General features: G+C 41.1%; 3 protein-coding genes across 5 annotated transcripts; 2 read left to right on the top strand and 1 right to left on the bottom strand.

The window, feature by feature from the left end:
- The first annotated feature begins 275 nt into the window (after positions 1-275).
- On the top strand, positions 276-443 carry LOC132400334 (cytochrome b-c1 complex subunit 10-like). The gene has a single exon (XM_059981291.1). The coding sequence runs from the start codon at positions 276-278 to the stop codon at positions 441-443; it is 168 nt and encodes a 55-aa protein (XP_059837274.1).
- A 7,094-nt stretch (positions 444-7,537) lies between these two features.
- Positions 7,538-17,405, bottom strand: LOC132400333 (uncharacterized). The gene is made up of 2 exons (XM_059981290.1): positions 17,271-17,405; positions 7,538-10,306 (listed from the first exon to the last, which is right to left on the bottom strand). Exon 2 carries the CDS (start codon positions 10,177-10,179, stop codon positions 9,220-9,222), a length of 960 nt encoding a protein of 319 aa, XP_059837273.1. The 5' UTR covers positions 10,180-10,306; positions 17,271-17,405; the 3' UTR covers positions 7,538-9,219.
- Positions 17,406-29,567: 12,162 nt separating this feature from the next.
- On the top strand, positions 29,568-63,190 carry LOC132401027 (uncharacterized). 3 transcript variants are annotated; one of them, XM_059982766.1, is made up of 5 exons: positions 29,568-29,615; positions 46,558-46,644; positions 52,249-52,378; positions 57,876-58,050; positions 61,240-63,190. In XM_059982766.1, exons 1-5 carry the CDS (start codon positions 29,583-29,585, stop codon positions 61,397-61,399), a joined length of 585 nt encoding a protein of 194 aa, XP_059838749.1. In that variant the 5' UTR covers positions 29,568-29,582; the 3' UTR covers positions 61,400-63,190. The 3 variants fall into 3 exon arrangements, with proteins under 3 accessions (XP_059838749.1, XP_059838747.1, XP_059838748.1); XM_059982764.1 differs by having other exon boundaries at positions 29,568-29,711; XM_059982765.1 differs by lacking the exon at positions 29,568-29,615 and having other exon boundaries at positions 46,434-46,644.
- The last annotated feature ends 8,899 nt before the right edge of the window (positions 63,191-72,089 follow it).

Here is a 72,089-nt window from a genome sequence, read left to right as displayed (position 1 = left end):
GAAATACAATTTATGGAAATGTTTGTTTGAAGATGAACTTCAATAAAAAATAAATTACAAACAAAAAGTAAAATTGCATGGAAGCCAAGGAATTAAGGGATATGGATAAGGATGCCTTGGAACATATCCACCTTACAGAAAGCATGTGCTAGCAATCGTAAATTGGAGAATGGGGAACAAAAGCTTAACAACTAACATTTTCCATTACGGCTTTCCAATTGGCAAGTATGTGGGCCGGCAGTCGGTCAATCGGGAGGGCACGAACAGCCGCCGGGATGCTGCAGCGAATTCTTGGGCCCAGACATGGGCAGCTGCTGAAGATCTGGATTCCAACTATCAGTACATGGGGAGCTGTGGCTGGTGTACTGCTGGTCTACGCTACAGATTGGAAAGTTGCAGTTAGCTGTATCCCATGTATGAAAGGAAAATTCAAGAGTGATTGAAGATTATTGATGGATTTAAGGGAATAATCGGACCAAGTCCGATCGTGTGCAGTTTTGGTCACCAAATTACAAGAAGGATATTAATAAGATTGAAAGAGTGCAGAGAAGGTTTACAAGGATGTTGCCAGCTCTTGAGAAACTGAGTTACAGAAGAAGGTTGAATAGGTTAGGACTCTATTCCCTGGAACGTAGAAGAATGAGGGGAGACTTGATAGAGCTATATAAAATTATGATGGGTATAGATACAGTGAATGCAAGCAGGCTTTTTCCACTGAGGCTAGGGGAGAAAAAAAAACGAGGACATGGATTAAGGGTGAAGGGGGAAAAGTTTAAAGTGAACATTGGTGGGGGGGAACTTCTTCACACAGAGACTGGTAGACATGTGGAATGATGAAGTGGTAAATGCGGGCTCACTTTTAACATTTAAGAACAACTTGGACAGGTACATGGATGAGAGGTGTATGGAGGGATATGGACCAGGTGCAGGACAGTGGGACTAGGCAGAAAAATGGTTCAACACAGCCAAGGAGGGCCAAAAGGCCTGTTTCTGTGCTGTAATGTTCTATGGTTCTACTGGAGTTAGTGTCACTGGATGATAAGAAACTAACCTAGGATCCAAATTAGAACATTCAAGATATCGCTTCTGTTACATCATAGTTCATTTATTTTCTCTCTCAGCACCATTCTCCTACCCTCTCCCAGTAACCTTTGACACCCTCACTAATCAAGAACCTATCTATCACTACTTTAAATATACCCAATGAATTGGCCTCCACAGCTGCCTGTGGCAATGAATTTTCCCTCCCCCCTCTGGCTAAAGAAACTCGGCCTCATCTCAGTTTTAAAGGGATGTCTTTATACCCTGAGGTTGTGCCCTCTGATGCTGGACTCTCACACTATTAGAAATATCCTCTCCATATCCTTTCTAGCCAGGCTTTTCAATATTCAGAAGCTTTCAATGGGATACCTCCTCCTTCTTCTAAAGGTCAACGACTACTGGCCCAGAGAGATCAAATGCTCTTCATACAACTCTTTCAATCTGGGGATCATTCTTGTAAACTTCATCTGGATTCTCTCCAATGTCAACACACCCTTTCCCAGATATAGGGGCAAATCTGCTCACAGTACTCCAAATGCAGTCAGACCAATGCCCAATAAAACCTCGGAATTACATCCTAGCTTTTATATTCTAGTCCTCTGGAAATTAACACAAATATTCCTTTTACATTCTTTACTACCAACTCAACCTGCAAGTTAACCCTTGCAGGATCCTATGCTAGGCTCCCGAGACCATTTGTTCCCTATTTAGAAAATAGTCTACACCTTTATTTCTTCTACCAATGTGCATGAGCATACATTTCTCTGCACTGTATTCTAACTGCCAGTTCTTTTCCTATTATCCTCATCTGTCCAAGTTCTTCTGCAGAATCTGTGCTTTCTTAACACCACCTAACCTTCCATCTACCTTTGCTTCACCTACAAACTTGGCCACAAAATGAATAATACCATCATCCAGATTATTAACATGCAATAGGAAGACGTATGTATCGAATATCAAATCCTAGCAAGCACCACTAGTCACTGGCAGCCAACCAGAAAAGGCCCACTTTATTCCCACTCTTTACCTCCTGCCAGTCAGCCAACCTTCTGTCCATGCTGGAGTCTTTCCTGTAATACCATGGGACGTTTTTCTTGTTCAGCAGCCTCATGTGTAGCACCTTGTCAAAGGCCTTCTGAAAATCAAAGTAAATGACATCTACTGACTCTCCCTGGTCAGACATGCTCTTTCTTCAAAGAAAGGGTCTTCTCTTCCTCCACCATTAACACTGCCCTCAACCGTATCTCTTCCATTTCGTGCAAGCCTACCCTCACCCCATCCTCCCGCCACCCCACCAGAGATAGAGTTCCTCTTGTCCTCACCTACTATCCCACTAGCCTCCATGTCCAGCACATTATTCTCTATAACTTCCACGATCTCCAAAGGATCCCACCACCAAGCATATCTTTCCCTTTCTCCCACTTTCTGCTTTCCTCAGGGATTGCTCCCTGCATGACTCCCCTGTCAATAGACAATAGACAATGGACAGTAGGTGCAGGAGAAGGCCATTCGGCCCTTCTAGCCAGCACCACCATTCACTGTGATCATGGCTGATCATGCACAATCAGTACCCCGTTCCTGCCCTCTCCCTATATCCCTTGACCCCGCTATCTATAAGAGCCCTATCTAACTCTGTCTTGAATGCATTCAGAGACTTGGCCTCCACTGCCTTCTGGGGCAGAGCATTCCACATATCCACTACTCTCTGGGTGAAAGTGTTTTTCCACATCGCTGTTCTAAATGGCCTACCCCTTATTCTTAAACTGTGGCCTCTAGTTCTGGACTCACCCATTAGTGGGAACGTGCTTCCTGCCTCCAGCGTGTCCAATCCCTTAATAATCTTATATGTTTCAATCAGATCCCGTCTCATCCTTCTAAATTCCAGTGTATACAAGTCCAGTTGCTCCAATCTTTCAACATATGACAGTCCCGCCATTCCAGGAATTACCTTTGTGAAACTACGCTGCACTCCCTCAATAGCAAGAATGTCCCTCCTCAAATTTGGAGACCAAATCTGCACTCAATACTCCAGGTGGGGTCTCACCAGGGCCCTGTACAGCTGCAGAAGGACCTCTTTACTCCTATACTCAATTCCTCTTGTTATAAAGGCCAGCATGCCATTAGCTTTCTTCACTGCCTGCTGTACCTGAATGCTTGCTTTCATTGACTGATGTACAAGAACATCTAGATCTGGTTGTACTCATTGTACACCTAGATCTTGTGTCCATTTGATCTCCCTCCTGGCACTTATCCTTGCAAGCAGAACAAGTGCTACACCCACCCCTACACATCCTCCCTGACTACAATTCAATATCCTAAACTGTCCTTCCAGGTGAGGTGACATTTCATCTGTGAGTTTATAGGGGTCATCTACTGTATCCGGTGCTCCCATTTTGCCCTCCTGTATATCAAAGAGACCTGACGTATATTGGGAGACCGCTTCACTAAGCACCTACACTCCATCCGCCAGAAAAAAACAGGATCTCCCAGTGGCCACCCATTTTAATTCCACTTCCCATTCCCATTCCGACATGACAGTCCATGGCCTCCTCTACTGTCGCGGAGGCCACACTGAAGTTGGAAGAGCAACACCTTATATTTTGTCTGTGTAGCCTCCACCCTGATGGCATGAACTCGGTAAAGCACCCCCCCCCCCCCAACCATTCCCCATTCCAATTTCCCTCTCACCTTATCTCCTTACCTACCCATTACTTCACTCTGGTGTTCCTCTCCCTTTTCTCTCTTCCATGACTTCCTATCTTCTCCTGTTGGCCCACAAGTGCCTTTACTTCCTGAGAAAGCTGAAGAAATTTGGCCTGTCCGGTAAAACTCTCACCAATTTTTATAGGTGCACTAGAGAAAGCATTCTTCCAGGGTGCATCACAACCTGGTATGGAAGTTGTCCTGTCCAAGAGGGGCAGAAGCTGCAGAAGATCGTGAACATAGCCCAGCACATCACACAAACCAATCTTCCGTCCTCGGACTCACTTTACACCTCACGCTGTCAGAGCAGTGCTGCCAGGATAATCAAGGACATGACCCACCCAGCCAACACACTTTTTGTCCCTCCTCCCTCCAGGAGAAGGTTCAGGAGCTTGAAGATTCGTATGGCCAGATCTGGGAACAGCTTCTTTCCAATTGTGATGAGACTGCTGAATGGATCCTGTCCCGGATCTGAGCCGTATCTTCCAAATATCTGGACCTGACTTGCACTACCTTACTTTCCCGTTTCTATTTTCTAATTATGATTTATAATTTAAATTTTTATTATACTTACTTTGATTTGTACTTTAGGGAGTGCAAAGCACAGAATCAAATATCGCTGTGATGATTGTACACTCCAGTATCAATTATTTTGGTGACAATGAAATAAGTAAATAAATAGAAACAAAACTGGTTTCATGGAAGAAGCAGAATGTTATTTTTCAAAACTGAGGTCATGAAGAGCAGTGCACTGCAGGGGTCTTTGCTGCATCTACTTGTGCTTGTTATCTATATTATTGATCTGATTGACAATATTGTTAAGATGGTTGATAAGTTTGCAGACAATCTTAATATTGCTGGTGTATGAGCAGTGAAGAGGTTTGAAAATAAATATGGACCAACTTGGGAAGTGAGCCAGAGAATGGCAACTGGAATTTAACTCTTGACAAGGCAAAGGTGTTAAACGTTGTTATGTTAAACTAGGGCAGGACTTACATAGACCATTGTACACCTCTGGAAAGTGTTGTATAATGGGAAACAGGTACATAGTTCTCTGAAAATAGAAACACGGATAGACAGATTGATGAAGAAGACATATGGCTCTCTTACTTTCATTAGTAAGGCCATTGATGACAAGATTTGGGACATCATGTTACAGTCATGCAAGATGCTGGATGGACCACACTTGAAATACTGTGTGCACTTCCGGTTACTAGGATATTCAAAGGATGTAATTAAGCTATAAAGCATGCAGTAAAGACTCTTGTGGATGTTACTGGGACTGGAGGGTGTGACTTATAATGAGAAACTGGATAGTCTGGGACACTTATCAGGAACATAGGAGGGTGAAGGGTGATCTTATAGAGGTTTATAAAATACATGAGGGGCACGAGGGGATGAGAGGACAGTCTTGTTCTCACGGACTGGGACCTAAAACTAGAAAACATAGGTTTATGGTGAGAAGAGAATGATTAAAAATAGATCCGAGGGATATACAGCTCTCGTTACATGCACATGCAGCTCAGCTCTTTGAGTGATTGCAGAAAGTCCGATGTTAATAACTCATCGGGGTGATTGATAAGTTCGTGACCTAAGGTAGAAGGAGTTAAGTTATTAAGTTCAAACTTTCTGGATAATCACTCAAAGAGTTGAACTGCACGTGCATGTAACGAGAGCTGTATTACTCATCTCCGCCTACCTTAGGACACAAACTTATCAATCACCCCTGCTGTGGACACTTTCTGGAGGTCCAAGATCCGTATGCTCCACGACTGCTGGACTAAGTGTGCAAATGTAGAAGGGGACTACGTTGAAAAGTAAATGTGCCCTTTTCTAAAATTGACTCCTTCTACCTTAGGCCACAAAATTATCAAAAGGGTTGAACTGTTGTGTAAGGCGATTGACATGGATGAGCAAAAGAAAGCCGCCACTCTTCCCAGCTTAATGGATATTAAAATGTACAGTCTCTTGTGCAACATAGTAACTCCTGAAAAGCCAGCAAGCAAGATGTTCGACAAAATTGTTACAATTCTAAAAAATCACTTGAGCCCTAAACTGCTGGTACAAGCTGTGAGGTTTAGATTTTACAGAAGGAACCAGACAAAGGGGGTAAGCATTTCTGAAATCATTGCAGAACTGTGCAAGCTTTCTCAATACTGTGACTTTGCAGATGGGCTTCCTGATTCAATAAAGGACAGGCTGGTGTGTGGTCTGCATAGTCAAAGCACTCAAATGAGGCTACTGTCAGAAAGAGAATGGGCATTGACCATTGCAATATTGGTAGAGACTGCAGCAAAGGAAACAGCAGAATTAGAGAAAAAGATGTTAGAATGTGAAATGGACAAGATGTCCCTGAACGGTGCAAAAAAACAAATATTTTATTGATGTGGCAGATCCTCCCATGATGCAAGTGACTGTTGGATCAAAGAAAGAGTTTATACAAAGTGTCACAGATAAGACCCTCTAGCATGTGAAAGGCAGACAAGCATAACTGAGTAAAAAGTTTCAAACACAAAACTAAGCAAATACATTAAGTTACCAAATGTGAAACAGAATCAGACAACACAGAGTCTGACAAAGGTGAACTGCCATGCTGAGAACTGCATAGTATAGCTGAAGCAGATCACACAATCATTTGGATCACAATAGATGTGTCTGGTGTAAAACTGCAAATGGAGCTGGATACAGAGTCAGCCTCGTCTCTAATTCCAGAGGCTGACTACAACAGACTGTTTTCTAAGATACTACCAGAGAAAACAGTGATGCTAAAGACCTACACAGGTGAAAAAGTGTCTCCCAAAGGCCAACTGAAAGTGAATGTGATGTATGGAAGCCAAACACAACAGTTAGAGCTTTGTGTTGAAAAGTGGAGAGCCAGCATTTTGGACATGAATGGTTGAGAAAAATCTAACCAGACTGCCACACAATCAAAGCTCTCGATGAGTCATCGGCCGGCAATGGCAGCCCAAATGGTAGGACTAAACAGAGACTGTCCCAGCTGGCTAATGTTCCTGAGAAGGTGTTAGAGAATCTGCATGAAGGACACCTGGGTATAGCCAATATGAAGTCTCAGCCGGAGTTACTTGTGGTGGTTGCGAATAGATAGGAAGAGTGAAGGCTAGACCAAAAGCTGTTCAGGATGCCCAAAATGTTCAAATTGCAGCCCCACAGGTACCATTATACCGATGAGAGTGGCTGTTGTCACCGAGGCAACGAGTACATACAGTATTAACTTTGCTGTGCCATTCATGGACTCCATGTTTCTGATTGCTGTGGATTCTCATTCAAAGTGGCCAAAGATTATACCAATGAAGTCACCCACATCAGGAAAGACTACTTCTACCCTGAGGACAATCTTCAGCAGAATTGGCTTACCTGAACAAATTGTGAGTGACAACAGACCACAATACACATCAGAAGAATTCAGGTTATTCATGAAGAAAAACAGCATCAGACATTTCAAACCAGCAATGAATGGGTTAGCTGAAAGGGACATCCAAACCGTCAAGAAGTCCATTAAAGTGATGGAAAAGGAGAACATTTCTCTACAGCACAAGGTGGACAACTTCCTTTTTGCGTATTGGAACTCTTTAACAGGTGCACGAATAAGCAAGGTTTTGAGTAGTGGTTCCCAGTTTTTCTGAGTTGCTGCCCGCTTTCCCACCAGACCACATTCCCAATGACCCCCTCTTGTTTTCCAGCCATTACAAAAACCCTATAAAGACTTTTGAGTTACAGTGCACCGTGGAAGAAAATAAGAAATGCAAATTCAAAAATTAATCCAATCTAAAGCTACAAATACAATTGTTTCTTTAATCACAGTAAAATCAATTTTCATTAACAATTTTACAGCATACATTAGTAGTCCAACTATTCAGTACTTCATTGCTTATTCGCCTCTCAATGGGATGGATGGGCTTGTTGCAGTGACATCAGCTTCTCAACATCAGGCTGAACATTAATCAGAAAAAGTCTCAGGCTCGTTGGTTGTTGTATTTCAATGCTGTGAATGTCATTCCCACAGGGGAATTCTTACATGACATTCTTACATTCTTACATGACAAAACATCTCCCCAATTTTAGTTTATATATCTGAGTGAGTACAGGACAAAAGGAACACTAGCATTCATGATGACAACAAATAATGCCAATAAAGATACTAACAAAATATCATATTACATTTTGTGGAGTCTATCAAAATACTGGCATATTTAAAATAATATCAGTACAAAAGCTTATAAAAGAAACATGATGAAACTTATCTGATTTCATACTGTATGTTAGCATATATAATGATGTATAGGTACATAGTACTCAAAGTAAGACAACACCATGGTGTAAAGTCAGACAACATTGCTGCAAAGAGAATTGGAATGAGATTTAGCACGCAAACCCTTGAGTTGTTTAAGCTGCCTGCGGGAAACAATTAGGAAAATACACTGGATGATCATTAGAACGAGAAGCAGAACTATAACAACATGTGAAATAATACGTATCCAAGGATGTACATTAACGTTCCGACCCCAGTTCCAAACCTTACTCCAAAACGGTGGATCCTGCAAAATATCATTAGCTAAATCTGCATAATCTTTAATAGTCTTGGACAATTCATCCCACTGTTTAATAATGGCTTCATTATGGTTAATTACTCGATCCCACTGTGCAGTAAAATGAGGGATGGGTGGAAGAGCTGTAGGTACATATCTAAGTAAGCCCTCAGCAGTATCATTGATATATATATCCAGGTGAATAGGTGGCTTTACAACAGGTTTGGGTAACACTTGTCCAGCTAAAAATAAGTCCCTCAAAACATTGGAAAGTGCTACGTTATGGTTATACAAACTGCATGTTAAAGATCCCTTCTTGTAATGTGTGCTTGAAGTAGCAAAGTAGTAAGTATCATTCACCAAAGCAAACTTTATGAATGTCCTGTTATTGAGAGGTAAAATAGATAGAGAACAATTATCATAAGAAACAAACCCACAATCTGTTAACCCATTCTTAAGCAAATCCTCTGGACAGATGCAATATTCCCCCTTTTGATGACAGGAAGCCAAATTTACACCCTTTGTAGATCCTTGCCACTTAATAGAATAAGTAATTGGTAAGTGGATTGGTAAGTGAAATCGAAACTCTGTCTTGATACTTCCCAACATTATGAACCTTGTACAGTGTGTATGTTTGGTTATCACTATGGTAAGGAATGTGAAGAACTGCTCCAACATAGAGTGGTCCAGATCCATTCCTACAATTTCCAAGGAGATGATTTGTAAAAGTGAATTCTCTAATGTGACACGCTGGTGTGTTAGTACCAACCCATTCTTTTAACTGTTCATCTGAAATCCAATCGGGAACCCTATGGTTCTCTAATTGTACCATATTAAGCCCAATTACAGAAAGTAACCACGAGGTATAAGTTGAGCAAACAGCATCCTTAGTGTGTTGAGTAGTTTCAGTGTTAACTCTGTCAATAATTCAGTTTGTCATATCTCCTAATGGCTGTAAAATATGGAGCATTTCCGAAACTACATTTGCTTGTTGCTTACCTAATGTGCTCACCCCTCCCATATCCTGAAAATCCCGATTTACTATTTCTTTCATCTTTTTCCTTAGAGAATTTACCTGAGAGCTTAGCTCCGCAATATCCAGTGTATTTACTGTGGAAACTCCAGCAGTGTATCCCAATCCCATAAATTCAATAAGCCCCCGTCTTCGCCTCTCTCCTGTTTTCAATTCTGAGTGGGTAAACTGTTCAATTAATAAATGTTGGAAAAGTTCCTGGAGATTTATTCCACACCAACTAGGAATCTGAAGCGACGTTAAGTTGAACAATACTTGCACGTGTCTATACCCTGGCACTAGAATAATTCGCTCTTCTGTTTCTTCTAATACAAGACCTACTCCCTTTGTGTCTGTCTGAATCTCATCACACAACAAAGGACTAGTAACAGTTGTCACTGCAATGATTGTGGTGTCAATGGTCGTTGACTCTACCGAAGGGTAAGGTTTATATGGAAAATCTTGGGGCTCCAGAGCAACTGGGATTGAGTTGCCTGGAGCACATGCTAATCGATGATCTTTTCTTTGATTGCTGTCCATACCAACAGTACCATCACATTCACAATGAAGTTGTACTCGAGTTATAAAGCCTTTTTTGCCTGAAGCAGGACCCAAAAAAACATGACTTCCCACTGTTAACTTAGAATTGCCATCTTTAACCCATATCACTGTAACTTGACCCCAATTATCAACAGACCTTGATCTCATTTCTTTTGCAAATGTTTGTCTCCGTTCTTCATATATTCGTACCACTATTTCACCTTCCTCATCCACACAGTCTATTATTACCATGGTATCGGAAGGAATCCAAATAGACTTCTCAGTGAATGTTGTGAATACTTCCTCTGCTGCCAACCTAATCTTCATACTTTGCATCTGTCCAGATGAATATATAATTGGCCAATAATACACTATATTGTATTACATATAACCTTCAGCAGAGCTTTTGTCCAATTCGAAGCCACTCAGCAGTAGTATTCCAACTACAATCATTTCCGAATACCTGGAAGAGTAACATCAAGAGCAGTTTCTGTATTTATCTAGTAATTCTTCCATCTCCTGCTTTATTTCCAGAAGATCTGGTGATGAGTGCAGTCTCCCATTTGTTTCCCTCTTCCCGTGGCTCTTTGCAATGTTTGCTTGCCTTAACCTTCCCTTCCTGATGTTGAGTTTAAAGGGAACTATCTTTAAAATTCTGGTGCAAACTGGAAGTGGGTGCCCAGCTCACTGAATAGGCAATAGCTCTTTCATTCAGATCAATGTCAATTGCCAGAAAAGTAAATCAGAGAGCATCTTCATCTCCAGAGCATCTCATTGATAATGTGCCTTATGGATGTCAACTTCTACAGGACATAGATTTTCTAAGGGGTTCATGTTGGTTAATATGATACCAACCTAACTCGTTAGGAGCAGTCTGGATTCGATAGATTAATCAGCTGGCTCTGCCAATGATATCTCAGAGATGGTTGAGGACCTGGTTGATAAATTGAGATTATTATCTCCTATCCTAATTTCAGCTCCCTAGGTCTTTGTTCACACACCAAAATAAGACTTGCTCTGCTGCTTCTTCTGTCCCATGTTACCCACTGTGACATAATGGGGCTCCTTAACGGTGTCAATTAATTGACATACACATCTGTCCTTTACAAGACCATCACACTTAGGTTTGATAAATCTAGTCCGATCAGAAATTCTCATCCTCTCATTTCTCTCCTGGTAAATCCAGTAGAAGGAGCTTCAATGGTATGGATCATCATAAGAACTCAGCGTAAGACAGTGACCTTCCTGAATCTTGGCTAAAATTGGTCTGTTCATCTGTTCAACGATCCCACTGGGGTTGGGTTCGATGAAGGGATGTGGAACCTCTGATTGACTCCAGACAGTTTCATCAGATTTTACATCCCCTTTGTGGCAAAGTGGGGATGTGACTCTCGAATCCTGGCAATATCCAGTGGGTAAAAACTCTCAAACAAAATGCTGACTGTATCTTCAGCAGTGCTGTTTCCAGTTGGGAAATCCTCCAACAACTTGGTGAAAGTTGACACTATCGATAGGATATTTTTCATTCCTCCACTAGATGGAGGTAAAGGCTCCACAAAATCAATCTGCAAGCTAACCCATGGCTCTACATTGGGTCTAAAAACTTTTTTTTAAACTGAGTTATCTGGGTTATACTGGGGAACAAAGTCAAACAGTTCTTACACCTCATTGCTTTTTTGGCCATCAACACAGATGCTTCTGCTGTACCATAGCTCTATCTGGTCCTTGATGCCTAAAAATATCCGTACACCTTCTGGCACCACAAACTTACTATTATTACAATCCCATTCCATTCCTGTATATTTACCATATTCTTCAAAATTCTCTCCTCTTTGCACCTGTGCTAACTCCTGATCCCGTTGCTGTACCTTGACTAACTCTATAGATATGCTCTTTACTGTGCCATCACTCTCCCTGTATCTGGATTGTATTTCACCCCGCATCCCATTCCTAGTTTGGCTAACTCGTCCACCTTCTGGTTCTCTTCCGGAGATGTTTTTGAGTGAGCCTTCACCATGTTTCCTCTTGCATTGTTAAATATTATACTTTAACAAGGGTGCCAGTGGTAAAAGTTTACCATTTGCTAAAATAGAACTTCCAGCTTCCTATAAAGGTAAACATTCAGTCAAGCTATTACAACCATGCATGCTTTCTGACTGTATACTCGCTCCTGAAGGATTGATAACAACAAAACTTATAGCAACATGTTGTGCCACTTGCACACACATTCTTTTAGATAACTTGATTGCAGCACTTCTATTCTCGACTCCTTCCTTGTCTGCTACATATAAATCACATCCTGTAAGGCTCTCCCCATCTAGAATTGATGACATTCCATCAACAAAGATCTTTAAAAAGAAACGGGCCAGTGACACAACCTTATTTTCCTTTCCTGATTTCAAGGGAACATCTTAAGTGGAATATTACAACCTTGTAATAGCAATGTTGATCAGACCAGTCGAGTTTGACTGATTGTCCCATCCTTGATATGGCCATCCAGCAAAAGCTGAATTAGAGTATGCTCTATTAAAATGGTTAGTGTATTTACAACCCACAATATTAAACTGCCAAGACATATAAATAATCAGATCAACATTCAAAAACCTACTTTCCTAATAACATCTCTTCCCAGGATATGGTCTGGAGCAGTTGGCAAGTCAATCACTCGTAATCTCTTTGATTTCATTTCCTTAATTTCTTTCCACCATGCATCTCAAGTGATGCTGACCTTCCATTCTCAACCTTTCCTAGCGACACCTCATAGTTGGGCAATTTTCTTTATATTGAACTATAAATGTAATTTCTCCAATCCCCCAAACACCCTGGGTTCTTCTTGTCCATATTTTTCTTTTCTCATTTTAATATCCTAACCTAGTATGTAGGTTGACTCGAAACATAGGGCCCAGACCTCTGTTTTTCTTTGAGTTGACCAAGGAACACCAAATTTATTGACATAACACCAGGAATCATTGGTGGAGAGCTTGTGGAACCAAATGTTGGTAAGAACTCAGACAAAGTCAGGAATCAAACGGTTGAGCATGGTGCGACTAGAATCTTGAGTTGCGTATATTTCAATGCAAAAGTATGGTAGGAAAGGTGGATGAGCTCAGGGCATGGATCAACATGTGGAATTATGATATTGTAGCCATTCATGAGATGTGGCTGCAGGAGGGGCAGCACTGGCAGCTCAACATTCCAGGCTTCTGTTTCAGACACAACAGAACAGTAGGATTAGAGTAGGAGGAGTGACGTTACTACTCAGGGAAAATGTCACAGCAGTGTTCCATCAGGACAGACTGGAAAACTCGTCTAGTGAGGCTTTATGATGGGGCTATGTTGCAGACCACCCAATAGACCAAGCGATTTAGTGGAACAAATTTGTAGAGATCACAGATAATTGCAAGAAACAGAAAGGTGTTACAGCAGGTGACTTTAACTTTCCACATCTTGACTGGGACTCCCAAACTATAAAAGTACTGGATGGGATAGAGTTTGCCAAATGTATTCAAGAAAATTTCCTTAATCAGTACATCGATGTCCCAGTGAGAGAGTATGCAATACTTGCTCTGCCGTTAGGAAATGAGACAGGGCAGGTGACAAGCCGATGTTGTTCTGCTGTTTAAGAAAAGCCCTAAACATAAACCAGGAGGTTATAGGCGGTGAATCTGACATCAGTAGTGGGAGAGTTATTGGAAGGTATTCTAAGGGACCGGATATATGAATATTTGGATAGACATGGACTGATTAGGGATAGTCAGCATGGCTTTGTTCATGTTAGGCCATGTTTAACCAATTCTTAAAGAGTTTTACAAGGAAGTTACCAGCAAAGATGAAGGCAAAGCAGCGGTTGTTGTCAACATGAACTTCAGAAAGGTATTTGACAAGGTCCCGCATGGGAGGCTGGCCAGTGGGGTCGTAAATTGGATTAGACATTGGTTTAGTGGGACTACCAGAGCATAGGAGTAGTTGGTTACCTCTCTGACTGGAGGCCTGTGACCAGTGGTGTGCCGCAGGGATTGATGCTGGGTCCATTGGTGTTTGTATCTATATCAGCGATCTGGATGATTATGTGGTTAACTGGATCAGAAAATTTGTAGATGAAACCAAGATTGAGGGTGTAGTGGACAGCAAGGACTGCTAACATGTCTTGCAGAGGGTTCTACATCAGCTGGAAAATTGGGCTGAGAAACAGCTGATGGAATTTCATGCAGACAAGTGTGAGGAGTCGCACTTTGGTAGGACGAACCCAGGGTAGGTCTTACACAGTGGATGGTAGGGCACTGTGGAGTGTAGTAGAACAAAGGAATTTGGGAATACAGGTCCACAATTCATTGAAAGTGGTGTCACAGGTAGATAGGGTCATACAGAAAGATTTCGGCACATCAGCCTTCAAAATCAGTGCATTGAGTACAGGAGATGGGATGTTATGTTGAAGTTGGACAAGATATTGGTGAGGCTTAATCTGGAGTACTGTATGCAGTTTTGGTCACCGACCTACAGGAAAGATGTAAATAAGGTTGAAAAGGTTCAAAGAAAATTTACAAGGATATTTCTGGCTCTGGAGGACCTAAGTTATAAGGAAACATTGAATAAGTGAGGGCTTCATTCCTTAGAAAGTAGAAGATTGAGAGGAGATTCGACAGATGTATACAAAATTATGAGGGGCATATATAGGGTAAATGTAAGAAGCCTTTTTCCACGGAGTTTGGGTGGGACTACAACCAGCGGTCATGGGTTAAGGGTGAAAAGTGAAAAGATTAGGGGGAACATGAAGAGAAACTTCTTCACTCAGAGGGTCGTGAGAGTGTGAACTTAACTGCCAGCACAAGTGGTGCATGTGAGCTTGATTTCAATATTTACGTGACGTTTGGATAAGTATATAGATAGTAGGGATATGGAGGTCTATGGTCCCAGAACAGATCGATGGGAGTACAGTTGAAGTGATTTCAGCATGACTAGATGGGCTGAATGGCCTGTTTTGGTGCTGTACTTTTCCATGACTGTATAATGCTATCTACTGATCCAAGGTAGGCAATTCAGTACACAATTCTTAATCAAGTTAAAGATTTCACCTTTTCCCAACACAAATATCAATGCAAATAACTTCTCAAAGTGATAGCACTGCAATAGAGGCCAATTGGCCAAACAAGAAGTGAATGGGAGATTCTGCCCTATTGGCTAACATGTGTTAGCTTTCCAAGCCAAACTCTTATTGCCCTCATCACCAGTGACAAAGTGAAATTAATGTCACTGTTATAAATCAGCCGGTTGCTAGGCTCAAGTTCCTCAGGTCAGAGAAGGCTGCCCTATCTATAAACCTGCACGTTTTAACTTCCCAGAGAACATCTTACAGATAGTAATAATAATAATAATAATAATAATAAATAACAATAATAATAAAATAATAATTAATAATAATAAAAATAAAAATAATAATAATAATCTTACAATTATTTGGGAATGATTTCTAGTTCAACAGATTATCAGGAGCCTCATTCTATCTGCTTTAAAGCACCGACATACAGCCATTCCTGAGCAAAACCAGCTCACAAGACAGAGCTTGCAGGGCAGTTTCACAAAATAGTGACCTCCATTCCTTCAACCGATTGGTTGAATGAAGCCATCTGGTTTGTTTACTTTGTCTGTCCTTAACTCCTTCCAGTTAGCTTCCAGATTTCTCCCACAGCTTAATTCCTTCATGGACAACAAGATTGTGTTTTGAACTTCCTCACCATAGAGACGTTGGGCTGAATGGCCACCCACCCTCTGCACTCTAAATATTTCAAAATAAAATATTCTTTTATTTATTGTTTAACACATTTTGTTGTTGGTGATCATAGGGTAAATAAAGAGCAATTGTTTCTAGTGAGGGGAAATCAGGAGGGGGTATGTAACTGGTTGACTGTCAGGGAAGGGAAAGGGGGCAGGCAAATGGTACAGAGTACCCCTGCGGCTGTTCCTTCAACAACAGCTATACCTCTTTGAATATTGCTGGGGGTTGGCTGACTGGGAGAATTCTGCAGCAACCAGGTCTCTGGCACTGCGTCTCGCTCTGTGGCTCAGAGGCGAAGGAGGGAGAAGAGAAGCGAGATGGTGGTGGCAATACAGAAAGTGATAGGAGATTGTGAGTCTCGTGGATGGTATGTTGCCTCGCTGGTACCAGGGTCAGGGGTGTCTCAGATTGGGTCCAATCATTCTTAAGGGTGGGGGGTGAGCAGCCAGAAGTTGTGGTTAATATTGGCACCGATGATATAGGTCAGAAAAGGTAGCGAGGTAGAATGCTAGAAAGCCGAGCCACAAGGGTAGTAATCTCTGGAAAGCTGTCTGTGCTGAGCACCATGGAGGATTAAAATAGGAGGATATAGCAGAAAGCGTGCTTTATGTTCTGGTGAAGGGGATGTGGGTGGTAATTTGTCACCTAGGGGGTCCCTGTGTGGCTGTAAAGTCCACACAGTTAGTTCACAAGGTCAGGATTGAAGGTAGGTCACAAGGGCTGTTATGCAGTGGCTCTATTGGCTGCATTGGAACTCAATTTACATGTGAAATCAAAGGCTTTCACTGACAGTGATGGGATTGCTGGAACCCAGACCTCTCAGTAAAACTCTAGCTGCATCATAATTCCCTTTAACCATTATGGAATTAGTGATTCTTCTTACTACAGAATCCAAAGCTTTCAAATCTCCTCATCCATGCTTTATGTGACAGTCCAGTTATTGTTCCACGTCTGATCAAACTTCCCACACTAAATCTCAGCTTTTGTTTCAATCTCAGGAGCATATTGCAAAGGCCCACAGTTCCCAGTGAGGATTCTGCATCGCTAGAATTGTCATGTCTGTATACTGTTTATTTCAGAGCAACCTGGATCCCACAATGGAGGAAATTGAAGACACCCTCCAAGGTAAATTCTCTAAGTTTGTGGCTCAGTTCCAGACTTTTAAGCAGAGAGACCAGTTTCAAAGGGGGGGCCTGTTGGTGCAACAGTTAGTTCTGTTGCCTCATAGCTCCACATGTGCAGGATTATTCCTGCCCAACTCTCTCTCTCTGGAGTTTGCACCATCTCCCTGCAGCTGTTGTGATGATTTTGTGTGTGATAAGCTTAATCAAAACTAAGCCACATCTGGTTTAAATATCTACAAAAACCTGCATTTTAGTGAGATTACACTGTATTAATCTACACTAGTTTACTTCAACCAGACTCATTTACTTTCACTTATTTAATCTCTTCCTGAAAGGGGTCAGCTGTTAGTAATCACTATTGCACCCTCCCCTCGCCACCAAGGAGACGATACTTCCAGCTAATGGTGCAGATTAAACACAGTTTATTTTTAAGTGAAACATATTAATTTCTGAGGTATAATTCCAGACAGATGTATAACTTAAAGGATTTCCAAATGCAGGTAGATTTCTTAAAATCTAGAAAGACGTACCAAAGAGTTGAAGATGAACAAGTCATCCGTTGCCGAAACCAAGGCAGAGGAATGAATCCTGTTTCTTCACTCTATCGATTCTCCCAACTGTGACTGCCTTCTAATATTTATACTGTTTTTCTATCAATTGTCATCATTGGCATGTGATGTTTCTCAGCAGGTTATCAGGTTAGGAAGATGGTGTATTTAATTAGTCTAATGGAGATACCCTTGTTTCTCTTGATTGGGTCATAGTTCAACAAGTTCAGCATGGACCCATTGTTTCTCTTGATTAAGCCAAAGCCAACTGGTTAGAAGTGAAGAATATGAGCAAAGTATCCCAGTTAGAAATTTAACTTATTAAACAACAAACATCTTGAATCTTGGGCAATTTCTTCTGCTGGGCTTAATGAACAACAAACACTTGACCCGTGGACATTTTCTGCTGCTGGGCTAAAAATGAATTTATCTTAGTGAACAACAAACTTCGTGAACCTTGGACAGTTCTGCTTCTGGGCCAAAAAAAAACCCAATGTTAGGACGGAGCCCTTTGGGGTCTGAAAGAGAATATCCACGACACTCTGCAGATTTCATTTGGTTCCAGAGCCATCTCTCACATTTCAAAGATGTGCTGGGAGGTTAATGAGCCATTGTAAATTAACCTTTTGTGCAGAGATGGAGCAAAATAATCCAAGGGGAACTGATGAGAGAAGATAAATTTGCAGGGTACAAGAAGATAAGTAGGCTGCCTAGGACTGATAGGGTTACTCTCACCTTGGAGTTGGCATGGACCTGATGGGCTCAATGGTCTCCTTTTCTGTTCTGGCAAAAATAAAAGCCAAAACTTTGACACACATTCCATGGAGAAACCAGGTGATCAATGAACAGGAGGGTGTGTGTGTAATTTAGGTGGTGCAAGTGAGTGCAGACAGGATCGCAGACCTTCCAAATAACCGTCAGAAAATGTACATGCTGTACGCAATACAAAGTTACATCCCTGCAGCACTCCTTCAACATGTTGAATCATACTGCTCTCAGACAAATTTTAAATCTCACCATAAGCTCTTCCACTCAGTTTAAGATGGGAACAGCTTCTTCTCCTTTGCCTACAGATTTCTGAATGGTTCGTGAACCCATCAACACGACCTTACTGTTGCTCTTCTGCAATATTTGCTTCATTAGTTTTATTGTAAATTTACTTATTTAGTCTGCACCATACTACTCCCACAAAACAACAAGTTTCTGAATTTACGTCAGTGACAATAAACCTGACTCTGGTTCTGGAACTGAGGTTCCAAGTAACAGGAACATCAAATTTGGATTGGTTCAACTAAGAGTCAGAGAGAAGCAACATTTTTAAAGTACAAAGTAAAAATATTATCAAAGTACATATATGTCACCATAACAACCCTGAGATACATTTTCTTGTGGGCATTTAGCCTGTGAGAGTGAGGTGAATAGAGAAGAGGGGAATTCTGTATGTACATGACATTGATAATGTGAAGCTTTCTGTACAGTGTATTGCAGGGGCTCCCAAAACTTTTAATGGCATGGAGCCTTATCATTAACTGAAGGCTCTGTGGATCCCAGTTTGGGAACCTCTGATGTACTGGGACTTTCTCTCCTAGTAACCCCAAACTAAGGTTGGATTAGAAGAGCCAGTAAATTGACTGCTCATTTCAATGGATGCTGACCAATCTGCTGAGTTCATCCAGCTTGTTTGTACGTGTTGATCTGATTCACAGCATCTGCAGTGAACTTTGTGTTTACAGTAGTTTGAGGAAACTGTGAGATGTGAATATGACTACCCAATTCTCAGTCTGAGTTTGCGTTGGCCACAACAGATCAAATTGGCATCCAGATCTTTCACAAATACTCTAAGGGCTTTTGTCCTGTCACCCAGTGTCTCCAGACCAGCCTCTGGATCCAATCTTTTCTTCCACTTCCCTCTAAGCTCTATTAATTTTACTTAAATTTCTCCTAGTTTTGACCTCTCCCTTATTTGTTCTTGCAGTCCAGCCTGTCCAGATTGCTCTCCCTTGTATTTATTCAACCTTTCCACCCAATTAAATCTCCTCACAGCCTTCAAGCTTGTATCTTTTCCAAAAGCTGGTGCAAACATTTAGCAGGTCAGGCAGCATTTGTAAGACAAAGAGAATCGATGATTCCAGTCACTGCCTCTTCCACATATTTTATATGTGAGTCTCGACTCTAATGTTCTTGGTTTCACACAAGGACCAAAGGTGTCCTCTGTCAGCTACTGGAAGCTACTGTATCTCACCAGCTCACACTGCTCTCCACTGCACCTTCTTGCTGCTGACTGAGATAAATTCTCTGCAGAATTTCACAGCATCAGAGAGAGAACAGGTCCCAGGATGTTAGAACAATGCCTGTGTGGCTGTTTTAATTTTAAATAAGTTCTGTTAATTTGCCTCCCAGGAAACTTGTGTCGCTGCACAGGATACAGCCCCATCCTCAAGAGCTATCCTACCTTCATCAAAGTAAGGAAACTAAAATGGCTGCAGCCAAATATTTTGCTTTTGTCAGACTGTGGCTACCAGAGGTTGTTTTTATAGACCTGTCTTTATTTGCCCTGACAACAGGATCTGATAACTGAAACTGAGTTTCTTGTCATTGAGGCATGAGTGTGTGGCCAACAAGGGCAGTATTTACTGCCATTGCTGATCACCTTTTTTTAAAATTCAAAAATAAACTTAATCATATGTGTTATGTTTTTAACTCCAAAAACTTATCAAAAGAAGAACAGAGTATTGTGTACTATATTTCTGTTTTTAACTTTAGCGAGGCGCACACGTATGATGTGGTGGCATCTTGATGTATGCCATTCACATAGTTTTTCATATAACTCATTATGCAAACAACAAAGAATGCTTAATCAAACAACATATTTACAGTATTACTCAAAAATTATTGATATATTAAATCCACAACACTGCTTAGCTATAAACTCCAACTCAGTATAGAATGCATCTCAACTGTATACGTTGTATAAAATATAACTACTACATAGACATCCACAGCATTGTAAACTTTAATTGTTCCATTCAGATCTAAAGACATAATTGGTGTGGAGGATTTCTTACTCTTGTGGAATAAAATCTTTCCTCACCAGGGAGGTTACTCTGCTTGGCAGGTGAGACTTGTCAGTGTGAAAGAATCTCAGGTTCTGGGGCTCTCCGCAGTGGTTGTAGGTGTTGACTCTGGGACAGCAGGAAATTGTTCTGATAGCTCTGGATACCTTTGTTTGCAATGTATCAGCATCCCAAACAGAGCATGGCAAGCTGCTTGATCTGCTGATTTATCCCAGGCTGCCAGACAAAGCTTCAAGTCAATGCTTTTATTTTGACCACTCCGAGAGGACAGGCACATAGTTTCTCTGACACTTTATCTCACAGTTTGAATGACACGAAAACTCTCAATTACAACCTCCATCAAAGGCAAGTTCATCCCGACGCTGGTAAAAATGGTGAAACTTCTATTTCTGTTGCACATCCCAGCCAATTTTGGGTGGCAACATAGACCTGAAACAGTCTAGGTTATTTTCTGGTTTCCTTTTGGATCCTCTCTGTGTAATAGGGAGATTTTCAATCTGCATTAGGGAGAATACATCGATATAAAATTAGAATTATCTATGCAGCTACTGAAGAGTTTACAAAAGATGGATACACTGTCTGACTATCTGCCCCTCTGGACGTACTTGGTCCACACCCATGATAATCCTGTCTCTGCTGCCTCAGCTACAGCCCTGCTGGTTGACTTGATCTCTCTTCTAGTGAAGCCAAGGTCACGCAGCCACTTCTGGAAAGTGAACGCAATAAAGCCACAGCAACCTATTTCGAATAGATAGCATGAAACCTTCCACTCTCTGTCTCTGCACTCTGATCTTAACTCTGCATACTTGGTTAGCTTGCGCTCATGGGCTTCATCGATGTTGTCTTTCCAGGGAACTGTGAGTTCACCAATAACCGCTTCTCTCCTGATGTCAGACCAGACGATTATATCTGGACGCAATGTGGTGAAAACTATTTGCTCCAGGAAACTGCCTTTCCCATCCAGGTCAGCCTTGACACACAAATCATTGGCTGAAGAAAGTATGCTTGATCGTGGGCCTGCGCTGTGCACCCTTGGCTTGGAGCCTACTTTCACAAATGATATGCAATGTTCTCTGCTGCGTGGGGCATGAGATAAGTTGTGCTGCTGTACTCTCTGCTCGACCGCTTCTGTTACAAGTTTGAGAACGTTGTTATGTCTCCAAGTGTACATGCCGCTGGAAAGGTTGACTCTGCATGCACTCAAAATATGTTGAAGTGTTCCCTTCTCACTACAAGCAGCACACCTCTCTGTCTTATCTTCATACCAGGTGCTGAGGTTGGCAGGTGTTGGGAGCAGGTCATTCACTGCCCTGTATAGAAAAGAAATGCAGAGCAGTTCCATCTGCCACAGAACATTCCAAGATAGATGTCGTTGTTCAACACTTTCCCACCAGGTCCAAGCCCCTTGTATGTATGCGTCCTCTTTTATAAATTTATATGTATCCTCTTTTATAAATTTTTCAGGCATTTCCATTTCCAAGGGTAAATGGGACAATCAATCAGCATTTCCATGATCAGATGTCCTCTTGAGATTGATTTTATCCTCCAAGACACAGAGCCTGTCTCTGCATTTGTGCTGCTGCTCTTGTTGGAACACACTTCTGTGGATTGAAAATGAACACTAGTAGTTGATGATCAGTAATGAGGGTTAACTCTCTCCCATAGAAGTACTGGTTAAAATGTTTTACAATCCAAACCAGATTGAAAGCCCTCTGTCAATCCATTTGTAATTTTTCTCTGTCACAAAAAGGGAATGTGTTGCAAATGCTAGGGGGCATTGACTTCCATCACTCATAACTTGGGGCATGACTGCACCTGTACCATAAGGCCAGGCATCATAGACAAGCTATGCTGAGCAATGTAGATCATATTATGTGAGTACAGGGTCTGACATCATCATTTCCATTACCTTTTTGAAAGCCACCTCACAAATCTCTGTCCATTGCCAATTCTTCCCAATCTGTAGTAATGAGTTCAAGGGGTGAAGAACAGTAGCCAGGTTTGGCAGGAACCTGTTATAGTAATTGACAAATTCTGAAAAAGATTGCAACTGTGATATGTCCTTTGGTCTTAGAGCATCCACCCTGCTTGAATTTTCATAGCACACTTGTGTAATACTTGAGCATCAAAGTTGTGACCACAGTAACTGATACTTGGTTTAAAGGATTCACATCTGTTACAATGTGCTCTGAGCCCATAATCTTCTAATATTTTTAACACAGTCTTAAGAGTTTCAAGATGTTTCTTGTCCTCCTCACTGGTAACAATGAAGTCATCCAGGTAACATTTAGTGCCTGGGCAGCCTTTCAGCACCTGGTCCAAAGCTTTCTGCCAGAGTGTAGATGCAGATGCTACTCCACAAATTAGCCTATTATTGCAATAAAGCCCTTTGTGAGTATTTATGGCAGGGAACACTTTGGACTCTTCTTGTATCTCCATCTGTAGGTAGCCTCAGCTAAGTCCACTTTGCTGAAGTGTTTCTCTCCAGAAAGGTTTGCAAAGATATCCTTTAACCTGGGCAGAAGATAGTGATCTGCCTTCAGTACTGGATTGCCGGTGACCTTAACATCACCACAGACCCATTCTTTGTGGTTACTGGGACAACTGGCTTTGCCCATGGGCTCCAATCAGTGTTGGAAAGAATTTCTTCAGCCTCCATGGAATCAAGCTCACTTGCGACTTTATCGCAGATGATATAACGAACCAAATGGGCTTTGTAAAATGTGGGTGTGGCATTTTCATTTCACATTATTTTACCCTTGATATGCTTGGGTTCCTGGGGATGTGGGATGGATCTCCAATCAAGTTGTAGTTGTCTCAGCCAATCACAACCCCACAATGCTGGTCCTCCTGGTTTTTCACCTATAAACCCAATGTAGCTTGTCGGTTGTTGTATTTCAATGTAAAAATGTCATTCCCCCAGGAGTTTTATCATAAGTTCTTAGTTTGGTATCTGCAGACTTGTGTTCAGTTTATTTGAAATGCCACTTCAACTCATTTTGTGGAATAACTGAAACAGTCGAGCCATTTTAATTAACTTGCCTTTCACATCTGCTGTAAGCTACCCAATCCTGTGTTACTCTCATCATTATCAGATTTTTCATCAGCAGCATGCAGATCATTGCTCTGTTTTGAACTGCAACTTGACTTCTAACTGTTGTTTTTCCCCATGCAGTCCATTTGTTTTTATCTGTCTAAGTAACCCTTTCTATGTGTCCTACTTTGCATTTTCTGCAAGTTTCATCTTTCAGCCTGTATTGGTCTAGTGTATGTGAGCCCCTGCCACAACAGTAACGCAATTTGTTTGGCCAAGATGGTTTCTGTTTAGCTGTGGCAATATTTTTCACATTCACTTTCATTCCTGACTCCATCTCAGTTGTGTTTCTGTCTGCAGTTTCCATTGAGACAGCAATTTCAACGGCTCTTTTAAATGTGAGCTGTGCTTCAGTTACGAGCTATTTTTGAATGCTTTCTTGTAAGAATCTACAAACCAAACAATCTCTCAGTGCATCAGTAAGCCTTTCACTGAACTGATAATGCTTGGACATTCTCTTCAATTCAGCCACATGAGGTGAAATGGATACTTTTTTTTGATTCCATTGATTCCAGAAGACCAACAAGATTCAGGTAGATTACTGAGCTGAACAGTCTTAGGTGTGCCCAAGAAGGATTCCTGACACAATAAATAGACAGGCTGACTAGAGGCTGTGCTGGATCTGCTGCTAGTTAACAAACCAGGTCAGGTGAGAGATCTGTCCGTGAGAGAGTACTTTAGAGACATCAACCACAACTCCCTGACTTTTACCACAACCTAGGAAAAGGATAGGAGCAGACAGAAGGGGAATTTTGATGCTACTGGGCAGGAACTTGAAAGTGTAAACTGGGAACAGATGTCCTTTGGGAAATGCACAACAAAAATGTGGTGGTTGTCTAGGAAGAACTTTCATGGTGTTCTGGGTAGGTTTGTCCCACTGAGGCAGGGAAGGATGCTAGGCTGAAGAAACCATAGTTGACAAGAGATGTAGAAGAGGAAGAAGGAAGCTTAGATAAGGTTTGAAAACAAGGATCAGACAGAACATTAGAGAATTACAAGGTAGCCAGGGAGGAACTGGAGAATGGACTTAGGAGAGCTAGAAGGGAACATGAGAAGGCCTTGGCAAGTAGGATTAAGGAAAACCATTCTATATGTTTTGATGAACAGGAGGATGGCAAGAGTGAGGGTAGGAACTGATCAAGGAAAGTAGAGGTAACATATGCCTGGGTTTGGAGTGGGAAAGGAAAGTCCATAATGTATAGTTTGCTTCAGTATTCACCAGAGAGAGGGAACTTGCCATTTGTGAGGACGGTGCAAAACAGGCTGATATGCTTGAACGTGTTGATGCTAAGAAAGGCTATGCTGGAACTTCTGAAAAACATTACAATAGATAGGTCCTCTGGGATCAGATGGGATATTCCCCAGGTTACCATGGAAAGTGGAGGAGGAGTTATGGTATTTGCATCCCCAATAGCCACAGAAGTTGTACCGGATGACTGGAAGGTGGTAAATGTTATTCCTTTGTTCAAGTGGGGAACATCCTGGGATTTATGGGTCAGTGAGTCTTACTTCAGTGTTGGACAAATGATTGGGGAAGATTCTTAGAGACAGGATGTAGGAGCAGTGGAGGCTGAGTAGGCACCTGCGCAAGTTATTAATTATGACAGGCATACAGAGGGTAGATAGTTGGCATATTATTCATTGCATTGAAATGCATTTGAAACTATATTTTCTGGATGCAAAGGCCAGGGTGTCAGGACCGGAGGCAAGAGTCGGGCTGGCTCTAATCACCACCCCACAATGTTTACTCGTTCCGTGCTGCACTGAGATTAAGGCTGTGACCTACTCCAGCTACTCCGGACTTCATGTCTGTGGGCTCCGCGGTACTTTTTCCCCTCTGACCTGAACTGAGGTTGATACCTTGGCCTACTCTGGCTACGCCACACTGCGTGTCTGTGGGCTCTGATACGCTGACTTGTCTCTGCGCTGAACAGAAGCTGACACCGTGGAATGCTTGGTTTCCCTGTCTGAGGACTCACTTTCATTCTAAATGCCATTTGCTTACTTTTATTGTATGTCCAAAGAATAGTTTCCTCTCTGCACATTGGGTATTTGACGGTCTGTTTTTTAATGGGTAATTTTGGGTGTCTTTGTTTTGTAGTTGCCTGTAAGGAGACAAATCTCAAGATTGTATAATCTGTACATACTTTGATGATAAACGTACCTTAAACTTTTAAGGTGAGGGGTAAAGTTCACGGGACTATGCAAGGCAAGAGTGTTGGGTGCCTGGGATGTGCTGTCAGCAGTGCTGCATAAGGCAGCTATAATAGAGATGTGTAAAAGGTGGGCATATGAACTTGCAGAGAATGGAAGGAAATGGATCACGTGCAGATCGAAGGGATTATGAGTCATTAGTTTAATTGGTTTGGCACAGGATCATGGGCCAAAGGACCTGTTACTGTGTTGCACCATTCTATGTTCTAATGTTCTTCTTTATCCAAGTTGTCTGTAAAGTGTGGGGAATTCCAGTTTCCCAGAATCACATCAGTCAGACAAGCACCAACACCATTCCCCACACAAGTCCAACAGCAGCCTCACCCAGCTGTGAACTGAATGGAATGCGATTAAGGTTAGAATTCAAATAATAAAAATATACGTACTGCCTTTACCGTTTCAGACACTTTGAGAAAGTTTAGAACTGTTTAAGTCTGCCAGTGTGACAGGAACCTGGGAGCAATGGGTAAGAGCAATGAGGCCCGTTGCTTTGAAGTTTCACTTCATTCCCAGCACCTATCGCTCCTGCAGGGACAGCAGATCAGGATCTTTGATGTAACTGAGAAGCTGCAGAAACTGCAAATGTAAAATAAAATCAAAATGCTGGAAGTACTCAGCAGATGCAGCCTGACTTGCTGAGAACTTGCAGCATTTTTTGTTGCTGTTTTAGGAGTTTCTGTGGGTCAGGAGAGAGTGAGCACTTCATGTTGTTTTACTGAATGTTTTGTATTGAAATCAAGTGATTTCCTCCAGAAATGCTTGGTCAATGCTTATTCTGGCATATTCCCGCTTCCTTTCCAGTACTGAAATGCTACTCTTTAACTCTTTGATTATGTACTCCCCCAGCACCTTCTAGCTATCCCTATTCTCCTCCAGACTTTTTAGTCTGGCATCTTTCCCCTTCCATTCCAGTCCTGAAGAAGGGTATTGTCTGAAATATTGGCTGCTTTTTCATCTCCATGTGTGGTGCGTGGCCAAGTGGTTAAGCTGCTAGACTAGTGATCTGAAGGTCATAAGTTCGAGCCCCAGCTGAGGCAGCATGTTGTGTCCTTGAGCAAGGCACTTAACCACACATTGCTCCAATCCACCCAGCTGAAAATGGGTAGGGACATAATGCTGGGGGTTAACCTCACGATAGACTGGTGTCCTATCTGAGGGTGGGGGGTGGTGAGTCTCGTACTCTCAGTCGCTTCACGCCACGGAAACCGGTGTAAGCACTGTCCCGATGAGCCTATAAGACTCAGGACAGACTTTAACTTTTTTAACTAATCATCTCCTTAGATACAGCCTGACCTGCTGAGTTCCTCCAGCATTTTGAGGGCGTTGCTTTGGATTTCCAGCGTCTGCAGAACTTCTCACATTCATCTGAACCAGCTTCCATTTGCTGAGCTGGGGCCTAAGAGTTACGTTCCTGTTGGCCTTGGTTATTTTCTATTGCATGTGGATTAGGAACAGGAGTAAGCCATTCAGCCCCTCAAACTTGCCACAACATTGACTAAACTCTGACCTACAGTAATCTTTAACCTCTGCTCTTTGGGGATCTATCTACTTTAAAATCATTCAAAATACTGCATCAACCACTCTTAAAGCAGAGAATCTAACATTTAATGACCTAAAAATGTCACTCATCTCTGTTTTAAACAACTAGTCTCTTACTTTTAAAAGGTATTGCTGGGTCTAGATTCTCCCACAGGAAGATGCTTTCACATTACCCCTGTCAATGCATGAAAGATCCTTTATATTGCTCTTTTTTTTAAATTTAATTTTCCCCTTCTAAAGAATTTCAAATTGCACTTCAGGCAATTCGGCCCAATGAGATTGTTACATCTGTCCCAGCAATCCATGATTCCCATTCTCCCACTCACTTTCCAATAACCCATTCTCTTTTATATCCCCATCCATAACTCCTCCTGATTCTCCTGTTATCCACCTGGAGTGGCCAATTACACAACTAACCAAAGTATTTTTGTGGTATGGGAAGAAACCATGGATCCAGAGAAATTGCATACTGTCCTTGCAATTTACACTCAGGCAGCACTGGAGGTCAGAACTGAACCTGGGTCATTGCAGCTACAAGACATCAGTATGATGTATGGCTGGCCTCAGCGTTAGGCACACGTGAGCAATCACTAACTGTCCATCCTGCTCTTCTCTCAGGTTTCTGCCACCTACAGGAAAAGATTAGTTTGTCATGAGTGGAATCTTATAGCTAAACCTATAAATCCAGTCACAATCTGTGGATTCACAGCTAGATTGGCCCTGAGATAAACAGAGCAGGAAAACAGGACATTTGACAAATAAATCTTGTGTTAAATTGAAACATTAGCAGTAATTAACACAATGAACTAAATTGATTGAGAGAGGAAGGTGGCAATGGGTTTGCAGGAAAGTCCTTGCTTTTTGCCATTTGCACTATTTGTTCTTTTTTCACCTGTTATGTTTTTGACATTTTCTTAAATGGGTTCCATGGCATTTGTTTTGTGACAACCTGCAAAAGGATAAATCTCAGATTACACTTACTTTGATATTAAATATACTTTGAACTTTGAACTCTGAAGACTGAGTTGTTCACTTTGGACCACAAAAAAAAAATGTTTGGGATTATGCTGTAAATAAAAGTTCATCATTGGATAAACTGATGATGCGGGCTATTCAAAAGCAACACGAGTAAATCTGCAAATGCTGGAAATAAATGAAAACACAAAATGCTGGCAGAACTCAGCAGGCCAGACAGCATCTATGGTAGTCTACCTCCTCCCATAGATGCTGTCTGGCCTGCTGAGTTCTGCCAGCATTTTCTGTTTTTATTTTTATGCTGGCTATTCTCTGGCCAGGACTTGGGATCTGAACCATAACTAGAGTGAAAACAAAGGAAAGCTCTACCCTGGCTTCAGTTATGGTGTGGTTTATTCTGAAGTTGAAGTTGTCTGTCTCACTGGGGATCACAAGGTAAAAACATTGGAACAGGAGTGAACCTCTCAAGCCCTTGAACCTGCTTTACTTTTTAATAAAATCACGTCTAATCTGATTAAAACCTCCGCATTCCTGTCTCCTTCATTAGTTTTATAACCTCTTGCTTATCAAATATCCACCTATCTTTGCCTTAAAAAATTCAAAGACTTAACTTCCACTGCATTTTAGAGAAGAGTTCCAAACTTTCGCAATCCTGTGAGAGAAAATATTTTGCTCTTTTGTCTAAAAGACAATAAAACCATGTCATAGGAGCAGAATTAGGCCACTCATCATATTGAGTATGCTCCACCATTATCTACCATTTTAAGAGCAATTGTCAGCTATTTTGTTTTAGAAAAGTGACCCTTAGAATCACCCAGAGGGGGAAACATCCTCTCCACATCCACTCCATTAAGAAGTTCAGAATTAGACAAGTCTGCTCTCACTCTTCTAAATTCAGGTTCAAGTTTATTATCATCTGATTGTACATAGATCCAATCAAATGAAACAACATTCCTACGGACCATGGTGCATCCACAAAGCATATATCACACAGCACATAAACCAAAATATTACCATAAATCAGTTAATAAAATATAATTCATGGAGTGTTCTGAGTGTTCTGGTCTTTTCCCACATATCAAGCATTGACAGGTTCTTTGTCCCTAGTATATAGGTGAGTGCAGAGTTTGGGAGAAGTTGATGAGAATAGATCAAAGGATCAACTAATGAGAAACTGGGATTGCTCTTTGAGCGAGCAAAGGGTCAAAGAGTCCCGTTCCATGTCATGTGGAAACATGGGTGGCATTCCTTTAGCTGTGAATCACATGGACTAGTGTTTAATCAGTCCTGCTTCTTGGCAACATGTGAAGCAGCTTTCTGGCAAGTTCAACTAACCCTTTGTCACTCAGAGTACTTTGATTTCAGGATCTCTGCACTGACATTGTCTTGGATGTCAGCATGAGCCTGAACCAGGCGTTGGACATTGGGCAGGTGAGCTTCCTTTGCTGCGCAAGGAATAAGTGCCCTGGTGTTAACAGGAGTGGTGGGGAAAGTCGGCCGGGATTCCTGCATCTCAGCATGTCGAAGGTCAGCTTACAGCCAATGAGCTACTTCACAATGTGGTACTGCTTCTGTAAAATAGTGAGAGTTAACAATCATGGTCACATCTGACTCTTGGAATTCACTTTGCACCTAAATTAAGACCTGTAGGAAGGCACCGAGTTCAGTTCTGTTATATATTCTGAGTCAGACATTCAGGCTCAAATTGGGTCAGGTCAGGGCAAATCTGCTGGATTAGATGGACCGAATAGCCTTTCTCTGGGAATACAGTATATTCAGTAACCCCTTGAAATGCCTGCAGGCATAGCTGTGAGCAGTGAACTTGCACCTATTCAGTGTTTGGTTGACTATAGACATTAAGCCAAGGGACTTGGGTACGTGGTGACCTGTATGTACTCTGATAGTAAATTTTACTTTGAACTTTGACCTTTGAACATTGGGTTGAGATCAGCTTGGCCTGTCTGAGGTTGGGTTTGAATTTTATACCCAGGAACTGGGATGTGCGCTGCCGCTGGCCACCCCTATCCAGCCACCTATCAATTCTAGGAAAGCTCCTTAAGAGATATATAAACCCTGGATAGCAGAATTCGAGAAGAGATCACCTGACCACCTTGAAGAATGAACACAGGATCAACCAGTGAAGGTAGATAGTTTAACATCTCCCTTGTTAAATCAAAAGGAGGGAAGATGAAGGGTTAAAGGCCAGTTTGCTGGTAGTTGGCTGAACTGATTCTCTTTTCTTTCCTTTCCCTTCTTTCTCTCTTTCTCATTCTCTCTCCCTCTCCCTCATTCAATTTCTCATCCTTTGGTGTTTTTCTTTGTTTTTCTTTATTCTCTCACTTTATCTTTTTCTCTCTCCCTCTTCCCTCTGGTGCAGGTGGAAGGATGTTTTGCACAGGGCCTCATCATCTTCACTTTGGATGAGTTATGGTATTCATCGGATGGAGTTCATACACCTGGAATCCAGTCACCTACAAGATCCAAATGTACTTCTGTGCTCTGGTTCGATTTCAGACTTGACAGCTATTAAGATGGGTACTTCAAATTGTAGGCCAGACATTCTTCTTGAGATTGGACAGCCATTGAGGCTGCAGGGTCTAGGCTTGTGTATACATATCACACGGGCTCCTGTCCATATTGGGGTTGAAGGAAATGAGGTGACAGACACTCTTGCCAAGCAATCACTTAAAATGAAGGCTATAAAAATAGTGGTGGCTTTGCATAAAGGCGAGGTAAAAGCCATAATTAATAAATTCTATTCAATAACTGTGGCAACAAAGTTAGGATAAGGAAATGAAAGAATGGGATTTATATAAAATCAGAGGATGGTAAGAACTCAACTGGGAGATGAGTTTAAAAGGAGGGAGAAAGTTATACTTACATGTTTATGTACTGGACATACCAGGTTAAATAATTCCATGTTCAGCATTAATATGCATGTTACAGGCATTTGTGGGGAGTGCACTTGTCAAGAAAAGGTGCAGCCGATATTGTTCGAGTGCAGATCCTATGAGGTGCAAAGGAAACTTCTAATTCCTAAATTGAGATCTTTGGGACAGACACTGTTTAACATTGAAAGTTTGTTAGGATATCACTGCCATTGTAATGTATAGAAGTGCAAGTTTGACTTTCTGAAAAGCAAAAGACTTCTTGATATTATTGGAGTTTTATGGTGGGTAGAATTTGCTCCACACTCCAACTCAGTAAGCGGCAGTAATGTACCTTGTGTTGGTCTACCAACTGCCATTAAACTTCACAAGAAGAAGTGGAGTCACCTTTTGGAGCAGATGATCAGAGAATGGGGAGTTGAGGCCTTGGTGAAAGGACTCAGGTCTCATTCAGATTTTGCTGCTCATCATCGGTACTTGATTCAGTGCAGGATGGAGGTAGCTAGGGCAGTGGAATACTTCTCCTACGTGATGTGAAGTCAGGGAACCTCAGGAGTACAACTGTGGGAATTGCACACCAGTGTAGTGCCTGACAGACAGCGTCAAGGAAGCGGAACTGGAGTTTGATGTAATCGGAACGGAAAGCTGAGAGTTTTATATCTGAGCATTTCACTGAGTGGCAGCATTCATGGTTCAGGCTTCAGATAAATGGGTGACCATCAAGAAAAATTAGGGGAGTCGGAAGTCAGTGAAGGATTCCCCTCACTAGCATGCATGTCCCCTCAGATATTGTTGATAACAACAGAGGCTGGTGCAGTGGTCAAGTCTTTTGGCACTGTAACTGGCTCTGAGGCTCAGAGGGAAAGGTCACAGTCAGACAGGAACAATACTGACATGAGACTCAGTAGTGAGTAGGACAGGCAAGAGATTCTGAAGCTGCGGAAGAGACGCCAGGATGGTGCTTTGCCTCCATGGTGACATAGTCAAGATGCCTCTAAGTGGCTGTAGAAAATTCTGGAGGCGTTTGTACATGTTAGCCCAAATGATAATGGGTTCAACAAGGGGTGAGAGTTCTGCAGAAGGAGTATAGGGAGTTAGGTGTGAAGTTACGAAACAGGGTATTTAAGGTAGTGATCTCTAGATAACTACTGGTATCATATACTAGCAAAGGACAGAAGTAGCAAGATATGCCAGCTAAACTTGTGGTGGAGGAACTGGTGCAGGGGGCAGTGATTCCGTTTCTTGGATTACTGGCAACTTTACGGGGTGTAGACACAACCTGTAGAAGTCAAAAGGTTGCACCTGAATCAAAGCGGCACCAATATCCTTGCAGGGAAATTTGTTAACGCTACTCGGGGAGAGGATTTAAGTTTTATTGGTGAGGGGGAAGCTGTTGAACTACAAGTAGGAGCGTCATGGGATGAAGCAGAGCCAGTGAGCAAGTTCAGTCATTGAGAAAGGCAGGGAAAGGAATACTTACTGCGATTTACAGTATTTCACTTCTGGAGGTTCAACAGGTAAGGGATGATGTTAGGACATGGATTGGTTCTCAGGGCTGGCATGTTAACAATGGAAACAGCAACATAGCTGGGACAAGGCCGGAGTGGCAGCTCAGTATTCAGTATACAGATGTGACAGGAGTACCAGTAAGGGGGAAAGCACTGTAACCCTTTTGAAAAAGGAGGAAAACAGAGTACTTAAAGATAGCATTAATGAAATTATGCAGTGAAATCACATGGGTAGAACTTAGAAACACTCTTGTAGAACTGTATTATAGTTGGAGGAATAATAAGTTTTGTTAGTGGGGGATTTAACTTTTACTGGACTAACTCCATAGCTGAGGACCTGGATGGGAAGGAATCTGAAAAGTGTAGATGAAAGTTTGAGTCAGTATGCTGAGGACCCTACTTAGGAGTGTGATAAACTATATCTCCTCCTGTCGAATAAGTCAGGGTAGGTAACTGAAGTGGCAGTCTGGGTGACTTTAGCTTGAGTAACTATAATTCTATTACAATAACAAAAACCTCTCACACAAAATCAGCAAAACTAAAAAAGTAATTATTGAGTACAGGAGAAAGAAACTGGAGGTCCATGAGCCAGTCACCATTAAGGCAACAGAGGTACAGAGGGTCAGTACTTCTATATTCCTTGTTAACATATCAGAGAATCTGACCTGGGACTAGCAAGTAAGAGTTATCACCAAAGATATGACAAATGCCGCTACCTTCTCAGAAGTTTGTGTAGATTTGGCCCGTCACCAAAATCTTTAACAAACAACTGCAGATGCAGAGTGAAAATTGGTTGCATCATGACCCGGTATGAAAATAGCAATTGAAAAGGTGGGCACAGCTCTGTCCATCACAGACAAAGCCCTCCCCACCATTAAATACTTTGATGCGGAGTGACGCCATGAGAAAGCAGTATCCATCATCAAAGAAACGGCCCACCAACCCCCACCATCCAGGCCATGCCCTCTTCTCTTCTGAACCTAAGGTCCAGAAGCCTTAGGTCCCACACCATCAGGTTCAGAATCAGTTATCACCCTACAACCATCAGTCTGTGGATAACTTCAATCACCATGATTGAACTGATTCTACAACACAGGTTCATATTTAAGGACTCTTTACAATTCTTGTTCACAGTATATTTTGATTGCACAGTTTGTCTTTTTTTACATTGGTTCTTTGTTGGTCTAATGCCTAATTTTTGATAAGTTCTAATCGTATTTCTTTTTCCTGTAAATGCTGCGAGAAAATGAATCTCAAGGGGACATGTGCCTACATACCTTGACAATAAAATTACTTTGTAGTTGGAACTTTGAACTAGTTTCCAGATAGTGATGAGAAAGGATAGGACAGGTCCACAGGTTAAGATACTAAACTGCGGCTGGGCCGGTTTTGGGTAAATTAGACAGGATCTAGCAGATGTCAATCCAGTGACCCAGTTTGAAGAGAAAGGAATGAATGGCAAATGGGAGCTTTTCAAAGTGTGATATCAAGAATCCAGGGGCACAGGTTCATGTTAGGATGAAGGGAAAGCCTGGCAGACTTAGAGAACATTGGCTGAGAGACAAGAGAGTTGGTTAAGAAAAAGGTGGCATACTTTTGATTAGGATGTCAGGGAGGAGTGTATCCTTTGACTATAAAACTAAGAGTACTTTAAGGGGGAAAATGGGATGATTGGGATCTTAATTTTTCACAATGCAGTGATTTACTATTTTTCGTTAACTTCCATTCATTACATACATGAGGTCACTTCTCAGAACTCTCTGTGGTGTGCAGTGACCTGTGTATTGCCTGGGAATCTTCACAGCACCTTACACAATTTTCCATTTGTGCTATCATGTCAGTGCTCAGAAAATAATTCAGATTTCGGAAGTTTTCGGGTTTTGGAATTTCAGATAAGGGGTACTTGAACTGTATTTGCTTCAATATTAGCCACTGGAAACTGGATGGTGGCTAATATCATTAAATTTTTAAAGAGTAGCAGCAAAGACAAGCCACAAAACTAAAGACTAGTCAGCCTGACATCAGTAATAGAGAAATTACTGGAGGGAATTCTGAGGTACAGGATCTACCAGCATTGGGACAGGCAGTCTGATTAGCAGGAGACAGCATGGCTTTGTGTGTGGAAAGTAACCAAAGCGGTAGCATACATACATACATCAATAAATAAATGGGCAATTCAATGAATGAATGGATGAAAGAATAAAGAAATCAATAAATACTTAAATAGGCACATGGATGACTGAAAAATTAAGGGTCCTGTAGGAGGTAAGGGTTAGATTAATTATACAGTGGGATAAAAAAAATCAATATAACATCTTGGGCTGAATGGCCTGTATTGTGCTCTACTGTTTGATGTTCTAAATCTTGGAGACACAGATTCAGAGTGAGAGGGGAATGATTTGGACGAGACCTGAGGGGCACCATTGTGCAGAAGGTGCTGAGAAACTGAAACAAGCTGTCAGAGGAAATGGTTGAGGCAGGAACAATAGTCTTAGATTCCTCCATCTTCTCAATGTCATGTTTAAATGCTTCTGTTAGGTTGTTATCACATCTGCTTCCACCACCACTCCTAGTCGCAAGTTCCAGAGATATACCACTCCTTGTAAAAGTAATGCTTGACTTTAAATCTTCCTCCTCTCGCATCAAGGCTGTGGCATCTATTTCATATTAAAAGGGGATCTCTGATTACTGGTAAATACAGCAACAAAGGGTGTGTGATATATCCGCTGAATCCAAGATATAAACTTTGACCTAAAATTAAATTTCTTAAATATATTAAATAAATATTCCCATTCAAGTCTATCAAACACATTCTCGGCGTCAAGCAAAACAACACATTCCAAAGTATTATAAGAAGTGTATACAATATTCATTAACCTCCCAACGTTAAAATGTGAATATCAATTTTGAAGAAACTATATCTGATCCTGAGAAATAACTTGAGGCAGACCTTCTCTAATCTCATTGCTAATATTTTGGAAAAGATTTTAGAATCCACATTCAACAATGATACAGGCCTATATGATGTACATTCAGTGGGATCTTTATCTTTTTTAAGAGTTAAGGAAATAGATGCTTCATAAAAGGATTGTGGTAATTTACCTACTAATAAAGCATGTTTAAAAAATTTACATTACTAGGGAGAGAGTAAATCTGAAAAGGTTTTAAAAAAAAATCAACTACATAACCATCTGGACCAGGTGCTTTACCTGAGTTTATCAAAATAATTGCCTTCTTTATTTCCTCTTCAGTATTGGGTGCATCTAATACCAAACTTTCATCAACTGGTAGTTCTGGAAAATTTAGTTTATTAAAAATTAGCGGTATAGCAGGATAGGCAGCATCTCTGGAAAAGAATAAAGTGTTTCAGGCTGAGACTCTTCATCAATACTCCTGTTTGTCTTGTCTGTAGAGCCTGACTGTTCTTTCTATCTGGTCAGACAATTGAAGTTAATATTCAGGGCAGAGACAAGTCTTGCATGTGTAAAGTTGTTAGGTTTAAGTGAGATTTAAATCCAGACAGGTGATGTCACCCTACTCCATGTTAAGTAAATGTAACCCATTTATGAAGATCTTAACTGACGTGTTATGGAAATTCCGTTTAGTTTTATCATTCTGATGGACTTGGAGGAATTCACTCTCTGTGTGCTGGTTACATTCATGTTGGAAAAACAGGTTAGTTTCTAGACCACAAGTTAGGCTTCTGAAATATCAAATCAGCACACTAGACCTTCTGATATATCTTACCTCATAAATGATAATAAAAATAAATGCAGATGTTAGACATTTCTGTTTCAATATTTTTATTAACTTTCCAATTAACAAACAGATCAATATTGATACTGATACATAGAGATCAGGAATACATTAATAATGGTTAACATGGAAAAACACAAATTCCAAGAAACAAATGGAGTCTAACCTCTCAATATCTTAGTAATTGACCATGAAAACGATCTTTGTAAAAGGAAAAAAAGGCAAAAAAAAAGAACCCCCCCCCCAAACTAAATAAACCTAAACCATTAAAAAACAAAGAATGATTAGGCTGCCATATTTTGTCTGTTAAAATTATAAATTGTCATTAACTACGCTCCCCTCTACATAAAAAATTACTGAAAAATGGATACAGCAAGGTCAACTTACATCATATGAAAATGTTGAATAAATGACTTGCAACTTTCTTCAAATCTAACAGAAGGTCCATAGTACTGCTCCTAATTTTTTCCAAATTTAGACATGCTATCGCTTGGAAAAACCATTGAAATGTGGTAAGTGGGTTGGAATCTTCCCATTTAAATAAAATGGGTCTTCTGGCTATTAATGTCACAAAAACAATTAAACGAAAATCTGATGAGGATAAATGACTAGATTGTATCACTGGTAGTCCAAAGATTGCAGTAATAGGATGAGGTTGTAAATCAACACACAGATCTACTGAAATACTTTCAATAATGTTTTCCCAAAATTTTCTGAACAGAGGACAAAACCAGAACATATGTGTCAAAGAAGCTACTTCAGAATTACATCTATCACAAACAGCGTTTACATGACGGTAAAAAAGATCTATCTTATCCTTGGATAAGGTGGCCCTATGAACCATCTTAAATTGTATCAAAGCATGTCTAGCACACATTGAAGAATTATTCACTGGTTTAAGAATTTTCTCCTATTTCTCTGTAGATAAAGATATTTGAAGTTCTCTTTCCCACTCATTCTTAATTTTATCAGAAATACCTGGATGTATTTTCATAATCAGATCATAAATAATTGATGTTAAACTCTTCTGAAAGGGGTTTGAACCTAAAACTTTTTCTGCAACTTCGATTGGATATGATATCAGAAAGGTAGGTTAAGTGGCCTTCAGGAAGTTTCTAATCTGTAAATATCAGAAAAATTGTGATCTTGGCAAATCGTATTTATTAGACAACTGTTCAAAAGACATAAAATAACCATCCATAAATATATCACGAAAACCTAGTATAGCAAAAAAGCTTGATCAATTCTAGAAGGTTGGAAAAAATTTAGATATAACAGAACTTGACAAGATCAATTTATTCTATCCAGATATTTACAAAATTGAAACCATATTCGTATTGTATGTTTAACTATTGGATTTATCATTTGTATATTCGGTTTAGTAAATACAATGGGAAGCACAGCTCCTAAAATAGAAGCCTATTAATACCCCGGTTCAGATTCCCGCTCAAGGTTCATCCATCGTGGGAATTGAGATTCATCCAACTGTTCTGTCCAAAATGTTAAATATCAAATATCAATTCCACATTAATAAAATGTAAGATTCGGCAAAGCCAAACTGCCTTCCGTTTTTGATTTCTGTCAATAATTCTTACTCAACCTGGGATTTCTATATTGCCATATATATGAAGAAATTTTAGAATCAATAGTATCAAAAAAAGATTTAGGAATTAAAATTCATACTGCCTGAAATAGATACAGATATTTAGGTTAAATAAACATCTTAATAGCATTAACTCTACCGATCAAAGACAAGAACAGTGGGGACCATTTAGTAAACAGTTGTTTAATATGATCAATTAAAGAAAAAAATTAACTTTAAATATATCCTTATACTTCTTAGTAATTTTAACCCCCAAATAAGCAAAATAATCAGTAGCAAATCTAAATGGTGATTATCTATAAATAGGGATTTGCATATTTAATGGGAAAAGCACACTCTTATCAAGATTCAATTTATACCCAGAGAAACTGCTAAACTGGGCAAGTAGAGTCATTACTGCAGGAATGGATTTCTCTGGCTTAGAATTATGCAATAACAGGTCATCTGCATATAATGATATTTTATGCGTCCCGTTCCCAAGAATAATGCCAAATATATTAGGTGAATCACGAATAGCAATTGCCAAGGGCTCCAGGGCAATATCAAATAATAAAGGACTTAAAGGACAACCCTGTCTATTACCTTGAAAAAGCCTGAAGAAAGGGGATCTCTGATTATTGGTAAATACAGCAGCCAAGGCTCATGATTTTACATGAATCACTTGATTCTGGCATGGTCCCAGAAGACTGGAAGATTACAAGTATCTCTCCACTCTTTAAGAAGGGAGGAAGGCAATAGAAAGGAAATCATAGGCTAGTTAGCTTAACTTCAGTGGCTGGGAAAGTTTTGCAGTCCATTATTAAGGATGAGGTTCTGGGGTACCTGGAGACTAATGTTAAAATAAGTCCAAGTCAGCACGGTTTCTGTGAAGGGAAATCTTGATTAAGAAATCTGTTAGAATTCTTCAATGAAGTAGCAAGCAGGGTGGTCAAAGGAGAGGCAGTGGATGTCATTTACTTGTATTTGTAGAAGGAGATTGATAAAGTGCCAAACATGAGGCTACTTAATAAGATAAAATATCATGGTATTATAGGAATGATACTGTCAAAGATAGAGGAATGGCTGACAGGCAGGAGGTACCAAGTGGGAATAAAGGGAACCTTTTCTTGTTGGCTACCAATAGCTAGTGGTGTTCCTCAGGGGTCAATATTGCAACCGCTATTTCTCAAATTATTTGCAAATGATTTGGATAATGGAATTGACAGCTTTGTGGTAAAGCTTGCGGATGATACAAAGATAGGTGGAGGGGTAGGTCGTGCTGAGGAAGCAATGCGTTTGCAGCAGGACTTAGACAAATCGGACTAATGGGCAAAAAGGTGGCTGATGGAATACAATGTTGGGAAATGCATGAGAATGCATTTTGGTAAAAAGAACAATAGTGTGGAATTTTATCTAAATGGGGAGAAGGTTCAAACATCAGAGGTGCAGAGGGACTTGGGAGTCCTCGTGCAAGGCTCCTAGAGGTTAATTTACAGGTTGAGTCTGTGGTAAAGAAGGCAAATGCAATGGTGGCATTTATTTGAAGGAGAATAGAATATAAAAGAAAGGAGATAATGCTAAGCCTTTATAAGACACTGGTCAGGCTGCACTTGGAGTATTGTCAACAGTTATGGAGCCTACATCTGAGAAAAGATGTGTTGTCATTGGAGAGAGTCTCGAGGAGGTTCACTAGGATGATTCCAGGATTGAAGATGTTAACATATAGGGAGTGTTTGGAGCTTTGGACCTGTACTCACTGAAAGTTAAAGAATGTGAGGAGACCTCATTGAAACCTACCGAATGTTGAAAGGACTCCAAGGGTGGATGCGGAGAGGATGTTTCCTATGGTGTGCCTAAAAACTGAGGGTTGACCTTTTAGAACAGAGGTAAGGAGGAATTCTTTTTAGTCAGAGAGTAATATATCTGTGGAATGCAGGCATCAAAGTATATGGTGAGAAGGCAGGTGTAAGGGGTTGAGTGGGATTAGGAATCAGCCATGTTGGAATGGCGGAGCAGACTCAATGGGCTGAGTGGTCTAATTCTGCTCTAATGTCTTTTGGTCTTATGGAAAAAATGTCTTCGCCTGTCCAAACTCTCCCTATAACTCAGTTCCTTGAGTTCCCAGCAAAATCCTTGTAAATCATTTCTGCACTCTTTTCCAGTTTAGTAAAATCTTCCTTAAATAAGGGTGAACAAAATTCAACACAATGCTCTTAGCAACTCACACACAAAATGCTGCAGGAACTCAGCAGGCCAGGCAGGATCTATGGAAAAGTGTACAGCCTACGTTTTGGGCCAAGAACCTTCAGCAGGATCTCATATGCTTTTCCATAGATGCTGCCTGGCTTTCTGACTTCCTCCAGCATTTTGTGTGTGTTGCTTGGATTTCCAGCATCTGCAGATTTTCTCTTGTTTGACAATGCTCTTATTGTGGCTTTATCGGCATCTTGGACAACAGCAACATAACCTCCCAACTTCTACACTCAGTGGTTTGTTTTATGAAGATGCACGTGCCTAAAGCCTTTTTCACCACACTGTCTACCTGTGACTCCACTTTTGGGAAATCATGCACCTGAACTTCAAAGTCACTCTGTTCTACAAAATCCTCCTCATTCCACCAACAAAAAGCAGACTTTCCCGGTTGTCAACCATTTTAATTACAATCCAACATGTCGGTCCATTGCCTCTTCTACTGCCATGATGAAGCCACTCTCAGGTTAGAGGAGCAACACCTCATATTCCACCTGGGCAATTTCCAACCGAATAGTATGAACATTGATTTCTCCAACTGCCAGTAATTTTCCCCTTCCCCCCCTTCTTCATTTACCCACTCTGGATGTGCTCTTGCCTCTTCTCTTTTCCTAATCAGCATATCCCCTTCCCTTGGATCCCCCCCCCCCATCTCCTTCCCTTTCTCCAATGATTCACTCTCCTCTCCTATCAGATTCCTTCTTCTCCAGCCCTTAACTTTCTTCATCTATCACTTCCCAGCTTCTTACTTTACACCCCCCCACCCACCTGCTTTACCTTTCACCTTCTAGCTTGTACTCCTTCCCATCCCTCAGCTTCTTAATCTGCTTCTTCACCCTTCCTCTCCTGTCCTGATAAGGGGTGTCAGTGCAGAAATATCAACTTTTATTCTTTTCCATAGATGCTGCCTGTCCTGCTGAGTTCTTCCAGCATTTTGTGTATGATGCCCCAGAAATGCTGTTTATTTCTATCCTTGTAATAGTCTTGATGAAATTAACTCTCCATATGCTGATTCCACTGATACTTGTTCAATTGGAACAAGTACTTGAACAGGTACACATGCCTTTTCTTCTGTCACCATACTCCTCACTGGACCTTCTGGTATCTCTTATCTCATAAATGAAAATAAAAATGAGATGTTAGAAATCTGAAATTAGAACATTAAGTTCTGGAAGCACTCAGAAGTCCAGGTAGTATATATGGAAAGTGAAAATAGCGAAACACTTCAAGACATAGAGACCATCAGGCCAACTGATACCTCAGGATCTCAAAAGTCTTAAGCAAATCCTAAAAAATTCTGGAAAAAGAAACATTGTTAGTAAAAGTGACATTTCAAATTACTCCTCTATTGTTCCAATCTACTGCCCAAAATACCAATTTCAAATTCCAAAGTAATGATTAATTTCCCAGTTGCCAATTGCCATGGTGCTAGAGGACTCGTTTTACACTCAACCAGTTTGTACTTAATAGCTGCTTCACTTAACTAAGGTTAATCTACATTCAAGGCTGTTTAATGTCACTTGCAGTACAAAAGCATAAAGGAGAACAAAATAATTATTACCCTGGATCTGATGCAACACAAAAAAAAAACAATAAGATAAACTTTTTTCCATACATGCTGCCTGGCCCGCTGAGTTCTTCCTACATTTTGTGTGTGTTGCTTGGATTTCTAGCATCTGCAGATTTTCTGTTTGTAATAAGATAAAAACACAGTAATAAAAAGAATAAATATAAATACATTAGATAGCTGATTCGAATGAATGTACTTAAACTGCTGCTATGTAGAGGAGGGTCCATACTTTAGGTAAATCCAACAGAAATGGACGAAGTAGTAGTGGAGGAGGAGTGTGGTGTGATGGGTTGGTGGGTGGAGGTGTTCATCATCTTACTGCTTGGGAAAAGTAATTGTTTGTGAGTCTGGGGTCCGAGCGTGGTTGCTACATAACCTTGTCCCTGATGGGAATTGGATAAACAGTCCGAGAGCAGGGTGGGTAGGATCCTTCATGATATTGCTGGCCTTTTTCCTGCAGCTTACTGTATATACTGTCCTTGATGGCGGACAGGTTGGTGCCATGATGAGTTGGGCAGTCCTGATTACCTGTTGTAGAGGCTTCCTGTCTGCTGCAGTGCAGCTTCCATACCATGCAGTGATGCAGCATCTATAGAAGGGCATGAGTTTTGATGTCCACAGTCAGAAAATAGAGGTGCTGTGAGCTTTCTTGGTTGTGTCAGATGTGTTCTAGGACCATGAGAGGTTCTGCAAGATTTGCAATCTCAGGAGTTTGAAAATGCTTACAGCTTCCATTGCTGTGCAACTAATGTAAAGAGGGGTGTGAGTGATGCAAATTCTTCTGAAGTTGATACCCATCTCCTTCGTATTAACATGAGAAAATCTGCAGATGCTGCAAGTCCAAGTAACACACACAAAACGTTGCAGGAACTCAGCAGGCTAGGCAACGTCTATGGAAAAGAGTGAACAGTTGATGTTTTGGGCCAAAACCCTTCATTGGGAGTGAGAAAAAGACAAGAAGGACTTTTCATTTTACACTTGTCCATAGATACTGACTGGTCTTCTGTGTTCCTCCAGCACTGTGTGCGTGTTACTGTCTCCTTTGTCTTGTGGACATTGAGGGAGAGGCTATTTGCTTGATACCAGGTCTAGAGATCTTCCAGCAAGTTTCTGTGTACCATCTTCCCGACCCTCACCACTTTGAGCCTTTGTAGATAAAAAGACATGTATTCTCTCTGAATCTGAGACTGCTGTTTCAGTATTTCAATTTCCCAATGGCTTTTAGAATATTCTGTTCCCTTCTCTTTCAGCCACTTTATTTTTATTGTGGATCATTAGTGCTGCTCACTAACAACTGCATTTGTTTTATAATTATTGGTTTTCATCCTCTAACTGCTCCTGAAGCCTTCCCCATTTACAGCCGAACTCCCACACTTTCTTCCCCATGCTCGGGTTATTCTACACAATACACGTGCCTCATTGGTTTCTCATTAATAGGATGAAAAAAATTAAACACCTGTTGACACATTTCAGTTCAATCCTGAAGTACAAATCCAACACCGTCTCTTTATCTCATTATAGTCATAGTCATAGAATACGACAGCACAGAAAAAGGCCCTTTGGCCCATCTATTCTGTGCCAAACTATTAACCTGCTTACTCCCATTGACCTGAACCTGGACTACAGCGTTCCGCACCCTTGTCATCCAAAGTGCAACACCTTACAGTTGTCTGCATTAAATTGCATCTGCCATTTTTCAGCCCATTTTACTATATGGTCCAGGTGAAACTGCAAGTTTTCATAGCCCTCCTCGCTGTCCAGTCTGCCCCCAGTCTTGGTGTCATCCACAAATTTGCTAATCCAGTTGACCACATTATCATCCAGGTCATTGATTTAAATGACAAAATAATTAACCAGGCACCAGCCCCTGTGACACTCCACTAATCACAGGCCTCCAATCAGAGAAGTAACTGTGTACTACCACCCTCTGGCTTTTCACAAAAAGCTAATGTTTAATACAAGTTACTACCTCATCCTGAATGCCAACCAGCTGAACCTTCTTGACCAACCTGCCCTGCGGCACCTCATCGAAAGCCTTGCCAAAGTCCACAACACCCACTGCTTTGTCTTCATCAACTTTCCTGTAACTTCCTTGAAAAACTATACACTCAGTTAGACATGACATACCACGCACAATGCTCTATTAACTATCCCTAGTCAGTCTTATTCAAATATTTATATATCCGATCCCTTAGAATACCATCAAGTGCTGTAACTTATACACTACTGATGTCTGGCTCTCCAGCCGATAAATTCCTGACTGTTTCTTAGAGCCTTCCTTAAACAATGGAGCAATGTTAGATATCCTCCAATCCTCAAGCACTTTACCTGTTGTTAAGGGTATTTTAAATACCTCTTCTAGAATCTCTGCAATTTCTGCACTAGTCGCCCACAAGGTCCAAGGGAATACTTTGTCAGCCTCTGAGGATTTATCAATCCTAATTTACCTCAAGACTGCAAACACATCCTCCTCTGTGATATATACACAGTTCATGACTTCACTGTTGTTTTGCCTCACTTCTTCAGCCTATGTTTGTCCCTCAAGTGAATACAGATACAAAAAAATCCATTTGAGATCCCCTCAATCTCATTTGGCTTCATGCATAGGTGACCATTCTGATCTTCAAGAGGACCAATTTTGTCCCTTGCTACCTATTTGTTCCTGCTATATCTTTGTAACCCTTGGGATTTTCCTTTATCTTGTCAGCCGGAGTAGCCTCATGCCCTTTTTAAGCCTTTCTAATTTTTTTTAAGTCTTCTCTTGCATTTCTTATACTCCTCTTTTATGCACCACCTTCTTCTTGATCACTTGCTTCTTTTTGCCATTTACACAGCTGTAAATCCAATCCTGATCCATAATGAGTATGTATATCTGCTAACTTCAATTTCATGATTAATATTCATGACAGACCATGATGGGATGACTGACATTGCTCTATCTCCTACACTTTCCTTTATACTATTCTTACTATACGTTCCTCCAACAACTGACCTCCTGAAGTGCAATGAATTACACTCACACTCAACATCAGCAAAGCAAAAAGCTGATTATTGACTGCTGGAGGAAGAAAACAGATCTATGAGCCAGTCCTCATTGGGGGATCAGAGGTGGAGAAGGTTAGTAAGTATAAATTCCTTGGCGTCATCATTTCAGAGGATCTGTCCTGGGACCAGCACATTAATACCTTTACAAAGAAAGTGCAGCAGTGCCTCTAGTTACTTTGAAGTTTTCACAGATTCAGCATGTCACCTAAAACCTTGGCAAGCTTCTATAGTTGCCCAATGGGAGTGTAATCTTACTGTGAACATCAAGGGCAGGTATGGAAACACCAATGACCAAGAATGGAAAAGCCTACACAAAGTGGTGGATACAGCACCGATCATCAGAAGCAAAACCCTTCATCATTGAGCACATTTATAAGGAGCACTGCCACAAGAAAGCAGCTTCCATTATCGATGACCCCACCATCCAGGCCATGTTTTCTTCTTGCTGCTGCCATAAGAAAGGAAGTGCAGGAGCCTTAGGTCCTACACGTACCAGGTTCAGGAACAGTTATCATCCTTGAACTATCAGACTCCTAAACCAGCAGGAACAACTTCACTCAACACAGAAATGATTACACAAACTCATTTTCAAGGACTCTATAGATTAGATTAGATTCAACTTTATTGTCATTGTGCCGAGTACAGATACAAAGCCAACGAATTGCAGTTAGAATCAAAGCAGAGATGCAAAGAATACTGTTATTTAAAAATAACTGCAAATAAAAAGTAAGTGCTACAGCACACAAATATAAAAGTACTGAGATATTACAATATGGGTGCAATACAGCTAAGTGCTGTGATGTGAGGTTCAGCAGGGTCAGTCTCAGGGAAGAAGCTCTTCCTGTGCCTGCTGGTGCGGGAGCAGAGGCTCCTGTAGTGCCTACCGGGTGGGGGGGGGGGGGGAGGAAGAGTAAAAAATCCATGTTAGGGTGAGATGCATCCTTGATAATGCTTTTCACCCTGCCTAGGCAGTGCTTATAGTAGGTTTTCTCAATGGTGGGCAATTGGGTGCCGATAATCCGCTGGGTAGTTTTCACCACAGGCTGGAGTGCTTTGCGGTCCGATAAGGGACAATTGCCATACCACACTGAGATGCAGCTGCTGAGTATGCTCTCAATGGTACAGCAGTAAATGTCCGTCAGTGTCGCGGGACTGAGGTGAGCTTTCTTGATGCTCCACAACAATTAAAGGCGCTGTTGCACCTTTTTGATAGGGATAGAGGAGTTCATGTTCTCAGTATCATTTACTTAATTATTTATTTTTATTTGCACAGTTCATTTGCTTTTGCAAGTTAATTATTCGTCAGTCCGTGTGTGCAGTTTTTCATTGATTCTGTTGTATTTCTTTGTTCTACTGTGAATGCCTGCAAGAAAATATTTAGATTGGGACCAGTCATAAACCATTTCCATTAATGACCTCCTTCCTGCTAATTCCATCTTCTGCAGATCTCACCAGTCAATGATGTTTAATAAACCAGTCCGTTTAAATATCTCCTGTGGTAACTCAGCGTTCCCCAGAGTTGGAAGAATTAATGAGTGCAGGACACAACGTTGTCTTGGCACAAGTGTTGCATAATACATAAGGTGATGTCATTCCTGAGTGTCTATATTCAAAACCACCTTCATTACACAATATAAATAGGTTTGACCTCACTGCTTGAACAGCAGATCCACCTGAAGGTTCAGAGAGTAACTGAGTGCATTAAACAGTAATCGGAGCAGAGCCCAAGATGCTGAGACTCTGTGTAACTCTTTCTGTCCTCTTTATGTTCCAGGTTGCAGGAATAAATGGAATAGATCTTGTGCAAGAATCGTGCGACAGCATAATCTGTCAACCAGTCTTGAAAGTCATTGAGCATAATGTAAGTACTATTGGGAATTAACATTGGTGGTTGGTGAGGAAGACTATTAATATCCTGTTTTAGAGTTGAGGGGCAAAGAGCTATAGAGTATGGAAGCAGCATCTTGGATACAACTCATCCAGGCCAACAAGATGTTTACCTGAGCTAATCCCTTGGGATTTTTCCCTTCTCATTCCATACATTTGTTCAAATGTCTTTGAAGTATTTGTATCTGTTCAAATGTCTTTGAAATATTGTAATTTTACCTTTATTTCTTTCCCTTGCAACTTGCTCAACATACACTCTATGTAAAAAAAAATTAGCAACTCAGATCCTCTTCTCATCAGTGAGCTCTAGTTTTTGAGTACTCTATGTTGGAAGAAAGATTGAGACTATGCCCCTCATGATCTTATGAACCTTTGTCAGGTTGTCCCTCAGCCCCTTATATACCAAGGAAAAAGCACCAGCCTATCCAATCTCTCCTTTTAGCTGAATCTCCACAGTCCCTGTAATATCTTTATTAATCTTCCCTGCACTCTTTCCAGCTGACACAGTATAAATGGGTGCAGAAGTGTACACAACATTCCATATGTGATCTTACTAATATGATATGTTAACTCTTGTCCTGCGTGTCCTGACAACTGAAATCATGTGTGCCAAATGCTTTCTTCACCATACTAACTGTGTCACCATTTACTGGGAGCTATGGAACTGTACCCCTAGATTTCTTTGTTCTATAACATTCTGCAAAGCTCTGTCATTTGCTGTGCAAGTCTTCCACGGTTAAATGCAACACTACACACTTGTCTAAGTAAAAGTTGTCTTTCGTGAGTCCACCTTCCCAGTTCTATACTAGTTTCTGGTTAAAATTTCTCTGTAGTTTAAATCATGTCACTGATAATCCACTGTTGACAAGTTGTCTCATGTTGTGAAACTCAACCATGAAGATCAGAAAGCATCTTGGACTCATTCTGCTGGATGTCTCCACATTCTCACTCCAACCTCCACTATATATTATCCCAGATGGAATGGAAAGTGAGGAATGTTTCTTAATGACATCTGTATTATGATCATACAATTATTTCTTTTTTCAGTCTTAAAAATAATGTCAGAGGAGAAAATTCAAAAAAAAAAATGAAGATCCAGCAACATTTTCACTCAAGAAAAGAAGGAAGTTAGTCTATCCACTAATGTGGAACTGGCCAATATATGAAGCATTAGAACAAACAGGGTAACTATTGCCTGAGGGTAACTGTATGATCGACAAAGTGGGAAGCAGGTGTTGTAGGAATGGGGGAGATGCGAGGGAACAAGACTAGTAACAACTGGTGGGGCAGTGTGCACTGAGATCCAATTCAGAAGTAAAGTTCCATTGCTTCTTGCACTGGATCCTTACAGGTTTATGCTGCTGTTACTTACATTGTACTGAGAAAATTCCGTCAGATTGCAGATGCACTACTCTTCAGATCTTCCAGGTCAGATGCACCTATTTGTCCTGGACATGTTGTACCATAGACAGAGACAGAGCAAAGTCAAATGTAGGACTGCAGCCCAGGGCTCATAGAGTAGCAACTCCCAATCAGTCTGACCATTCTCTACTCAATCCCATGTTTTTCTTTGATGGCTGTCTGGGAGATGAGCTTAGAAACTTCAAACTCATTCACCATTGGAGACTTGCAGCCAATAAAGGAGCAATTCACCCAGTGTAGACGGGCGAATAGCATAGAACATAGAACATGGAACAGAACAGCACAGTGCAGGCTCTTCAGCCCATGATATTGTGCTGATATTTTAACCTTAATCAATCAATTAAGATCAATCTAGCCCTCAACTCTCAAATAATACACCATATTTCTCTCAAACGTGTGCCTATCTAAGGGTCTCCTAAATGTCCCTAATGAATATCCCTCAACCACCACCTCAGGCAGTACATTGTATGTACTTACCACTTTGTATGTAATATTTCTACCTCTGATATCTCCCCTATACCTTACTCCAATTACCTCCTATTAGCCATTGACACCCTGGGTAAAAGGCGTTGTTGTCTTCTCTGACTACGCCTCTTATCATCTTGTACATATCTATAAAGTTGCCTCTAATCCTCGTTCACTCTAAAAAGAAAAGCCACAGATTGCTCAGCCTTTCCTCTAATACAGGGAACATCCTGGTAAACCTTCTCTGCATCCTCTCTAAAGCTCTACATGCTTCCTGTAATGAGGCAAACAGGACTGAACACCATGTTCCAGGTGTGTCTAACTACAGTTTTATAGAGTTGCTGCAATACCTGTGGCTCTTGAAATCAACTACTGAAAGTGACCACACTAGGGCACCATGGTAGTGTAGCACTTAACACAAAGTTATTATACATCAGTGTTCGAAATTCAATTCTCAACGTCCTCTCTGAAGAGTTCGTAAGTCCTCATGATGGAATGTATGGGTTTCCTACAGGTGCTCTGGTTTCCTCTCACAATCCAAAGATGTACCAGCTAGTAGGTTAATTGGTCATTGTAAATTGTCCTGTGATTAGGCTGGGGTTAAAGTGGAATTTGCTCATAGTGACACAGCTCGAAGAGGCAGGTAGGGCCTAAACTTTAAGAATGGTTCTTCTCTTCTCTTGACTAAATGTTCCATTTTCTCTCGATGCAACAATGGTTCTTTCACCCTGCCATCCTTTCCCTAGCTTAATGGAGCAAGACTATCCAGAACCCCATGCAAGTGTCCTCTAAACAAACTCACCATCAGATATTCCCCGAGAATATCTGTTGCCAATTTAATCTTCCAAATTTTAGTATCACTAATAACATCATAATTAGCCTTCCCCAAATTAAATACTTTACCATACAATCTGCTTCTATCTCTTCCAAGACTATGTGAATCTTCAGGTAGTTGTGGTCACTGTTTCTGAAATGTTTGTCCACCAAGAGATCTGTCAACTGATCAGGTTCATTGTCTAATACTCGATCTAATATGACCTCTCCTCCCCACAGCCTGTCCACACTTGTCAGAAATCCTTACTAGACTCAACTAACAAATTTATCCTATCTAAAATTCTTGCACTAAGGAGGTGCCAATTAAGATGAAGGAAGTTGATGTCAATAATGACAACAACCCTGCTATTTTAGCACCTTTCCAAAATCTACCTGCAGACTTGCTCCTCAGTGTCCCTGTTTCTATTGGGGATCGATAGAATACTCCCAATTGAGTGATTGCTCCCTTCCTCGTCCTGACTTCCACCCACACTGACTCAGTGGACAATCCATTCACAATGTCCTCCTTTGCTGCAGTTATCAGAAGCTATCCTTGATTTGCAATGCCACTCCCCACCTCTTTTAACTCCCTTCCTGTCCCTTTTGAAACATCTAAATCCTGGAACATCTAGCAGTCATTCCTGCACTTACGATAGCCAAGATTCTGTAATGGCCACAACTTCATAGTTTCATATTCTTAACCATGCTCTAAGTTCACCACCTTTATTCTTGATATTTTTCACATTGAAGTAAACATATTTTAACCCATCTAACTGACTTCCTATCCTTCCTTACAGTCTCTCTGCAGATTATATTTACCTTTACATCAACAGCTCCATCATCTGACCTATTGCTCTGGCTCCCATTCCCCTGCCAACTTAATGTGCACCCTCCCAAAAAGTTCTGGCAAACCCACCTGCAGGGACATTGGTCCCTCTCAATTTCAAATGTAACCCTTCTTTTTAGTATACATCATACCATCGCCAGAAAAGATCCCAGTGATCTACGAATCTGAAACCCCGCCCTCTGCACCAATCCGTCAGCCACTCACTCAGCTTCCATAGCATCATTCTTACCATCACTGGTGCATGGAACAGGCGGCAATCAAAGGTTTTCCACCCTTGAAGTCCTGCCTTTCAGTTTCCTTCCAAGCTCCACATATTCTCTCTCCAGGACTTCATCCCTTTTCCTAGCTATCTTGTTTGTGCCAATATTTAATTTAAATTCTGGCTGTTCAACCCTCCCTTTAAGAATTCAGTGGACTGAATATAAGATGTCACTGACCCTGGCATCTGGGAATCTTTGATGTCTACAGAATCACCTGTCAGTATCCCTAACAATTGAATCCCCTATCGTCAGTGCTCTCCTTTTCTCATCCCTTCCCGTCAGAGCCACAAAGCCAGACCATTAGACATAGGAGCAGAATTAGGCCATTTGGCCCATCGAGTCTGCTCCACCATTCAGTCATGACTGGTCCTTTTTTCCCTTCTTCAGCCACACTCCCTGGCCTTTTCTCTGTAATCTTTGAAGCCATCACCAACCAAGAACCTATCAATCTCTGCTTAAAATACACCCAATGACCTGGCCTCCACAGCAGCCTGTGGTAACAAATTCCACAAATTTATCACCCTCTGGCTGAAGAAATTTCTCCCCTTTCCTGCTTTAAATGGATGCCCCTCTATCCTACGGTTGTGCTCTCTTGTCCTAGACTCTCCCACCATGGGAAACATCCTTTCCACAACTACTCTGTCTAGGCCTTTCAACATTCAAAAGGTTTCAATGAGATGCCCCCATCTTTCTAAATTCCAGTGAGCACAGATCCAGAACCATCAGACATTCCTCATGATGATCCTTCCATTCCCAGAATCATCCTTGTGAACCTCCTCTGATCCCTCACCAAAGCCTGCACAATTTTCTCTGATGAGGAGCCCAAAACTGTTCAGAATGCTCACGGTGAGGCCTTGCCAGTGACTTATAATGCCTCAGCATCACATCCCTGCTCTTATATTCTAAACCTCTTTAAATGAATGCTAGCATTACATTTGCCTTCCTCACCACTGTTTCAATCTGCAAGTTAACCATTAGAGTGTTCTGCACAAGGATTCCCAAGTTCCTTTGCATCTTAGATTTTTGGATTTTCTCCTTGTATAGAAATTAGTCCACACATTGATTTCTACAACAGAAGTGCATGACCATGCATTTTCCAACATTGTATTTCATTTGCCAGTTTCTTGCCCATTCTCCTAATCTGTCTAAGTCCTTCTGCATCCTATCTTTCCTCACCACTACCTGCCCCTCCTTCAATCTTCGTATCATCTGCAAACTTCTCAACAAAGCCATCTATTTCATCATCTAAGTTATTTATATACAGCATAAAAAGAAGTGGTCCCAGCACCAACCCCTGCAGAACACCTCTAGTTACTGGCGGCAACCAGAAAACGATCCTTTTATTCCCATCGCTGCCTCTTACTAATCAGCCAATTCGCTAACCATGCTAGTAACGTTCCTGTAATACCATGAGCTCTTAACTTGATAAGCAGCCTCATGCGTGGCACCTTGTCAAAAGCCTCGTGAAAATCCAAACATACAACATTCACTGCATCCCCTTTAACTATCCTACCTGTAATCTCCTCAAAGAATTCCACCAGGTTTGTCAGGTAAGATTTTCCCTCAAAGAAACCCTGATGACTTTGTCTCTCTTGTCCTGTGTCGCCAAGTACTCCATATCCTCCTGCTTACCAACGCCAGAGGCAGTGTTGCTGCAGCCTTCTCTGGTAGGTATGCCTCATCAGGCATCCATCACACAGCCTCAACACAGACGCTGCCAATGAACTTTGCCACTGTTTCTGTGACTATCTATTTACTTTCTTTCCCACAGGGTTATAAAGAAATAGAGCTCCCAACTCTTCATTGGCTTCATACGTTTGTTAATGGAATGGATATGGAGACTGCAATAAAATCGGGCCTGGAGAGATTTTTCAATTATTCACGCTTTCATAATGATGCTGGTATGTGAGAAGTTTCTTCAATGTTACAGCACAGAACATACCTTTCGTCTTAGTGTGTGACTCATCTGAAAGTCAAAGTCAGATTTATTGTCATTTGCAGAGGTCAAATGAAAAATTTAGTTGCAGCAGCATTCATTGCATCTGACAATGTAGGTTCAGCATAAATTATTTCAAACTTATCCCATAGGGAACAGAGTTAGAATTTAAAAAAAGTACAATGTTTATTAGTGCAAGATTGTCAAAGTTGTCTAGTATTGCTAAGCTGAGGCAGCTATTTGGTTTATGCAGGTTGATTCAAGACCAAATGGTCAAAGGTTTCTGCAGGCTTCTGTACGTTCTGTCCAATGGTAGCTCTAAGAAGATGGCATGGCCCAAAGTGTGGAGATCTTTGTTGGTAGATGTTCCCTTCTTAAGATAACTCCTCCTGTAGATAGTGCTCTGAAGGGATGTATAGGGATATTATTTCAAACTAGTGAGCAGACAGGCAGACAAGAGCCATATTTAGTTATACAGGTAGAATTTGGCCAGGTGACCCTTCCTGACCATGCCTGGGCAAAGGAGCAAAGTTGGCTCTTACCACTTTACATCCTGTTGCTCCTTTCTGTAGTGAGGTGACCAGAACTGCACACTGGTGTCTTTTTGAAACAATCTTTGTTACTCACACCATTCAGATTCCTACACTTCCCTGCTGATTCTTGACTATTGGAACCCTTGAGACCTCAACTCCGCTTAGCGGATTCATCGGGAGTAAATTCAAGAGTGCAGGAATACTGGCTGAAATTCTAATTGGGGAGAGTGTGAATGAGTGAGTGAGTGAGTGAGTGAGTGAGTGAGTGAAAGTGAGAGACTGACATTGTGTATTTTAGAAAATTACAATGATTTCCCTCTTAAAAGTAGTCTTAATCTTTTTACAGTCGGCAAGAAATTAAGTTGTCCAGAAGCTACTAAATACAATGTAGGTTTCCTTTTTTTTTACTTGACCAGAGTCTCAATACCTCTCATCAGCCAAGATTCCATAAACTTGCCAGGTTTATCATTTACCCTCGTAGGAATATGCTGTTTCTGGATTCCTGATATCACGCTCTGTGCTTTTTCCATTGATGCTGTCAGGCCTACTGAGTTTCTCCAGCATTTTCTGTGTGTTGCTTGGATTTCCAGCATCTGCAGATTCTCTCTTATCTGCAACATCCTGCCCATTTCCCCCAAAATTAGCCCTGCTTCAGTTTCTGGCCCTAACCTGTGGATCTTTTCCATTGCTATCTTAAAACCGACATAATTATATTTACGAGAACTAAAGAGCTCCCTGACTGTCAGTCCAGTAACTTTTACTGTCTTGTTCCTATAAAAGGAAGGTCCAGGATTGCACCTTCTCAAGTAGTACCCTTTCTACTGTATATTGATTCAGAGAACATTCCAAGATATATTTCATAAATTCCACCCCATCCAGGCTCTTAACAATCACTATTAGGAAAATAAGAATATCCCACTACTACAATCCTATTATTCCTACTATTATGAGCAATTTATATAAACTCTTGGTGCTCAAACCCCTACTGACCACTGGGGGTCAGTACTTGGAACTACAATGTTGCCATTGCAGAGAATTGACTGTCACAAGCTGCCGGATATTATAGAGTTTAGATATTTCAAAAGGGACAGGAAGGGAATGGCATTGCTCATTAAGGATAGTATCACAGTTACAGAAAGGCGGATGTCATGAAGGGATCATCTACTGAGTAAGTGTGGGTAGAAGTCAGGACCAGGAAGGGAGCAATCACTGTTAGGAGTATTCTGCAGATCCTCCAATAGCAACAGGGACACTGAGGAACATATCAATGGGCAGATTTTGGAAAGGTTAAAAAATAACAGGGTTGGTGTTACTGGGGACTTCACTTTCCTTTGATTGGTATCTCTTTCCAATCCAATCAGGCCGCTCCCAGACACGCTTTTCATCTGTGCCAGGTTGAGTGTCGAGCTTGCAACTTGGCCTCGTAAAATAAAACACTGTGCTGTGAGAAGGACGTCAGGGACCACTCACAGAATCTTTCCTTGGAACTTGGGAATCTTTCCTCGGAACTTGGGAATACTTGAAGGTGACATGAGAAGGCTTTGGTGAATATGTGCTTGGAGTTCGAGGAGGTCATTAGTGAATACTTTGCTTCAGCAGAGAGAGAGACCTTGACAAGTATGAGGCCAAAGTAGAAAAGGTTAATATGTTGGAACACGTTTAGGTTAGGGAAGAGGATGTCTTAGAACATTTGAAAAGGAGTAGGATAAATAAATTTCCAGGGCCAGAAAGAATATTCCCCAGGTTACTGTGGAAATTGAGAGAAAAGACTGTTGTGCTGTTGGCAATGATCTTTGAATGCTCACTGACGTTTATAGGAGTAGTACCAGAAAATATGAGGATGGCCAATGTTATTCGTTTGTTCAAGAAAGGTAATAGGGATAATCTTGGACATTTCAGCCTCATTAGTGACCCAGTCCTCCTTGCTTCTACATTCTACTCATAATGGGATAATCTCACAGAACCATTATGTCTAAGTACTGGTAATATGTCCTTCTTTATCAAAAAAGCAACATGCCACCGTCTCTTACCTGCACTTCTGTCATGCCTGTAGCATCAATATCCGAGAATACTGAGCTGTTGGTCCTGCCCTTTTCTTAGTCATATTTGCTCTATGGCTGTGGTCCAGCACATGAGTGTCATTACAAAGAAGGCACAGCAACACCTTTACTTTCTTAGAAGTTTGTGAAGACTCAGCATGTCATCTAAAACATTGGCAGACTTCTATTGATGCAGTGAAGAGTATATTGACTGGTTGCATCATGGCCTGGTATGGAAGCGTTAATGTCCTTCAACAGACACATCCACAAAATAGTGGATACGGCCCAGTCTATCACAAGTAAAGCCCTCCCACCATGGAGCGCATCTAGAAGGAGCACTGTCACAGAAAAGTAGCACCCGTCATCAAGGATCCCCACTATCCAGGCCATGCTCTCTTCTCACCGTTGCCATAAAGAAGGAGGTTCAAGAGCCTCAGGTCCACACCGCCATGTTCAACAGCAGTTAGTATATCTCAACCATCAGTCTCCCAACCATTGTGGACAATTTCACTCATCCCAACACTGAACTGATTTCACATCCTATGGACTCACTCTCAAGGAAACTAAATATGTTCTCATAATATTAATTCATTATTCTTTGTTTTTTGCTTTGTATTTACACAATCTGATGTCTTTTTACTTTAGTCTTTTTTCTGTCTTTGTGTGTAATTTTTTTTATTGACTCTGTTGTGTTTCTTTGTATCTACTGTGAATGCCCACAAGAAAATGAATCTCAGTATATGGTGGCATATACTGTAGGTACTTTGATAATAAATTTACTTTGAACTTTGAACATCTCATTCCTCAGGGCTAATCTATACTCCAACTTGATCTGCCTTAACAGTTAAACTTTGTGGATTAAAACAAATGCGAGTTAACTGATTAAAAGAAATGCAATTTAACTGATTATTAATTTCTATTTATTTACTGTGCCCTTGCCTATCCTTATTACAAAACCTGCTCTTACTGATTACTGCTTTATCCTGTTCAGAGTCCCATACCCTGCCAATCTAATATAAACTCTCATTTGTAGCATCAGCAAATTTTCTTGAAAGTATATTGGTCCCTCTCTGATTCAAGTACTGTACAATCCAACCCTCTTGTACAGGTCTCCTCTACCCCAGAAAAGATCAGAAGACCTCACAACCGCCCCTCCACCAATTCCTCAGCCAAAAATTCATCTGCCCTATCTTTATATTTCTGTTTTTGCCGGCACATAGTAGCAGGAAAGAGCTAGAGATCAGTAGCCACAAGGTCCTCCTTCTTAACTCCCTACCTAACTTATTTGGTAGAACCTCATCCCTTGTTCTACCCCCATCATTTGAACCAACATGTACAACAACCTCAGGTTGTTCATCATTCCACTCAAGAATTTTCTGCTGCTGTGTAGGGACATCCTTGACCCTTGAGGCAACCCATCACCTTGCCATCTCTTCTGCAGTCAAAGGACCTCTGTCTGACCTCCTCATTGTTTGTCTGCACCCTTTCCCTCTGAGCCTCAGAGCGAGTCACAGTGCCACAGACCTGACTACTGCTGCTAACACCTGAATGAACATCACACTCAACCAGTCACTAAGGGGACTATCACATGGGAATTCTGCAATGAATATCTATTCACCATACTTTTCCTGGTGGATACCCATCTACCTGAAGCCTGTACCTCAGGTGTAACCACCTCAGTAAAATTCTCATTTGTGAAGTCTACAGCTTCGCAGATGATCCCAAGTCCATCCAAACTCTACTGCGGTTCCTTGACCCAGTTGGTCGGGAGCTGCCTCTGGGTGCACTTCCCATAGACATAGTCATCAGGGAAACTGTGAGCTTCCCTGACTTGGCATAACTTGCAGCAGAAGCATTCCACTGCCCTAACTACCAAAATGGCTGCACTGAATCCAGCTCTAGGATCAAAAGGAAAATAACAACCTTATCTGTTCTTACCTCTGACTCCACACCAAAGTATTTTTAAAGATAAACATAAAACAGAACAGCTTAGTACAACGAGGAAAGCTGCAGATGCTGGAAATTCAAGCAACACACACAAAATGCTGGAGCTGCTGCATGGCCTGCTGCATTCCACCAGCACTTTGTGAGCACAGTACAAGCCTTTCAGCCCACGATGTTATGCCAATCCTCTAACTTACTCTAAGAACAATATAACACTTCCCTCCCACATAATCCTCCAGTTTTTCTTTCATCCATTTGCCTATTAAAGAATGTCTTAAATGTCCCCAATGTATCTGCCACTACCCATTGCTTAAGGTGAAGAAGACGTTAGGAGATAGTTTGAGACAGAAAAGCTAAAATCAGTATTACAATGGAGTTAAGGGAACTACAGTGGCACAAGAAATGAGCTGGACAAAATGGATTGGAAGGGGTCTCTGGCAGGAATGATGACATATTTGATCGCCTTGGGTCTGTACCTGCTGGAGTCCAGAAGAATAGTGGGGGCGGGGAATGTTATTGAACCTATCCAATATTGAAAGGCCTAGATAGAGTGGATGAGGTGAGGATATTTCCTATTGTGGGAGAGGCTATAACCAGTGTGCACAGCCTCAGAATAGAAGTACATCGCTTTAGAACAGTGATGAAAAGAATTTCTTGAGCCAGAATGTGGTGAATCAGTGGAATTCATTGCCACAAACAACTGAGAGGACCAAGTGAGTTAAGGTGGAGCTTGATAGTTTCTTGATTAGTGGGGGTGCCAGGGTTAGGTGGGGAAAGCAGGAGTGTGGAGTTGAGAAAGGTAACAGATCACCCAGAACGGAATGGAGGACAGACATAATGTGCCAAATGGTCTTATGGCCAATTGAGTTGATGGGCCTATATGTGAACTGTATTATTGTATGACTCTATGACAATGCTGTAACTGTAAACTGTTCTTTCTCCACAGGTACAATAGTTCCCATCTCTGCACCTTGGGCAATTAGAGCCCCATTTGAAAATGGTATTATAATACCTCAATTTTCAGTCTTCGTTTCATTGCCTCTTGAGATCCAAACTCCACCTCTCCCAAAAGATCCGTCAGTTCAAGTAATCAATACTCCTCTAGTAAACACTTATGAGAGGTAAGATTTGTTGTTGTTGACACTGTTGAAGCATTTGTGCATTGTTTTCCGGAGAGATGTGGTCAGACTGCGGTGAGCAAGCTGGTCACACGGGTAGAGATCGGTACTAACAGTGTTAGAATGATTGGTGCATCTCTCATAACCTACACTTCCATTTCTGAGGCCATTGCTGCTCTCCACACTGACAGCTTCAGGTGGAGCATGGATGTGACTGACACATGAGATCACCTGACATCATCCCACAATAAAGATTCTGTAGCTGTTAAATAATGTCCCTGTAATTCCTCTCAGATTGTCCTATTAGTTTTGAGGCCCTTGTAGATGCAAACATTACTTGGATTGTTGCTTTTCAGAAATTGTCACATTAACCACAGTGAATAAATCTAGCTAAACACTTTATTTCATCTTCATCTTATCTAAATAATACATCATTTCATTGACAATCAATAATGCAAGAAACACTGCCTTTAGGGCAAGAGAAAGATTTAAAGTAACAGGTTGGAGACTTTATTAGAACTGAGAAAGTGAGAAAGCAAATTTCAGAAGCAAAGAATGTTGGGGAGCGTGATAAGTAGAAGGAAGGGTATTCCTCTGATGGGGTGGAAAGATGTTGACTTTAAAGGGCTGCGAAGTTTCCTTGATTGTGTAAAGTGTTGTTAATGTTGTACAGTCTGGGTAATGTTGTATAGTCTGACACACTGCTATTCCCCATAGACCAAAACTAATTGCCTCAAACCTACTCATTTCCTTTTTTCAGAGAGTGAATGTCAGTTCAGAAAGACTCAATCAAACCACCCAATCAGTGAACATCAGGCCATGGTCTCCCATAAAATCACAGACTTCTTTTCCTCAAGAGATATTCCTGCCACAACTTCCAACCTTGTAGTGTCCCAACCTTGCAGAGTGCCCTTCCACCTGCTACCAAAGATCCACAAGCATAATGTCCGAGATCCACTGCTTCAGTCTTGTCTTACCTCAACTTGCTTCTTCCTACCTTGAGACCAATTCCTCTCCCCTGCTCTAGTCCCTTCCCACTTGAATCTCTGAAACTTTGGAATACTCTGCTACCTCAACAGTTTCCAATTTCATGGTTCTAACTGGTTCATCTACACCAGGGATATACATTCCCTTTACTTCTCCACCCCACATTAGGAGGTTCTGATCATCCTCCTTTACCTCCTCCAACAGATGCTCAACCAGTTCCCCTCCAACAACACACTCACTGCCCAAGCTGTGACTGCTTCGAGAATTTCATCCCTGTTGCAGCCAATTTCCACTCTGCTCTCCCTGTCACATTGTCCATCTCTGACTCCTCTCTTCCTGTTCTGGATCTCTCTGTCTCCATTGCGGGGAATGGTCTAGCCATTGACACCTACTACAAACCACAGGCACCAACAACTACCCTGTTTATAGTTCTCTAAACCCTGTTGCCTGTAAGGACTCCATTCCATTCTCCAAATCTCCACACCATGCCTTCCTGTCTAATACTGTGGACAGAGCTCTTCCCACATCACATTTTTCAGCACTTGTTCCCAGCTTTCAATGCCTCGGTGCTTTCTTAGACACCCCATAAATACTGTCAGTGAAACTGCTTCCACCAGTCTCTTCGGCAATGTATTGCAGGTAGTAGGTTTTACACTCTCTGAGTAAATAACAACTCCCTCAGATTCCATCTAACTCTTTTACTCCTTAGCCTATATATACGTCCTCTAATTTTATCACATCCCCTCAGATCCTCAACACCTCCACCAATAAGTAGAAAATATTGCTGTACTCTATTATATCGATACTCCACATCGTTTTATATACAGATCCTCTTCAAGTTATAGTAGAATTGTTTCTCACCAGAACAATTCACAAGTTGGAACTATAGCTTTGAACTGAGTTTCCACAAGGCAGAAAGAGCTCGCCGAGATGTGTTCTCCCATAGAAAAGGTCAGAAGCAGTTTAAATTTCATTTTCCCATTCCTACTAATAAAGCTGATATTATCTAATCTATCTTCAGCTTATCTGTTGGGGAAGACATATATAAAGAATTATAAGGGATATAGATAGGATAGGCTGCAGGAATTTATTACCTTTGCCAGAGGTGAATAAAATTAGAAGGCATTCATTTAAGTTAAAGGGTAAGAGATTACAATGGAATCTGATGTGGAACATTTGAACAGCATGTCTCTAGATGGGATACACAAAATGGCTGCTTGCTAAAATGTGTTCTTGTTAGTTTTGATTTTGCAAAATTCCATCCAGTGTCAAGAAGTCCCCTTCTAACCTGCATCAGCTGAGAAATCCATTTTGCAGATTTCCCAGATAGGCTGTACATAATTCAAAATTCATTACTTGAGAAGGATATGTATGCGCATGCACTCTTGTCCTCCTCTTGAAGGAAGACAGGCCTACGTTTTCCTGCAACTCCTCATAAATGAAACATCCCCACACAGGCCCTCTTTACTTTGCAGCCTCTTTAGCACTATCACATTTTTCCTAGGTGCCAAGGTGTCCACATTCTAACGTATGTTCGTTCCTCCCTTCCACTAGCTCCAACAGCATTCTCACATTCCTTCACAGTTTCTTTCAGCATTTTGAAGGGATTACCCCATTCTTAATTGACAGGTCTTCTCTCCCAAACCTGCCTACTGCTGCTCATGTCTGACAATTTCCTATGCAACTACAGGAGGTGTAACACTTCTCCTTTCACCTCTTCCCTTCCCATCGTCCAAGAACCCGAACAGCCTTCCGACAAAGGGCAATAATGCACTTGCACTTCTCCCAATCGAGTGTACTACACTTGGTGTTCACAATGTGGCTTCCTCACCACTGCAATAACCAAGCACACACTGGATGCAAACTTTGTGCAACACTTGAGCAAAGGATCCTGTCACGAGTCCTACACCAAGTAACTCCCAACAGAGGGCAGCAGTCATACACAGGAAGGAGGTTTTGAACATTGTACTCTTGGAGTTCATCTGTCTCAGGGGAGGATGATGGGGAGAGGGGGTAGAGGGGGGAGAGGGGGGAGAGAAGGAAAGAAAAAAATCAATTCAGAGCCTCCAAATAGGGAGCGATCTCTGCTTTTTATTGTCTGGTACTGACTGAGATCCAAGCCCAGAATGGGTATTGCAACTTGAGCAAACAGGAAAGAGTTCATTTAATTTAATGCTTTTTTTTTCAATATTTATTCTGAATTAGTTACTTTATGACTGAGCAGGAAAATGAAGACTATGGAAGACTTGCTAATGAACTCAAGAAGAAACTGGAAAACGACCACCGTTCTTTTGACCACAGTAGTATTTTCATTACTTGGTACAACAAAGCTGGACACGTGAAACTGTCTTTTCTCAAGAAATGAAACAGAACAGTTCTCTCAGAGGCTCTAATACTTATAGATTTTAAACAGTGAGATGTGCTCAACTCTGTTATCACCTTTAGTAGTTTCCTTCCTAGAATAACGTGCATTTCGGTGGCATAATGAAGTAAAATATCTCAGGGTGATTTATACACATTAGATTTAATTCTGCATGTCTGCCATTGTTGGGGATTTCAACAAGCCTTGTGCTGTCTCAGGGCAGTTGTCAGTTCCTATCTCCCACCCAGATGCCTGCAAGTACAGGGAGCTCACACTTCACTCACAATTAACTAGTTGAAACATAGAAACATAGAAAATCTACCGCACAATACAGGCCCTTCGGCCCACAAAGCTATGTCGGACATGTCCTTACTTTAGAAATTACCTAGGGTTACCCATAGCCCTCTATTTTTCTAAGCTCCATGTACCAATCCAGGAGTCCCTTTTGTAGCCGCCTCCACCACAGTTGCTGGCAGCCCATTCCACGCACTCACCACCCTCTGCGTAAAAAAACTTACGCCTGTCATCTCCTCTGTACCGACTTCCAAGCACCTTAAAACTGAGCCCTCTTGTGTTAGCCGTTTCAGCCCTGGGAAAAAGCCTCTGACTATCCATATGATCAATGCCTCTCATCATCAAACCAAGTGTCCAAGGTGAGGCTTTCTTTCCCTTTCATTCATTGTATTTTGCATTCACTGCAAATTACAACTAATCATTCTGATGAATAATTCAGTCATTCTAATGAATTATTCCCACCGAAGGTCCCTACTGATTGTCTAGTGCCCAATAGTCCTGGTAGTGGAGCTGCGTCTCCATGTCACTACCTGGATGAAATATGTTGGGGATTCACATGGTCTTCCACCCTCACCTTAACCACACATTCGGCTTTGATACTGACAGATCCAAATGTTCTAGATAGAGGAGGCTGCTGGTCTATTTAATATTATTAATAATTAACTGCCCTCTGAATTCCAAGTAATTTCCCAGTATCTCGGGACCTATCAGTTGTGCTGAAAAACTACACTGGACAGTAAGAGAGAAACACTTACTCAGCCAATAATAGGAAGCTCCATATTTAATCTTTGCTGGTGAGGAACCTGGGAATCTGAAGAAAGAGCTATCAAGGCAGAAATATTTGTTCAAAGTCTCCACACGGCACAGTTGTATATGGGTGGGTGACTTCTCTGGGTAACAGAATTGATCACTCTGAGAATTTCCCTCTCCTCTTTAAATAACTTGAGTACTTACTGAGACTGAGATTGTTCTGAACACAGATACTGTGACATTCTATCTTCACAATGGGACAGATTCTCTGTGTGTTCACCAAGCAGAAATCAAAAATATGAAAAGAGCTGACTGGAAATGGGAAGTGCTGGGTGCACTGAGCACTGAGGTTGTGCTGGCTGAAATCCTGGAGGTGTCAAATGCGGGACTATAGGTCTCACTCAGAGCTGGTTCCAGGTTGAAATATAAAATTGTAAGTTAACGCTTAAACTGTAGAGACTGTATTTAAACCATTTATAAACCATCATAGTTGTTACCACTTCATCTTCCTCATTCACTTTGCTGTCCGTTGAAATATAATGGAATAGAATGTGTGAAACACTGGGTGCTGCAGATCAACTCATTTGGGAGAGAGGCCTGTTCATGGACAATTGCTGCTGTTAACAGAACAACTGCTTTCAGATGCCCTTAGGAAGCTAATAATCAATTGTTTTTAGAATCTTAGTGTTTTGCTTTGCATCTTGCTGGGAATGTGTTCTCACTGTGAAATAAAGAGGTGATGCATCACAACACTTGGTCTCCATTTCAATTCTTACTCAGAAACAGAACTGGTCATTGGTCATATCAGTAGATCACAGTTAGCAGCTGGCAGTGCAGGGAAGAGACATAATATGAAACGCAATTGAGGAGATACATAATAATGTTAGCCTCTACTGCATGACTGGTGTACAAATGTCAGTAAATCTCTCTGGTTTTGTACACAGCTTCCTGAAATCATACCTCAAATACTGTGACTGAAAACAGAAAAAAAGTTGTTTTCATGAAAGATCTACAGAAAATAATGGAGATACTGAAATACCAAATGCACGTTCCAAACTGGCAGTGGCCTTACGAGAAAGGAGGACCTTCTGCTGGAGAATGAGGCAGTCCAAGTGACAGGAGTGTCAGTAGGGATCACTCTCAGACCATTAACCATAATTCTATTAGTTTTTAAATCCTCATAAGGACGAATGTAGTCATCTACAGTGTATGTGGAGCTACTAGGGACAGGTGAGGTATTAAGTTAATAGTTCATACCTGTATTTTCTGTGGAAAAGGACACAGAAGCTAAGGAATTAAGGGATATGAATAGGATGTCTTGGAACTTATCTACATTACAAAAAAGTAGATGCTGGTGATCTTAAAGCACATTAAGAATGGCAAATTCATGGGGCTTTTGAAAGCATATCATAAGATCATAAAAGTTAAGAGTGGTTCATTAGTCCTAGATTGGGGCAAGGTAAATTTGAAGGCATTAGATGTGAACTTGCAAAGGTTGACTAGCAGAGACTGTTTGCAAGGACAGCTAGCAGGTGGAAGGCTTTTAAAAGTGAGATATGAAAACTTCAAGACAGCATGATCACCTATTGGAGAGAAATGCAAATTTGGTAAAGAGCCCCAGTTGATACTAAGGCTCTTGTCAGGAATAAAAGAATATGACACATATTGGCAGCTATTTCAGGTCGAGTGAAGGCGTTGAGAGGTACAAGAGATTGATTAATTCCCTAATGAGGAATATCAGTAGGGCTTAAAGAGATCGTGAAGTAGCTCTGGCAGATAACATAAAGAAGAATCCTAAGAGTTTCCATAAGAATATTAAAAGCTAAAGAGTAACCGTGGGAGAATAGGTCATTGTAAGTTCAATGTGGTTATCTATATGTGGAGCCACCAAAGATGGGTGAAATCTTAATTTAATAATTCTTACCTGTATTTACCATGAAAATTGCATGGAAGCCAAGGAATTAAGGGATATGGATAAGGATGCTTTGGAACATATCCACCTTACAGAAAGCAGGTGCTAGCAATCTTAAATTGGAGAATGGGGAAAAAAAGCTTAACAAATAGCATTTTCCATTATGGCTTTCCAACTGGCAGGTATGTGGGTGGCAAGTCAGTCAATCGGGAGGGCACGAATGGCCGCTGGGATACTGGAGCGAATTCTCGGGCCCAGGCATGGACAGCTGCTGAAGAACTGGATTCCAACTATCACTACATGGGGAGCTGTGGCTGGTGTACTGCTGGTCTACGCTACAGATTGGAAAGTTGTAGTTAGCTGTATCCCATGTATAAAAGGAAAATTCAAGAGTGATTGAAGATTATTGATGGATTTAAGGGAATAATTTGACCAAGTCTGTTTGTGTGCAGTTTTGGTCACCAAATTACAGTAAGGATATTAATAAGGTTGAAAGAGTGCAGAGAAAGTTTACAAGGATGTTGCCAGGACTTGAGGAACTGAGTTACAGAGAAAGGTTGAATAGGTTAGGATTTTATTCCCTGGAACATAGAAGAATGAGGGGAGACTTGATAGAGGTATACAAAATTATGATGGGTATAGACAGAGTGAATGCAAGCAGGCTTTTTCCACTGAGGCTAGGGGAGAAAAAAACCAGAGGACATGGATTAAGGGTGAAGGGGGAAAAGTTTAAAGCGAATATTGGGGAGGGGGGGAACTTCTTCACACAGAGAGTGGTAGGAGTGTGGAATGAACTGCCAGATGAAGTTGTAAATGCGGGCTCACTTTTAATATTTAAGAAAAACTTGGACAGGTACATGGATGAGAGGTGTATGGAGGGATATGGACCAGGTGCAGGTCAGTGGGACTAGGCAGAAAAATGGTTCGGCACAGCCAAGGAGGACCAAAAGGCCTGTTTCTGAGCTGTAATGTTCTACTGGAGTTAGTGTCACTGGATGATAAGAGAATAAATCCTAGGATCCAAATTGGAACATTCAAGATATCGCTTCTGGAAACTTCGGTAAATATTGTTGTAAAAAATGTCTAACCTGAAAATATTGCAAAAAATGTGTATGAGCAAGAGAGTATTTATTAATTAACTCTTCAAAAGTCATCAGTCGACCATTATAATATAAATCTGTAAAAAAATGGATCCCTTTATTTTTCCATAGGAGAAAAATAGGATTGGTTATTGAAGGTTTAAATGAAAAGTTTTAATATAAAAAACTAGACAACTTAAATTGTTTAAAATTTAAAAAATTACGAAACTGAATCCAAAGCCATAAAGATTGTTTAATAACCGGGTAAAAATTTAAATTTGATATCTCAGAGAGCTGTAAAGGTAATGGAGCTCCTAATATTGAAGTTAAATGAAATTGTTTAACAGCTTTTAATTCCAAATCAACCCAAAGTGGTTTTTGGCTCTTATCGAGCCAGTATAATCAAAATCATAATTGTCTAATATTTACAGCCCAATAGTACAGTCTTAAATTAGGAAGTGTAAGTCCAACATCTAGAGTAAGCCCAACCTAATAGATTAACTGTTCTATTTGGAATAGTTCCGCATCATATTCAGGGTATTTCATCTTCAGATCAACATGTAATTGTATTTGTTACATTGTTCGCAAGAAGGGCTATTTTATTAAAATGGAAAGATATCTCTTCCCCTGCATTAATCGAATGGTTTCTCAAGTAATGTTATGTCTCAGCTCGGAAAAAATTAGAAATAGAACTTTTGAACCTCGATTTGATTTTGAGAGAAGATGGGGTTCTTTTGCCAAATATTACCATTTAATTTGAATTATTCTATATGGTTTCCTTCCAATTTTATTATTTTTTTTAAAAATGTGAACTGGCTGTTGATGAATTTTTTTTTCTATATATCTAGATGATGGTTAAACGTTTTGCTTCCGGGGATTGATTCCTAATGGTTTTTTTTGTAGTTAACGGGTTTTTTTTCTCAGGGGTTCTTTTTTTTTCCCTTCTTTTATAAAAAAATTTTAAATTTTATATATTTTTTTCACTTTTATATATTATGATTAGTTTCTTTTCTTCAGCTCTATTAATTGTATACATATTATTTTGTTGAAATTTTGTATTATTCTATAGTTGTAGAAGATTATGTATTAAAAAAAGATTATAAAAATGAAAATGAAAATCCAAAAAAAAGATATCGCTTCTGCTACATCATAGTTCATTTATTTTCTCTCTCAACACCATTCTCCTACACTCTCCCCGTAACTTCTGACACCATTACTAATCAAGAACCTATCTATCACTACTTTAAATATTCCCAATGAAATGGCCTCCACAGCTGCCTGTGGCAATGAATTTCCCATCCCCCTTCTGGATAAAGAAACTCGGCCTCATCTCAGTTTTAAAGGGATGTCTTTATACTCTGAGGTTGTGCCCTTTGAAGCTAGACTCTCACACTATTAGAAATATCATCTCTAGATCCTTTCTATCTAGGTTTTTCAATATTCAGAAGGTTTCAATGGGATACCTCCTCCTCCTTCTAAAGGTCAATGAGTACAGGCCCAGAGCCATCAAATGCTCTTCATACAACTCCTTCAATCTGGGGATCATTAACTTTATTCTCTCCAATGTCAGCACATCCTTTCCCAGATATATGGGCAAATCTGCTCACAGTACTCCAAATGCAGTCAGACCAATGCCTGATAAAACCTCTGAATTACATCCTAGCTTTTATATTCTAGTCCTCTGGAAATTAACACAAATATTCCTTTTGCATTCCTTACTAACAACTCAACCTGCAAGTTAACCCTTGCAGGACCCTGTGCTAGGCTCCCAAGTCCATTTGTTCCATTTAGAAAATAGTCTACACCTTTATTCCTTCTACCAATGTGCATGAGCATACATTTCTCCGCACTATATTCTAACTGCCAGTTCTTTTCCTATTATCCTCATCTGTCCAAGTTCTTCTGCAGACTCTGAGCTTCCTTAACACCACCTGCCCTTCCAACTGTCTTTGTTTCACCTACAAACTTGGCCACAAAATGAATAATTCCATCATCCAGATTATTAACATGCAATAGGAAAACGTGTGGATCCAATACCAACTCCTAGCAAGCACCACTAGTCACTGGCAGCCAACCAGAAAAGGTCCACTTTATTCCCACTCTTTACCTCCTGCCAGTCAGCCAACCTTCTGTCCGTGCTGGAGTCTTTCCTGTAATACCATGGGCCTTTTTTCTTGTTCAGCAGCCTCATGTGTAGCACCTTGTCAAAGGCTTCTGAAAATCAAAGTAAATTACGTCTACTGACTCTCCCTGGTCAGACATGCTCTTTCTTCAAAGAAAGGGTCTTCCCTTCCTCCACCATCAACACTGCCCTCAACCACATCTCTTCCATTTCGTGCAAGCCTACCCTCACCCCATCCTCCCGCCACCCCACCAGGGAATAGTGGTCCTCTTGTCCTCACCTACCACCCCACTAGCCTCTGTGTCCAGCATATTATTCTCTATAACTTCCACGATCTCCACAGGATTCCACCACCAAGCATATCTTTCCCTTTCTCCCACTTTCTGCTATCCGCAGGGATTGCTCCCTGCACAATTCCCATGTCCATTCGCTCTCCCTCCTGGCACTTATCCTTGAAAACAGAACAAGTGCTACACCCACCCCTACACATCCTCCCTCACTACAATTCAATATCCTAAACTGTCCTTCCAGATAAGGTGACATTTCATCTGTGAGTTTATAGGGGTCATCTACTGTATCTGGTGCTCCCAGTTTAGCCTCCTGCATATCAATGAGACCCGACATAGATTGGGAGACCGCTTCACTAAGCACCTACACTCCATCCACCAGAAAAAAACAGGGTCACCCAGTGGCCACCCATTTTAATTCCACTTCCCATTCCCATTCCGACATGACAGTCCATGGTCTCCTCTACTGTCGTGATGAGGCCACACTGAAGTTGGAAGAGCAACACCTTATATTTTGTCTGGGTAGCCTCCACCCTGATGGCATGGATTCAGTAATGCTCCCCCCAAACATTCCCCATTCCAATTTCCCTCTTTCACCTTATATCCTTACCTACCTATTACTTCACTCTGGTGTTCATCTCCCTTTTCTCTCTTCAATGACTTCCTATCTTCTCCTATCAGATTCCCCTTTCTCCAGCCCTGTATCTCGTTCACCAATCAACTTCCCAGCTCTTTATTTCATCCCTACCCATCTCCCCACCTTCTTATTTTGACTTCTCATCTTTTTTTCTCCAATCCTGATAAAGGGACTCAGCACGAAACTTTGACTGAATGCTTTTCCATTGATGCTCCCTGGACTGTTGAGTTCCTCCAGCATTTTGTGTGTGTTGGTTCCAACATCTGCAGAATTTCTCTCATTTCTCCCTGGTCTATCCTGCTTTTTGACAAAATACCACATGGCAGGCTGATTTCGAAGGCTATGTCACATGAATTCAGGATGAGACAGCCAAATAGAAACAAAACTGGCTTCATCGAAGAAGTAGAATGTTATTTTTCAAAACTGAGGTCATGACTAGCAGTGTACTGCAGGGATCTTTGCTGCATCTACTTGTGCTTGTTATCTATATTAATGATTTGATTGACAATATTGTTAGTATGGTTGATAAGTTTGCAGATAATCTTAATATTGGTGGTGTAAGAGCAGTGAAGAGGTTTCAAAATAAATATGGACCAACTTGGGAAGCGAGCCAGAGAATGGCAACTGGAATTTAATTCTTGACAAGGCAAAGATGTTGAACGCTGTTATGTTAAATTAGGGCAGGACTTACATAAACAATTGTACACCTCTGGAAAGTGTTGTATAATGGGAAACAGGTACATAGTTCTCTGAAAATAGAAACACGGATAGACAGATTGATGAAGAAGACACATGGCACTCTTACTTTCATTAGTAAGGCCATTGATTACAAGATTTGGGACATCATGTTACAGTCATGCAAAATGCTGGTTGGACCACACTTGGGATACTGTGTGCACTTCTGGTCAGTAGGATATAAGAAGGATGTAATTATGCTAGAAAGCATGCAGTAAAGATTCTTGAGGATGTTACTGGGAATGGAGGGTTTGATTTATGAGGAGAGACTGGATAGGCTGGGACACTTCTCAGGAACATAGGAGGGCGAAGGGTGTTCTTATAGAGGTTTATAAAATACACGAGGGGCATAGATAAGATGAGAGGTCAGTCGTGTTCTCAGGGACTGGGACCTAAAACTAGAAAACATAGGTTTACGGTGAGAAGAGAAAGATTAAAAATAGATCCAAGGGTCAAGTTTTTCACACTGAGTCATGGATGTATGGAATAAACTGTTAGAGGGAGCTTTAGAATCAGGTACAATTACACTTTTTAAAAGACATTGATATACAGGTGGTACATAGCTTCCCTATCCTTTGACCTACTTTTAAAAGCTAGTGATAGTCAGAGATGTCAGGAGGCAGGTTCGTAGTGTAGGGTGTTGGGAGGAGGGCACACATCAATTCACACGAGGCTGCCAGTGGGGTTCTTGGCATGGAATAATTCTACTTCAGGCATTAGTAAAGCAGCCATATAATCAATAAGACTCCACCAACCCTGGACATTCCTTCGTCTGCTTCATCCCAACAAAAGCCCAAGAGCACATACCAACAGGCTCAACGATTTCCATCCCACTGTTATAATGATTCAGGAAGAAAAGGATTAATGTATGAGGTATGTTCGAGGTTCTAGGTCTGTACTCAATGGCATTTAGAAGGTTGAGGGTTGATCTGCCAAATATTAAAAGGCCTAGACAGAGTGGACATGGAAAAGTATTCTGAGTTTGTGCCTTCTTATTGTAGACTCTCCCACTACTGGAAATAAGTACATCCCTTTAGAACAGAGATGAGGGGGAATTTATTCAGCCAGAGGGTAATCTGTAGTTATTGTCACAGACAGACATGGAGGCTGTCATTAGGTATATTTAACCAGAACTTGATATGTTCTTGATTAGTAAGGGTGTCAAAGTAACAGGGAGAAAGCAGGAGGATGGAGTTGAGAGGAAAATAAAATCATCCATGATCAAATGGCAGAGTAGACTCAAAGGGCTGAATGTCCAAATCCCACTCCTACATCTTAAGTTCAAACATTTTGACTGTGTGGGGCAACAGGTGGCAAGTGTGAACCTTTTCTCATTCAAGGATCCAGATGATGAAGGGAGTGGACTTGGATCAGCAGAAAGAGGCATGGGAATGGGTTTGGGGAAGAAGTGGGAAACAAGTCAACTGGTGGGGTAATGTGATCTGAGGTCTTAGTTTGAGTCATCTTTGAAGATCTAAACATTGAGCAGCAAAGCAACCTTTGGTACTCCACAGAGTTTGTTATGGTCACAAAGCAGTAGAGCATGGGCACAGACCCTTCTGCCCAATAATCAATGCTGACTACATTGTCCACCTAACTAGCCCCTACTTCTTGCATACAGCCTATATCTCTCCAGCACCCTTTCCATCATGTACCTATCCAAGTGCTCCTTAATGTTATTGCACCTGCTTCAACCACTTCCCCTGGCAACTCCTGTATACCACCCTGTATATGAAAAAAATTACCCCTTACCCCTTTTAAATCTTTCCCTTCTTATCCTAAATCTTTATCCTCTAGTTCCCCTACCCTGAAGTAAAGACTGTTACCATTCACCTTATCTATGTCTCTCATAATTTTAAATACTTCTGTAAGGATTCACCGATAAAATAATTCAATCATCTTTTTGCCTTCCTGAGTTCCCTCAGTGTATTATTTTTTTTTATAGTCCTCAAAAAAGTGTGTTCCTACAAAATCATTCAGAATGTTCCCCAGTCAGAAGCCCTGGATGAACCATGAGATCTGCAATCTGTTGAGGGCCAGGTCAGTGACATTCAAGTATGGCAATCAAGTAAGATACAAAAGGTCTAGGTACAATCTTGGGAAAGCCATCTCGTGTGACGTGAACAAACATGAATCACTAAAGGAGGCTCGACAGCTGTAGCAGGGCTTAAATGCTATTGCTTTTTACAAAGTGAAACCAAGCAACTTAGACTTTGCTCCCAGATGAACTCAATGTCTTCTATACTTGCTTTGACCATCGAAATGCGGAGGAACCTTGAAAAACTCCAACAGTCCCCAATGACCCTGTGACTTTGGTTTCTGAGGCTGATGTTAGAGCATCCTTCAGGAGGGTGAACCCATGGAAAGCATCCAGCCCGAATGGGCTGTTTGGCCAAGTACTAGAGACCTGTGATGATCAGCTGACTGGAGTGCTCACCAATATCTTTATCCCCTTGCTTCAGCTGTAGGAGGTACCCATGTGCTTCAAGGAGGCTTTAATTATATCAGTTTCAAAAAAGAATGTGGTAACATGCTTCAGTGTCTATCATCTAGTACAACTTATATCCATTTATATGAAGTGTTTTAAAAGGCTGGTGATGAAACATATCAACTCCTGCCTGAGAAGTGGCTTGGTTCCACTCCAATCTGCCTATTGGCACTATGTCCACAGTAGATGCCATTTCATTTGCTCTTCACTTAACCCTAGAACACCTGGACAACAAAGATGCATACATCAGGATGCATTTTATTGACTACAGCTCAGCAGTCAGTTCTATCATCCCCTCAAAACAATTTCAGGTTCTGGGGCCTCCTCTGTGGTGGTTGTACAGAGCTGACTATTGGACTGCAAGAACTGGTTCTGACAGCTCTGGACAC

The sequence above is a fragment of the Hypanus sabinus genome, chromosome 10 (genome assembly GCF_030144855.1).
Source record: "Hypanus sabinus isolate sHypSab1 chromosome 10, sHypSab1.hap1, whole genome shotgun sequence".
In the NCBI taxonomy this organism is placed as follows: domain Eukaryota; kingdom Metazoa; phylum Chordata; class Chondrichthyes; order Myliobatiformes; family Dasyatidae; genus Hypanus; species Hypanus sabinus.
Note: the sequence above shows the minus strand (reverse complement) of the source record. Positions and strands in the feature narration are given on the sequence as shown.

Excerpts from the sequence above, each read along its gene's own strand:
- LOC132401027 (XM_059982764.1), top strand. The coding sequence starts at position 29,583 with ATGAGCCTGAACCAGGCGTTGGACATTGGGCAGGTGAGCTTCCTTTGC. Across the intron at positions 46,645-52,248 it reads TGAAAGTCATTGAGCATAAT|GGTTATAAAGAAATAGAGCT; the intron begins GTAAGTACTATT and ends TCTTTCCCACAG. Across the intron at positions 52,379-57,875 it reads ACGCTTTCATAATGATGCTG|GTACAATAGTTCCCATCTCT; the intron begins GTATGTGAGAAG and ends CTTTCTCCACAG.
- LOC132400334 (XM_059981291.1), top strand. The coding sequence starts at position 276 with ATGCTGCAGCGAATTCTTGGGCCCAGACATGGGCAGCTGCTGAAGATC.
- LOC132400333 (XM_059981290.1), bottom strand. The coding sequence starts at position 10,179 with ATGCAAAGTATGAAGATTAGGTTGGCAGCAGAGGAAGTATTCACAACA.